General features: G+C 48.0%; 1 protein-coding gene across 10 annotated transcripts; it reads right to left on the bottom strand.

Annotated features, from left to right (window-relative positions):
* Positions 1-17,642: 17,642 nt before the first annotated feature.
* Positions 17,643-61,688, bottom strand: EMSY (EMSY transcriptional repressor, BRCA2 interacting). Of its 10 annotated transcripts, XM_053385427.1 has the most exons (25): positions 61,548-61,687; positions 55,297-55,496; positions 54,690-54,818; positions 53,458-53,566; positions 52,013-52,112; positions 50,666-50,740; positions 48,839-49,020; positions 47,166-47,318; positions 45,447-45,706; positions 43,882-44,176; positions 41,214-41,516; positions 40,162-40,311; positions 38,701-38,874; positions 37,507-37,542; positions 36,438-36,574; positions 34,944-35,117; positions 33,629-33,827; positions 31,623-31,787; positions 30,248-30,403; positions 28,199-28,258; positions 26,589-26,739; positions 25,749-25,899; positions 24,557-25,141; positions 20,561-21,067; positions 17,643-19,016 (listed from the first exon to the last, which is right to left on the bottom strand). In XM_053385427.1, the coding sequence occupies exons 4-25, from the start codon at positions 53,525-53,527 to the stop codon at positions 18,825-18,827; spliced, it is 4,275 nt and encodes a 1,424-aa protein (XP_053241402.1). In that variant the 5' UTR covers positions 53,528-53,566; positions 54,690-54,818; positions 55,297-55,496; positions 61,548-61,687; the 3' UTR covers positions 17,643-18,824. The 10 variants fall into 10 exon arrangements, 9 of the variants coding, with proteins under 9 accessions (XP_053241402.1, XP_053241401.1, XP_053241400.1 ...); XM_053385426.1 differs by lacking the exon at positions 55,297-55,496; XM_053385425.1 differs by lacking the exons at positions 54,690-54,818; positions 55,297-55,496.
* Between the last annotated feature and the right edge of the window lie 9,544 nt (positions 61,689-71,232).

The following is a 71,232-nucleotide window of genomic DNA, read 5'->3' as shown; positions in this document are numbered from 1 at the left end:
GTCTATCGCCCATTTTACCGTAACTTCCTTGACCTCCTCGTCCTTAGTGTCCCATTCTAATAACTGATTATACATTTTAGATAGGAGTTTGGTTTTACTTTCTATTATCTCTACCTGGAACCTAGATTTTGTCTCTCTCACACACACACACAAAATCTGAGAATGAGACACAGACATACCCTTAAGACAGGATTTGTGAAGGAAAAGACAATGGGGAGGCTTTTCCATTTTCCTTTGTTCTTTCAGAGAAAACATTTGGTCAGTTTGGGACAGTTTGGGAATCAAAATGGTTGCAGGTTGGTCTTCCTGTGCTGATCTGTGTATGTGCTTGGTTGGTACACTTATGAACATTGCGGGTGGCGCTGTGGGTAAAAGCCTCAGCGCCTAGGGCTTGCCGATCGAAAGGTCGGCGGTTCGAATCCCCGCGGCGGGGTGCGCTCCCGTTGCTCGGTCCCAGCGCCTGCCCACCTAGCAGTTCAAAAGCACCCCCGGGTGCAAGTAGATAAATAGGGACCGCTTACTAGCGGGAAGGTAAACGGCGTTTCCGTGTGCAGCTCTGGCTCGCCAGAGCAGCGATGTCACGCTGGCCATGTGACCCGGAAGTGTCTCCGGACAGTGCTGGCCCCCGGCCTCTTGAGTGAGATGGGCGCACAACCCTAGAGTCTGTCAAGACTGGCCCGTACGGGCAGGGGTACCTTTACCTTTACTTAAGACCATAAAATTCCTATCACACTACTCATGTAAAAACATACTGATTCCCGGACTATCCTCAGGCCAGATTGATAAGGCAATTGAGCGGGATCCGACCCCCGGGCCTTAGTTTGCCTACCCATGCTCTTAATCCCAGGGTTGTGGGTTCGAGTTCTGTTTTGGGCAAAAGATTCCAGCATTGCAGAGAGTTGGACTAGATGACCCTCGCAGTTCCTTCCAACTCTACAATTCTGGGACCGTGATGTGGCACAAGAGGTTAACTAGCAGGTAGAAGAGTACAACAAATCCTGTAATACTCAGTTTTATCTGTTAACGTGCTCCAAAAGATAAAAACCGGCCTTATCTTTCCCAAAAGCGATTAGCGGGGAGCCATGATTTTTTTCCAGTTGCTGCTTATGTTTTTTCTTGGAAGGAGAGACCCTGCTTTGCTTACAGGAATGCAAAAGCGAGTCTGAGGGATGATTTACAGGGTGCTTGAGAAGTGACCGGTGGTCTAACCCTTGAGCATTTTCCTTCTCGCCTTTAAGCCGGTCAGAATTCAAGGAATTCCAGCAGACACTCAGCTCCGAGGTGTTGCTTGGAAAAATGAACAAGAGATTTATTGTCAGTTGCATCAAATCCGAGACGCACCTCTCTGAGATACATTGGCATGTAATCGCAGGATTTTAAAAGCCGCAGTCCCAAGCATCCTTAACAGGAAAACCAGGAAAGATACCTCGGATGCCTGCCTGCCTTCCATAGAGTCTGACAATTTTCCCACTTAGACCAGTGCTTCCTACACTGATTGGCAGCTGCAGAAGTTCTCCCATGTTTCAGGAAGCAGACATTCCAGCTTTTCCTGGTCCAGGATTGAACCAAAGCCCTTCAGGAGGCAAAGCAGATGCTACTGAAAATGTCGACTCAGTGTGTGGCAGGTGAACTAAGTGTGTGACAATTGGAAAAAGGATTGAAAATAAAACAGACAATATGGTTTTCCCAGTAGTGATGTATGGAAGTGAGAGCTGGACCATAAAGAAGGCTGATCGCCGAAGAATGGATGCTTTTGAATTATGGTGCTGGAGGAGACTCTTGAGAGTCCCATGGACTGCAAGAAGATCAAACCTGTCCATTCTGAAGGAAATCAGCCCTGAGTGCTCACTGGAAGGACAGATCCTGAAGCTGAGGCTCCAATCCTTTGGCCACCTCATGAGAAGAGAAGACTCCCTGGAAAAGACCCTGATGCTGGGAAAGATGGAGGGCACAAGGAGAAGGGGACGACAGAGGACGAGATGGTTGGACAGTGTTCTTGAAGCTACCAGCATGAGTTTGACCAAACTGCGGGAGGCAGTTGAAGACAGCAGTGCCTGGCGTGCTCTGTTCCATGGGGTCACGAAGAGTCGGACATGACTAAACAACCAAACAACAACAACATAATATAAATATACTGTATTTTTCAGTGTATAAGATGAGGTTTTTTGACCCAAAAATGAGGTTCAATATTTAGGCTCATCTTATACATGGGGAGCGCTGAGGGGGGACAGTTTTTTGGTGCGAGCCCGAGATTGTAAGCAGCGACTGGTCGCTTGATTGTTGGGGGGAGAATGCCGAAAATTGCTAACCCACCAAAACAACCGCTTGCGTCACTTACGATTGCTGCTTCCAATCTCAGGCTCGCACTTCGTTCCGGCGGGTGAGCGATTTTCGGCATTCCCCCCAAATAACCTTCCCCCAAAGCTCAATCCCCCCGTTTTCTAAATTTTGAGGCCCCCCAAAATAAGGGTCGTCTTATACATGGGGGAAGGGACGCGGGTGGCACTGGGTTTAGTATCGAATGACATCCCTAAGGATGCTGTCTGAGATCTTATCTCTCGTTTCCTACAAGCTCGCTCGCCCCCCTTGGGAAAACATTGCAAGAATCTACTCTCTCTTTGGCAGGGTTTCGTAATATATCCATTTATCCTTTTTCCTGGGCCTACAAGAGAGGGGAAGCATGCACAGATCCTGGTTACTGACCTCCCCTGCAAGCTCACACAGCAGACTAAAACAGGCATAGGCCAACTGGGCCCTCCAGATGTTTTGGGACTACAATTCCCATCATCCCTGACCACTGGTCCTGTTAGCCAGGGATGATGGGAGTTGTAGTCCCAAAACATCTGGAGGGCCCAGTTTGCCTATGCCTGGACTAAACTGTTCTCAGCCATTGCATTGGGACTGAGGCCCAGCTCAAACCATTAGACTCGCAGGACTTAGATGATGGCACGGCCCCTTTAAGAGCCTGCAGGATCCGGCCAATGGCCCATCTAGTCCAGCATCCTGTTCTCGCAGTAGCCAACCCGATGCTTGTAGGAACCCTGGAAGCAGGACCTGAGCACCACACTACAGTGGTACCTCAGGTTACATATGCTTCAGGTTACATACGCTTCAGGAAACACACTCCGCTAACCCAGAAATAGTACCTCTGGTTAACAACTTTGCTTCAGGATAAGAACAGAAATCGTACTCCGGCAGCGCGGCGGCAGCAGGATGCCCCATTAGCTAAAGTGGTGCTTCAGGTTAAGAACAGTTTCAGGTTAAGAACGGACCTCCGGAACGAATTAAGTACTTAACCCGAGATACCACTGTATTCTCCCCTCCTGAAATTTCAACTTTGGCTGAGATCCCTGCCAAAGATCTACACCGGGAACGAGGGGGAAGGAAGACCAACATTGGGATCTGTTGCTCCAGGAAATCCTGCTGCCCCAGGAAGCTGACTCCCCTTGATCATTTGAGTGGACTGGCCCAGTCTACAATGTCTCTTTTGAGGTGCAGGGATCAGAACCCTACACTTTATTCCAAGTGTGGTCGCACCATAGATTTACCGTACTTTTCCGTCAATAGGACGCCCCCATGTATAAAAGGTAAAGGGACCCCTGACGATTAGGTCTAGTCATGGCCGACTCTGGGGTTGCGGCACTCATCTCGCTTTATTGGCCGAGGGAGCCGGCGTATAGCTTCCGGGTCATGTGGCCAGCATGACTAAGCCGCTTCTGGCGAACCAGAGCAGCGCACGGAAACACCGTTTACCTTCCCGCCGGAGTGGTACCTATTTATCTACTTGTACTTTGACGTGCTTCTGAACTGCTAGGTTGGCAGGAGCAGGGACTGAGCAACAGGAGCTCAACCCATCGTGGGGATTCGAACCGCCGACCTTCTGATCAGCAAGTCTTAGGCTCTGTGGTTTAACCCACAGCGCCACCCGCATCCTGTAAAGAATGTATATTATGTGAATAAAACAATAAAGGATTTGGAAAAGGGGGGGAAAGAATCTCAAACAGCATCCCCACCTCATCGGAAAGGGACACGTTGTTAAAGCAAACCGTCGTTCTGCACAAATCCTTTCATGTTCCAGAAAAGGCAGACCCCTTCAGGGCCGGGCAAGAGGCACTTCTCCACTGGCAAAACTCATCAGCGAGCAATAGAGAGCTCACATCCTGTGGGGGCACATCTGGTTCTAGTAATGGAAAAAGATGGTACTTGGGAGCAGGACGCGTGAGTCAGCAGACGACTCAGCGAGAAAGCAGGGACAGGGAAAGGCTGTGGAGGACTCAGAGAAAGCGCAGTCGCTCCAGCCAAAAAGCGACTAAGAGGCAACATGATACAAGCTCATAAAATTCCTCCTCCTCTCTCGACGCTAGAACTCGTTGACCTCTCACAAAGCAGAACGTTGCAAGATTCAGGTCCATAGCTGTCAACCGTCCCTTATTTGGTGGGAAACTCCCTTATCCCAGTGCTGTGTCCCGCTGCTGTCCCTTATTGATGATGTCCCTTAAATTTCCCGGGTTTCAAAGGAAGCAGCTCCTCTCCCTCCCTCCCTGCCGGCCAGGGAGGAGGGAGGCTCCAATGTGTTGCTTGGCTGCGTTGCTCACCCAGTAAGGAGTCTAAGAACGACTGGGGGGTGGAGCTTGCATGCCTTGTGCCGATCAAATCGCCCGCGTTGCGTGGGGACTCGCCTTTGCTCAGCGCTTCCCAGCGGAGAGGTGGCGGTTGTTTTCCTTGCTGCATCCCCTTTGCTGGGTTGCTGCGCTGTGGGAACCACCGCTTGAGGCTTTGTTTGGCTGCTAGCTGGGCTTTCTGCCTTTGGCTCGGAGGGGCTCAGAAGTTGAACATACCTGTGCTTGGAAAATCCCTTATTTTGGCTGCTGATCCCTTATTTTCAAGGCTGCAGATCCCTTATTTTCAAGGCTGCTGGTCCCTTATTTTCAAATCTGTAAGTTGACAGCTATGTTCAGGTCAGATAAAGGATAGCAATCCTTCACACAGAGTGGTGTTAATCTACGGAACTCACCGCCACAGGAGGCAGCGCCTGCCACCAACCTAGATGGTTTTGGAAGGATATGAGACAAATGCATGGAGGAGATGAGTGCTATGGAGGAGAGAGACTTTTATCTCTTCACTTTCTACATCCCAAACAGAATTTTATAAACTTGTATCATGCCACAAAAACGTCCTGAATGTTGTGACCTTTGGGAGTCGCTCCATCCTCTCCAACCAAAGACTGGTGGAGATGGGCCTTTAAACGTTACAGCAATGCTGTGGGGTGACCCCATTAAAGTACGTGTGTGTATACACATACACACACACACACACACACACACACCCCTATGGAGGCCATCACTGCCTTCGGTGGAAGCAAGTTCCACTTGTAATTTGCTGACAATGGGCTGCATTTGTTATGTGTCATTGCAGCCTTGGCCAACCTGCCGTTCTCCAGACGTTGTTGGACTACAACTCCCATCAGTGCTTGGGGGCTGATGGGAGTTGTAGTGCAGCTACCTCTGGAGGTTGGTAGTGAAGGCTGTTTTTACAGCATTTCTCTAGCTGCTCAAGTCCCACTGGCAGAAAGGCAGGATACATGTATGCATCTTGGAGAACATCATCTGAACAAAGCTTTAAACCCAGCACTGGAAATCCATTGACTGCACTGTAAATAGGAGTGTGAACACAGCAGCAGTTAGTTAAAATGGAGAGGGAAATGCAAGAACCAGGAGTTGTCTTTTTTTGGAGTCTTCCTTCATGCATGAAGCCCATGAAATGAATCATTAGAACCAAAAAATGAAATTAACATCCCAGGCATGGAAGCCCAATAGGCTTGCATGTGCGTTAAGGGAGAAAAGTAAACACACACATCCCTTTTGGAATTGCAAGATCTGAGAACAGCAAACGTCTCTCAAAATAAACACAGTCAGCCTGGGAAATTGGACATCAAAACAGGAATTCGGCTCCCCATCGCAATGCTCGTCGTCTGCTTTGAAGACAAGAAGCAAAGTTTATTTATTGGCTGTGGATAGACTGCTGATGCTATTTCTGCAACCTATTTTGGACATAATCCTTTAAGCGGGGGATGGGGGAGAAATGCGGTTCAGTCTGCATTGAACAGAGAACCTGCTTCATTTGCACTTCCCAGAACGAGACACAAATTGAAACACAGCCACCCCTTGAAAATTGCACTCCTCTGAATTTTGCACAGCTCAGTTCCCCGGCCTAGTAATGTGTTCTGATATGCACAGGCTAGGGAAAGGCACACCTATACCAGCAAAAATAATGATCAAAAATTAATTGTCTTAGGGAAACTTGTGTTGAATGGTCTCTTTAAATGTGAAGGTTCATTATTGTTCCACAAGATGTGTATGTCTTTAAGGGCCAGAGCAAATAACGAGACCCAGTTTTGCAGCTGTGAAACAGTATAGCAGGTGCTACTAAGTTGTGTTAATTAAGCTGTGTCAGCAATTGGGTATAGTATATAAAGAGCAGCACCTAGCTCTCTCAGTACCCCGGGGGATAGGTCATGCTTGTTGATATATTTAATGTAAAATGAGTTTTTGTTCTTCTTATTAAAACCTGGTTAAAGTTATTTTTGAGTTCCTTGTAATGCATGGTCTCCCCAGCAAGCTTTCTGCAGCGCAACTAAACTGCAAATAGCCAACAACTTGCACACAAAAATGTATGTAACAGAGACATTCTCAATCTGCAAAATGAACACAAAATTGGGAAAATGCAAAACAGAGTACAGTGGTGCCTCGCAAGACGAAATTAATTCGTTCCGCAAGTTTTTTCTTCTTGCGAGTTTTTCGTCTTGCGAAGCACGGTTTCCCATAGGAATGCATTGAAAATTAATCAATGCGTTCCTATGGAAACCGCCTTCAGACCAGGTCCGGGGACAGTCTGTCCCCCGACCTCTTCTGAAGGCTGGGGGGGGGGGGACAAGGGCTTTTCTTCCCACCGCCAGCCTTCAGAAGGCTGTTCTGAAGGCTGGCGGTGGGAAGAAAAGCCCTTCTCCCCACCTCCCACCCCGCAAGCTCCGGGGACAGGAGGGCTTTCCTCCCGACCGCCAGCATTTTAAAAGCCCCCAGGACAGCGGAGGTCTTCTAAAGGCAGGCGGTGGGTGAAAGTCTTTGCTCCCCCCCGCCTGCCTTCAAAAGCCGTCCGGGATAGCGGAGAAACGCGCTGCGCTTCTCCGCTATCCCGGGAAGGCAGGCGGGGGGGGGAGCAAAGACTTTTGCCCCCCGCCGGCCTTCAGAAGAGGTCCAGGACCTCTTCTGAAGGCCGGCGGTGGGCAAAAGTCTTTGCTCCCGACGGCCAGCATTTTAAAAGCGGTCCGGGATAGAGGGAAAGCACAGCGTGCTTCCCTGCTATCCCGGACCGCTTTTAAAATGCTGGCGGTGGGGAGCAAAGCCTTTCGGCCCCCGCCGGCCTTCCTGGACCTCTTCTGAAGGCCGGAGGGGGGCGAAAGGCTTTGCTCCCCACTGCCAGCATTTAAAAGAGGTCCCCGGAGATTTCCCTATGGGCTTTCTTCTTGCGAAGCAAGCCCATAGGGAAATTCGTCTTGCGAAACGACTCAAAAACGGAAAACTCTTTCGTCTTGCGAGTTTTTCGTTTTGCGAGGCGTTCGTCTTGCGAGGCACCACTGTAACCAAAATCAATAAATTCACCTGATCCTTAGCTTCAACCCATGGCAGAAAGTTCTAGAAAAACAAGGCTGTTTTCAGGTGTCACAAGAAACCATGGTTTGCTGTAAAAAGAACAATGTTTGATATTGAAAGCAACGTATTTACTGGAACCTAGGAAGGTGTCTAATGGGTCAGACAACTGGTCCATTAAGCTCAGTACTGTCTACACTGGTGGGCAGCAGCTTTCCATGGTTTCAGGGAGGGGGCATCGCCAGGCCTAACTGGAGATGCAGGAATTGAACCTGCAACCTTCTGCATGCAAAGCAGGGTCTCTGCCACTGAGCTATAGCCTGTGAAAATGGCTAGAAAGTACTATGTGTTGGTAAAAAGGTAAAGGGGCCCCTGACCATTAGGTCCAGTCGTGACCGACTCTGGGGTTGCGGCGCTCATCTCGCTTTATTGGCCGAGGGAGCCGGCGTACAGCTTCCGGGTCATGTGGCCAGCATGACTAAGCCGCTTCTGGCGAACCAGAGCAGCGCACGGAAACACCGTTTACCTTCCCGCCGGAGCGGTACCTATTTATCTACTTGCACTTTGACATGCTTTCGAACTGCTAGGTTGGCAGGAGCAGGGACCGAGCAACAGGAGCTCACCCCGTCGCGGGGATCCGAACCGCCGACCTTCTGATTGGCAAGTCCTAGGCTCTGTGGTTCAACCCACAGCGCCACCCGCGTCCCACTATGTGCTGGGACAGTGCCCCAAATGTAGTCAATTTACTGCAGCAAGAAAATGGATTGTTTGCAAACGGATTATTTCTGGAACCAATTGACACGAAAATGAGCTCAGACAAAAGATGGATATTAACCATCAGGGAAATGTCAAGGAAATGGAATAAACTGTCGTGGGAATGCAGCCACAGTGCATCCTGCAAGCCTGGGATCTGCCTGCCCCTGGTTTACAGTACACCGAATGACAGCAGCTGTCCGGGGCCTTTCCCAGTGCTAAGCAGAGAAGGCAAGACTGGAACTCAAGACCCTCTGCATGCAAAGCAGATGTCTGCCTCTGGGCTAAAGCGGGGGTGCAGACACATAAAAGTGTAGAATAATCTTGTTGATAACCACACTCCTTCCTTTAGTTTGTTGTTGTCATGAGGTTAATTGGGTTGTCTTCGCTTTTGAAATCCCATCCAAGCCTTCGAGCTGCAAAGCCCATAAAAATTACAAAGCCGAAGAGATTGTTTAGACTCCATATAAATGCAAACCATTTGTTCCAGGCATGTGATCCTCCTGTTTGTTAACCAGGGTGAAGCATTCCCCCTGCTCCGCTCCTAATCTCTGTGCGCTGCAAGACCCCCAGTCTTTGCAAAAAAAGATGCGATTTTTAGCTAAGCTTGGGCATATATCTGATAAGGTTTCTCCAAGAGCCCCCCATTAAGTAGATCAAAAAGCTTCTGTTTCCCCAGAGATGAAGGCTCTTTAAGAAAAGAAGAAGCATGACTTAAACATCACTTTTCCCAAACGGAACAGCCGATGCAAAAGTTCTCCCAGATGTGCAATTTTCACAAATAAGAAACAAAGTGCTGTTTTGACGACAGACTCTCCCCAAAGTGTTACAATCAACTTCAATATATATTCGAAAGGCATGGGGAGGGGAGGAAGTTTTCCAGGTATAAATGGATCAAAGCTGCCAACATGAGGGTGGGTTGTATGTTGTTGGCACCTGTCTTGAGAGACAATGGAGTGTGTTTCCAAGGGTGAGCTCAGACTGCAGCACTGAAGGTGCAAGTCTGGATGTCATGGGTCTAGCATGAGAATTGGGGTGGGTGAACCTCTCAACTTCGGTCTCCCAGTTTCTACATTTTTGCAACCGCAAAGTTCAGGTCTCCACATTTCCACGTCATTTTGTGTTTTCTTAAAAAATTATTTTAAAGGGCTCGCAGAAGTCCATCAGATTTTAAGTGTGAATTTCTCCAAACATACGTTTTTGCAAACCATTTTTCCTAATGTATTTTCACATTACTTTCACCAGCATATGAAAGTATGCCTTTTAAAAAGCACACCTCACCCTAGAGCAGCCTTTCTCAACCTGTGGCTCCCCAGATGTTCTTAAACTACAACTCCCGTCACCCCTAGCTAGCAAGGCCAGAGCTCAGGGATGATGGGAGTTGTAGTCCATTAACGTCTGGGGACCCACAGGTTGAGAACCGCTGCCCTAGAACATGGGTAGGCAAACTAAGGCTTGGGGGCCGGATCCGGCCCAATTGCCTTCTAAATCCTGCCTGCGGACAGTCCGGGAATCAGCGTGTTTTTACATGAGTAGAATGTGTGCTTTTATTTAAAATGCATCTCTGGGTTATTTGTGGGGCATAGGAATTTGTTTTGTTTTTTTCAAAATATAGTCTGGCCCCCCACAAGGTCTGAGGGACAGTGGACCGGTCCCCTGCTGAAAACGTTTGCTGACCTAGAATATGCTGACCTAGAATATGCCGGTTTGTACACATCACCGGTTGCAGAACTGTACTGCAAAATTTGAAGGATGTCTGTATTCTGTGTTCTACCCAAGTTTGCTTCAATTTTTGCAAGCCTCCTCGAGTCTGGATTCTGGGGAGAAGGGCAGGGTATAAATAAACCAGGGTTGCCATACATTTCCAGGATTTCAAGGGCGGAATTGATGTCTGGGGGGGGAATTCCAAAAGGTGGCGCTCTGTCCTGGATCTTAGGCAGGTCAATCAATTTTTCCCCCCTGGCGTTTTTGTAAAAAAAACAGCTCAACAGCTCTCATGTTTTCCTTTAAAAAAAACTCAATTATTTTGGGGGTTCCTTTAAAAAATTCAACAATTTCGGGGGCTTCCTAAAAAAAAAGTTCAACAATTTTCGGGGTGTCCTGGCTTTTACTTTTTGAAATGTGGAAAAATAGGAAGAGGAGGAGGGAGATTTAAAGTTCAGTATCATTTGGGGAAAGGGACGCGCTGTTGGTTAAACCACAGAGTCCAGGACTTTCCGATCAGAAGGTCAGTGGTTCGAATCCCCACGACGGGGTGAGCTCCCGTTGCTCGGTCCCTGCTCCTGCCAACCTAGCAGTTTGAAAGCACGTCAAAGTGCAAGTAGATAAATAGGTACTGCTCCGGCGGGAAGGTAAACGGTGTTTCCGTGTGCTGCTCTGGTTTGCCAGAAGCGGCTTAGTCATGCTGGCCACATGACCCGGAAGCTGTATGCCGGCTCCCTCGGCCAATAAAGCGAGATGAGCGCCGCAACCCCAGAGTCAGTCACGACTGGACCTAATGGTCAGGGGTCCCTTTACCTTTATCATTTGGGGAAATGTGACTGAGGCAGGCTCGCTTCTAAACATTAAGCAAACAGAATCCCCTACTCCGGGGGTGTCAAAAGATGTCAAACCTGTGACAGCCCCGCTGCACAATCAAAAGGGTGAGAGGAAGAGCAGAAATGAAAGCCAGGCGAGCATATGAGGCTACTTCAGCGGAGGCGAGGTGTTCAAGGAAGGCTTGGAGAAAGTGGAAGCACCCCATGCTGTCAGCCAGATATGGACCCCTAAAGTGTGACAACATCATAAGGCCCAGGGAGGAAATTGCAGCGGCTGCTATAATGAGATGCATAGCTGTCAACTTTTCCCTTTACTTGCGAGGAATCCTATTCAGAATAGGGGAATTTCCCTTTAAAAAAAGGAAACGTTGACAGCTATTATTAGATGCTGTGGAGGGGATGCAGTTTCTGTAATTAGGAACCACGCGACTGAAAGCTCTCCGTGGCGGGGGAAATAATGTTGGATTTCCCCGCAAAGTGACCGACGGTTCCATGTGGCAGAAATTCCCCGCAGTTAAGGGTTTGCCACCTTTCCTGCTGGCCCTGTAACAGCGGCCGGACAGCCAGAAATCGAACGCGAAGCATTTCCTTCCTTGCTTTTGACCCGACACAAGGGAAAAGCGCCGCCAGTCTGATTTCTTTGCAGGAATCTGGTGGGGTTGTTCTAGGGCAAAACAAACCAACAGAGATGGGGCTCTGCAAATATAAGTAACACAAGACAAAGGTTTCAGGAAACAAAGCAACAACGAAATGATACAGAATAGGATGGCTATTTAAGCACGAGCATCTAAGTGCATGTGCACGGAATTGCAAAACGCAAATGACAAAATACAGTGGTGCCTCGCAAGACTAAATTAATCCGTTCCGCGGGTCTCTTCGTCTTGCGGTTTTTTCGTCTTGCGAAGCACAGCTATTAGCGGCCATTAGCGGCTATTAACGGCTTAGCGGATATTAACGGCTTAGCGGCTTTAAGAAAAAGGAAACAAACTCGCAAGAACTCACAAGATGTTTCGTCTTGTGAAGCAAGCCCATAGGGAAATTCGTCTTGCGGAACGACTCAAAAAACGGAAAACCCTTTCGTCTAGCGAGTTTTTCGTCTTGCGAGGCATTCGTCTTGCGGGGCACCACTGTACATTTGCTCCAAACCACAGCCACAATGTGGAGGACTATAGATCAATTTGCATGCAGAAGGTTCAATCCTCTAGCACCCCTTGGGAATGCCTAAAATCCTGGACAGCCGTTGCCAATCGGTGTAGACAATACTAAGGTAGGTGGATCAATGGTCTGCCTCGACTTCCTATGTTTCTATGCCACGTTCACATCACACCTTTAAAGCCACTTTAAACAGCCATGGCTCTCCCTCCCCCCAAGAATAATCGGAGCTATAGTTCGTTAATGATGCTGAGAGTTATTAAGAGGGCTCCTATTCTCCTCAAAGAGCTACAATTCCCAGAGCGGTTCAGCCACGCTAGGTGCATGCAGCCAAAGCCAACGGCAGACAGAGAAAACTAAATCTAGCTTTGCCCACCTGCAGAGTTCTGCAAGGGCAATGCTGAGAGCTCACACAGATTTGCCCTTGCCCAGCTGCTTCCCCCCAGAGAAAACTGGTCTCTATTGCTGAATAGGAGCAAACGTCAATGGGTTTTCTCCTCCAGGTTGACATTTGCTCAGATTTATCACTGTTGTTGTTATTTAGTCGTTTAGTCGTGTCCGACTCTTCATGAGCCCATGGATCAGAGCACGCCAGGCACTCCTGTCTTTCACTGCCTCCCTCAGTTTGGTCAAACTCATGCTGGTAGCTTCGAAAACACTGTCCAACCATCTCGTCTTCTATCATCCCCTTCTCCGTGTGCCCTCCATCTTTCCCAACATCAGGGTCTTTTCCAGGGAGTCTTCTCTTCTCGTGAGGTGGCCAAAGTCTTGGAGCCTCAGGCCAAAGCCCTAACTAGCCTGCCATCTGATAGGGTCACCATTATTTTGGGAGCGAGTTCCATGGATCAACTATGCACTGTGTAAAGGAGTCCTTCCTTTTTGTCTGCCCTGAATTTTCCAGCAGGCAACTTCATTGTGTGTCCACAAGTTCCTAGTGTTTTGAGGGTGTGGAGAGACGCAAACCTGTATCTTAAGACCAGCGTCGGGTTAGCTTTTGATGCCACAAGCATGGTGTGGTCATGCCGATGGAACTCTAAAACAGCCATGCTAGCTGAGGCTGATGGGAGTTGTAGTCCAAATGATCTGGAAGGCACCAGGTTAGTCTGGGGAACCACAGAACCAGGGGTTTCAAATGATATTCCCAGCCCACGCCAGAGTTACTCTTCAGGGATTCCTCCGTGAGAACATCAGTGGTGGCCAAAAAGCTGATACAACTTTCCCACTGTGACGGATCTTTCCCCTTGCCACGTGGAGCCCCAAAAAGTGCTTGGTGTGTCTAACTTATAAGTCGTGCTCTCAGTTTTTAGACTTAAGGGGTGGGAGACACGGCAAATAGGTTTGTGGTGTTGTTGTTGTTTAGTCGTTTAGTTGTATCTGACTCTTCGTGACCCCATGGATCAGAGCACGCCTGGCACTCCTGTCTTCCACTGCCTCCCTCAGTTTGGTCAAACTCATGCTGGTAGCTTCCAGAACACTGTCCAACCATCTCGTCCTCTGTCGTCCCCTTCTCCTTGTGCCCTCCATCTTTCCCAACATCAGGGTCTTTTCCAGGGAGTCTTCTCTTGTCATGAGGTGGCCAAAGTATTGGAGCCTCAGCTTCAGGATCTGTCCTTCCAGTGAGCACTCAGGGCTGATTTCCTTCAGAATGGATAGGTTTGATCTTCTTGCAGTCCATGGGACTCTCAAGAGTCTCCTCCAGCACCACAATTCAAAAGCATCCATTCTTTGGCGATCAGCCTTCTTGATGGTCCAGCTCTCACTTCCATACATCACTACTGGGAAAACCTTAGCTTTAACTATATGGACCTTTGTTGGCAAGGTGATGTCTCTGCTTTTTATCACTAGAGAGTGGGTTTTCCTGGGCACAGAGAGTGAACTGCTCAGACCTGAGCCTAGAAGGCATGGTAAAAGCAAAAAACCACTCAGACCCATGTTTTCCAGGCTTGAGACAAACAAATGCATCCCCGTCAACTGCCCAGAAAAGTTGGGACATCCCATTTTTCCCTGCGAGAGAATGGCAACCATTCTCGGGCGCCTTGGTCTAGCACGATTTCGGAGCGACATCTTGACCTGAAAAATGAGTGATTATTTCCGGGTCCACGATCTCGAACAGGTCACGTGACTCGCATGGCATTTCAGACCCGGAAGATGGCTTCCCAGATTTGGGCCACGTCGTGTCGGAGGGTGTGGAAGTGTGGACAGTCAGCGCTACCCCCTAGATTGGTTGAAAGTAAGAAGGCAGGGCAAGTATGCACTAGCTAAGAGAGACTTAATTTGGCAAGGCTGTGCCACACTATGGGCCAGACTCCACTGCCTCTTTGTGGGGTGGGGAAAATTGTGATAGTCACCGGTTCCTCTTCTGCAAAATGGTTATTCTGTGGTGCCCACGACAGTTTTAAATTTCTAAATGTGCCACAGCTCCCAGGCCCGAGAAAGGTTGGAGACTCCTGCAAACCTACTGAACACTCAGCAGCAGAAAACAATTACAGTGGTACCTCGGGTTAAGTACTTAATTCGTTCCGGAGGTCTGTACTTAACCTGAAACTGTTCTTAACCTGAAGCACCACTTTAGCTAATGGGGCATCCTGCTGCCGCCGCACAGCCAGAACACGATTTCTGTTCTCATCCTGAAGCAAAGTTCTTAACCTGAAGCACTATTTCTGGGTTAGCGGAGTCTGTAACCTGAAGCATCTGTAACCCGAGGTACCACTGTACAGCTTATGGAACTGCGTCCACACAGGGCGCAAATGAACTTCTCATAACTCTGCATGCAAGGTGAAGTGCTAAGTGATTTCAGAGCCAGCCTTTTAAAAATAAAATAGACGCTGTTTTGCAGCCAGCAGATAAGGCGGCTGTTCTTCCTTACGAAGACGCCTCTCGTTTCCAAACCTGCCTACACAACTCGGGTTTAGCCGTTGCAAGAGTGGAGGGGTTTTTGTTTTGCTTTTGGCTATGCTGATTCCGGTTTCCTGAGAAAGGCTGCAACCGGAGGAGAGACAGAAGACAAAAGTCCACCCAACTCACTCATCGCGAGGGGCCCTGCGGTGAACAGCGTGGGTGATGTTGAGAGAAGACACTGATTTAAACGGAGGTAGGAAAACTGGAGTGTCTTTGGCACACTCTGTAGGACAATGAAGGAATTTCAGTCTCAGCAAAAAGTACCTAATACCAGCATGATCGTGTTATTTTAGGATAAGGTGGCCACAACAAACACAGTGCCAAAATGATGATGCTGGTGATGATGTATTAGCAGAATACAGAATACATAAAATCTGCTGTCAGGGGATTGGCTGGGCACTGAGAAATAATGGCCAGATACTGAGGAGTGGGGCACTGGGGAAAAGGGGGTGTTCGAGACTGACTTGGGAGAAGGGATCAGGAGGAGATGCATCAGCAGTGGGTTTTACCAAGACAGTGGGGCCCTGGCTTCTGCTTGAGGACACCAGGTCCTGCATTGTGGAATCAACTGATCTACACTTTAGACTGAACTAAAGGTAAAGGGACCCCTGACCGTTAGGTCCAGTCGCAGACAACTCTGGGGTTGCGGTGCTCATCTCGCTTTATTGGCCGAGGGAGCTGGCGTACAGCTTCTGGGTCATGTGGCCAGCATGACTAAGCCGCCTCTGGCAAACCAGAGCAGCGCACGGAAACGCCATTTACCTTCCCACCAGAGTGATACCTATTTATCTACTTGCACTTTGATGTGCTTTCGAACTGCTAGGTGGGCAGGAGCAGGGACCGGGCAACGGGAGCTCACCCCGTCGTAGGGATTTGAACCGCCGACCTTCTGATCGGCAAGCCCTAGGCTCTGTGGTTTAGACCACAGCGCCATCTGCGTCCCTAGACTGAACTAGCCTCCTATTTGAAAAGGTCCATCACATCTCTGTTTCCTTTCACCAATAACCTTTCCCTGCCTGTACATTTCGCAGCTTTCACTTTGCTCTTATCTCATCCCTCCCTCTCCAGCCCAATCTGTCCTCTAGTTCTTTACATTGGGTTGCCATCCTTTTTGGGCATAAGGGTCAATTTGGGGTTTCAGAGTCCGTCCCCCCCAACCGTGCTCTATCGGCCACCCTCCCCCAAGAGACCACACCGGGTAGATGCACGGGCTTCGCTTTTCCGAGGGATCTCCGCAGAGGTTGAATCTGGCAGAACCGATGTGAGCCTCAAAAAGTGAAAAGAGCTGAAAGGGGAAGTGGGAAGGAGGGTCACACTCTTCCGACTTCCTCTTTCATCTCTACGTACTTTCAGGGGGAGAACAAAGGTAGCTGCTCTCATGACCAAGGGGGCAGTGAGTGGTATGTGCAAGTGTGGGTGTTCAGAGCCTTCGTGGGTTCTAGGGGAAGCCTCAACAGCATCCGAAGGAGAAGCTGCGGTTTCTTAATGAAAGAAGCACAACCAGACTCATAAGGAGAGCTGGCCAATCTATCTTTCATCAGAACATGGGTAGGCAAACTAAGGCCCGGGGGCCAGATCCGGCCCAATCGCCTTCTCAATCCGGCCCGCGGATGGTCTGGCAATCAGCGTGTTTTTTCATTAGTAGAATGTGTGCTTTTATTTAAAATGCACCTCTGGGTTATTTGTGGGGCCACCCTGTTTTTACCTGAGTAGAATGTGTGCTTTTATTTAAAATGCACCTCTGGGTTATTTGTGGGGCCTGCCTGGTGTTTTTACATGAGTAGAATGTGTGCTTTTATTTAAAATGCACCTCTGGGTTATTTGTGGGGCCACCCTGTTTTTACCTGAGTAGAATGTGTGCTTTTATTTAAAATGCACCTCTGGGTTATTTGTGGGGCATAGGGATTTGTTCATTTCCCTCCCAAAATATAGTCTGGCCCCCCACAAGGTCTGAGGGACAGTGGACTGGCCCCCTGCTGAAAAAGTTTTCTGGTCCCTGCATAAGAACATGAGAAGACCCCTGCAGGATCAGGCAAATGGCCTTTCTGTTCCAGAATCCTGTTCTCACAGCGGCCTACCAGATGACTGGGGGGAAAGTCGCAATCACGATTCGAACCCAAGCCCTCTCCCCTCCTGTGGTTTCCAGCGGATGTGGATGCAGAACGTGGCCATCCTGCCTAGTAGACATCAGCAGCCCTCTGTGTTCCTCACCTGTCCTAGAGCAATAAGGAGGATTATCGCAATAGGGGAGAGCGTTGTTGACTTTTTATAGAGATGTTAACAAGGAATGGTCAACAGTGCCACCTAGTGGGGAGAGCCAAGCAATACACACAGATACAAGATGCTTAAATGGACAACAGAGCGTTTTCGGTTATCATACTTCACTTTCCGGAGTGTTCTCTCAAGCGGCCATTTAATTACAAAACACTAAAATCACCATTTAGAAAATATTTGACACAAGTTGTATTAGAGCCTTCAGAGAATATCTACTTGAAGTAGTATTTCAGCACCAAAAAAAACAGGGCAGTTCAACTGATATGTATATACAGGAGACATCAAAAATGCTTATTTATAATGAAATCTATACAAAAAAGAAAAAAGTCACGTTAAAAAACCAGTTCCTATATACAGTTCTTTCTTTCCCCCCCTTTTTAAAAAAAAAGCAACGTCTTCATTACTTAGTTGTACAGACCGTTTCTTACTTTATACTACAGTTGATTCAGTCAACGCAACACACACACCTTTAAAAAAATTGTATTATTTGTTGTGCAAACAAAAATGGTAAGGCTTGGAAAAGGATCATCTCAGAAACAACAGAAGGTCAGTAATTTTAAGGTGTGTTTTCTTTGTAAAGTCTCTTGACAGTCATAATTAAATTTCCTCTTTTTTAAAAAAGAAAAAAAGCACATAAGAACAAAAGAAATGTCTGGATGTCACAACCCACAACACAGTTCCTCTCTCGGATTATCAATGCCCTTTGTTCTGTTTTTGAGACGTATTTCTCCCACCCTGCAGCTTAAAGATCAAACCGTTTCTCTTTACAAAAAAGAAAAGAAAGTATTGAGGTTGCTGGGCCTGTTTAACAGGACCAAGGATCGTGAAGCTGGAATTCTCTCTTCAGGTTTTCCTATTTTGAATAAATAAAAATAACTTTAAATGTGGAACGATTTCATCTATGCCCGGAAGAAATGTGATTTCTTGGTGTCTGATCCAGTAAGAGGATCTCCTCGCAGCGTGTTTTCCCTGTGATCCTGAGTGTTCCTGGACAATACTGCTTTGTGTTTAGAAGCGGCCGATCTTCATAAGCTTATTTGAAAATAAAATGGCACATCAGTGCAGGGAAGCCACAACACATACTAGACAAAATTTCTTAAGTGCTTTCCCAGCACCAAAGGACCTAGGCATGCTACGTTTAAAAAAAATAAAATAAAATTACAAACATCTTGTGATGGGAGTTTCATTCAACTACAAACGGAGAGCGCTGCTGCCTGTTTTCAACCAAGAACGTTTTTATCAGCCGGTCCAGAATGTCGTAGCAAACAAAAACTTCGGTGACGCCGTTAAGAAATAAAAACCGCCGCGTGTTTTTCTTCTTTGCTTGAAAAAAAAATACATTCCCACTGTCGTACGGCTAAACCGGCGCAGCAACACCATCTACCTCCAAAATCGTTTCGCGACCACTGCTGTTCTCCGCCAGCACCCCGTTGCTTGGCGAGCCCCCCCCAAAAGTGCTTCTGGAGAATACTACAAGGGAGTCTTCGACACCAGCAGCCGAGTCTTTGCTTCGCCTTCCAGGGACCAGCATCCTTTTAAAGTGCACACCAGCATCCCAGGCACGCTACGAGTGTTCGGAGCTCTGCATTGGGCTGGGCTCGGTCCCGTCCTCATTGCCGCTGTCGAGGTCCTGTTCCATCGCAGTCTCCTCCTCGTCGAGGCGCTGGCTGGTGAAGTTGTTGAGCTCCAGGAGGCCGCTGGGCTCCACAACCACGTTGGAGGTGGAATGGCAGGCCACGGAAAACTGAGGGATCGTCTGGAAGAGGAGGAGGGAAACTGTGCATTAACAGCCATATGAGAAATATGTAAAATAACTAAGCAAGTATTAGACATCACCCCAGAATTGGCCCTGCTAAACATCTTCTAAGACAACAATGGCCATTTACACCACAAAGAACTCATAACCCATCTACTTTCAGCAGCCAGAAACACCATAACCAGACACTGGAGAGACCTGTCAGGAGTAAGCATAGACCAATGGTACCAAATAGTATGGGAAACAGCCCTACTAGAAAAATTAACCGATAAACTGAAACTGACACGGGGACAAACAGAAGAAGACGTCTTTATGGCTCCCCTTTATCACATACACAGCCCAACAAGACAATGACAATCCTCCACCAACAGCATACAAATCAATATGGCTAACCTGATCCAAAACACCCACCTACCCACCCCACTCACACATGAAAACAAAGACCACCACAGCCAACCACAAATGAACAGCCACACCCTAGGCCAACCCCAACCTCTCTCCCCACCAAAGGAACACAAGTGAACAGCAGAGAACCTGCGAGAACAACGCTGACACCAAACCCTACATACATTAAGCAAAATAGAAACATCACCACCCGACCCCCCCCACCCGACCCCCCCACCCCTTTTCTTCCTAATGTCTCAACAAATGAAACTGATTTGTAAAAATGTTACATGGAAAAAATACGAGAGACATTACACATACTTCTGTAAAACAATAAAAACTTTAATAAAAACATAGCAAAGCTAAAGGGGAGGAAGGCGAAGAGAGCTTAAAGGCACTTTTTGTGACAGCTTTCTTATTTTTAAAAAAATTTATACTTCTCAGATACAGTGGGACCTCTAGTTATGAACTTAATTCGTTCCGGAGGTCTGTTCTTAACCTGAAACTGTTCTTAACTAGAGGCGTGATTTCGCTAATGGGGCCTTTTACTGCCGCTGGCACACGATTTCCGTTCTCTTCCTGGGGCAAAGTTCTCAACTTGAGATAACTCTTCCAGGTTAGCAGAGTTTGTAACCTGAAGCATTTGTAACCTGAGGTACCACTGTTCAACTCCTGAAACCGTTCAAAAACCAAGGCTCGGCATCCGATTGGCTGCAGGAGCTTTTGTAATTCAGAAATCAGGACACTTACTGCTGGGCTTTTGGCGTTCGGGAGCCGATTTGTTTGTCAACTAAGCCGTTCAAGAACCAAGCTTCCACTGTATTTACAGTGGTACCTCGGGTTAAGTACTTAATTCGTTCCGGAGGTCCGTTCTTAACCTGAAACTGTTCTTAACCTGAAGCACTTTAGCTAATGGGGCCTCTTGCTGCCGCCGCACGATTTCTGTTCTCATCCTGAAGCTAAGTTCTTAACCCAAGGTACTATTTCTGGGTTAGCAGAGTCTATAGCCTGAAGCGTATGTAACCTGAAGCGTATGTAACCCGAGGTACCACTGTATACATTTCACTGATTTTACAATCATTCTGACATTTTAAAATGTGACTTCCTTCCTCCCCTTTCTGCGGTTCCTTAAACTTCTCTTTTATCTCCCCCCCGTTTACCTGGATCAAGATCTCCGCAGGAATCTCCTCCACTTTCTTTGGGGCGATATTCTGGATGCGAATGAAGTGGTTGCCGGCAGCCGGGGTGCCCTGCTTCCTCTCTGGCAAGGGCAGCCTGACGGCAGGGGGGCTCGAGGCAGAGTCCAGGCGCTTGGGCTGCTGGAGGACCGACGCTGCCATCCCGACCGTGGCCACTCTCAGCACCGAGGCGGGCACCGATTCCGCTTCGCCGGGTGGCCCGCCGGCGGCGGGGGAGGCCTTGCTGTTTGGTGGGTCCGCCGCCACGCGGTCCGCGCTGGTGTCGATCTGGGCTTCCATCATGGACATTTTCAAAATGTCCGCCACCGCCGTCTTTGCGGACACCTGGGCGGGAAAGAGGTTCGGAAGAGGCGGCGCCAGCTTGGGTACCGCACTGATGCTGGTCACCTTGGAGACGGTGGGCGGCTGGTGGCCTTCAAAGGTTATCTTTGTAACAGAGGATCCTTGGGTTATGATGGGCTGGTGCACCTGGGAATTAAAAGGGGGTTTATGCGCGTTACAGGCAGGTTGGCGGGACGGATGGCGCTACTTAAACCTAAATGACAGTAATAAACACCAGCAATGGGGGCGTGATTTTGAAAGTGAAAGTGCTGTGAGACAGAATAATCCATAGCAACATAAGGGGGATAATAAGTTAAGAGGCAGGAGAGGCTTTCAGACTGCGAGATGCCTTGCTTAGGCATCTGCAACCAGCAGTCCCGTATTCCTTTGGGATTTACACCCCCCAAAGCATTTCCCTGCTCAATTCCACCCCTGCCCCCACCTCAAAAGGCTCAGAGAGCCAGTTTTAAAAAGAGAGGAGTGACTTTTTGCCCCTAAGCGTCTATGGCAATCGATACATGTTTTTGTCTGCTGATTCATTTTTCCTTGGTTTCCCCTTCGTGGTTTTGCGCCCTTCCCCAAGGAAAAGGAGGTTTGCTCTTCTCAGAGGAAGCAGTTTTTACTAAGCTGAGGGTGATGTAAAACGACAAAGGAAGACGTACAATGGAGGTCCTTAGAGTGCCGCCGGGCCTTCGTCTTTACGTTCCACAGAAATTAACAAAAAAAGGTATTACGGGGACAGAAATCAATAACTTTATACCTAAAAAGAAGAACAAAACAAAAGTGAAAATGAAATAAAATCAGGAAATCGGTCCATGCAATGGCAGTTGCAAAAGATCTGTATTTAGAAAGCGTCTGAAACTAACAGAAATCACTAGCCTGGCGGGGCTTCTCTTCCTAGCACAGAGAGGGGTTGCTCCTTCCTTGCACCCAGCTCTGACTTTCAAAAAATACACTCATGGCACAGCATAGCTTAAACGTGAGCTTAATCACCGTGCAGCTATGAAGTTAAATGGGTGACCTTGGAGCCAGACACTCCCTCAGCCTAAGGGTCACAGCTCAGATCAGCTGCCTTGCATGCCAAAGCTCCCAATTTAAATCCCTAGCAGCATTCCCAGGTAGGGCTGAGAGAGACCTCTGAAACCACGTAGCGCCTCTGTCAAGTCATGTCTGTCAATGCTGAGCTAGGGAGACCCGCGGTCCGACTGCATACAAGACAGCTTTCTATGTTCTTCCTATCCTATGTCACAGAGCTGTAGCGAGGATAAAATGGGGACAAGGAGAACCAAGAAATCTACCTTGTGCTCCTTGCAGGAGAAGTCATCATACATACAGAACAATTGCAAGTTATGTGCATTTAACTTGCACAAGGAGGGCTGGTTGAAACCGTGCAACTTAAATCCAAGCAAGGTGGAGCATTTAAGAGTTCTTTTGGGCTTCCCTGGCACAGAAAGAGATGGGAAGCTCTGCGCCTTGCTTTTGGGGTGGAGGGAGGGCAAAACCCTCTTGGAGCATGGATTTTGGGAGGCTCTCAATGTCCCGTAAAGCTATCTGAGATCCGGCAAGATCTCAAATGAGCATCGCTGTGCTACTTTTATTGTTGTTAGCCGCTCTGAGCCCGGCTTCGGTTGGGGAGGGCAGGATATACCGTAAATAAAGTATTATTATTATTATCGCCAGCATTCCAGAGTGGGCACACCGAATAGGCCTTGCCCTCCAAACATAGAATCGAAGAGTTGGACTAGGGTCATCTAGTCCAACCCCCTGCAATGCAGGAATCTCAGCTAAAGCATCCATGGCAGCTGGCCATCTAACCTTTGCTTAAAAACCTCCAAGGAAGGAGAGTTCACAACCTCCCGAGAGAGACCATGCCACTGTCTAACAGCTCTGTTAGAGCAGTTCTTTCTGATGTTTAGTCAGAATCTACTTTCTTGTAACATGAAGCCATTGGTTCGAGTCCTACAGTCCAGGGCAGGAGAAAACAAGCTTGTTCTCTCTTCCATGTGACAACCCTTTAGCTATTTGAAGATGGCAGATATCTGAAGCAAGTTGGAGAGCTTAAAAGCTCCTAAATGGCCTCGGCCCAGTAGACCTGATGGAGCGTCTCCACCCCCATCGTTCTGCCCGGACTCTGAGGTCCAGCGCAGAGGGCCTTCTGGCGGTTCCCTCGTTGCGAGAAGCAAAGCAACAGGGAACCAGGCAGAGAGCCTTCTCGGTAGTGGCACCCGCCCTGTGGAACGCCCTCCCATCAGATGTCAAAGAAAAAAATAACTACCAAACTTTTAGAAGACATTTAAAGGCTGCCCTGTTTAGGGAAGCTTTTAATGTTTAATACGTTATTGTATTTTAGTGTTTTGTTGGAAGCCGCCCAGAGTGGCTGGGGGGACCCAGCCAGATGGGCGGGGTATAAATAAAATTATTATTATTATTATTATTATTATTATTATTATTATTATTATTATTATTACTACTACTACTACTACCCTGGGTTTGCATGGAACGAAAAGAGCGTTTAGCCTCTCTGCTTTGCTTGGAGGGCAAAACCTGATTGAAAGGCGTGGGCTCTGGGAGTGCTGGGCACACTCTCTCTCTCCCACCCGCCCCAGCCTGCCAGACATGAGACGGCTCTAAGGCTCTGCGTTCAGGCGGTTTTCGGGTTTAATTGGAAGCCCTGGACCCAACCCCCTGCGAAAGATGCGACTGTATTGTAATAAAAATTGTAAGAGCAGAGGGAAGGGCGCTTGGGAACAGGAGCACAAGCACGGAAAGCCTCAAAGGCCCTATATATTTGCCACTGGTTCTCTGCCCCCTCAGCTCTGTCCTGGCCAAAGCCTCAACCTCCTCACAGGCAAATCATACGAGTGCTACCAAGTGGCGTCCATCGGCAGGAGGAGACGGTGGCTGCTCTGTTCAACATGGCATTACACAAAACAAAAGAAATTATCATGAAAATCCCTGAAACGCGAAGTAATCGACTATAGAATAACAAAAATCAAAAAAATAAACTAGAATTAAACAAAGACTTTATGAGATGCCGGCTACAAAACTCGTTTCAATGAACTAATCAGTTCCCTCAGAAGGAAATAAAGAAACAAACTCAATTTCTTATTACTACTGCTTGGTTCTCTTAATTAAGGTTCATGTTTAAAACTTTTTTGAGTTTCTCCCCTGTTTTTTGAATTTGTTTGAAACTTTAAAACCTCAATTTCTTATCACTACTGCTGGATTCTCTTAAGTAGGGCAATGTTTAAAACTTGTCACTGAGGTTTTCATACCTTTTTTGAAAACTCAAGGAAGCATTTTCAGCCCTGCTCTTGAGCTTGTTTGATCCCACTTAAAATCTTATAATTTCTTTATTTCCTTCTAAGGAAACGGATTAGTTCAGTGAAACGAGTTTTGTAGCCGGCATCTCGTAAAGCCTTTGTTTAATTCTAGTTTATTTTTTTATTTTTGTTATTGTATAGTCGATTACTTCTCGTTTCAGGGATTTTCGCGGTAATTTCTTTTGTTTTGTGTAATTTCTTGGTCTTTTTTTTCACTGTTCAACATGGCGGCTTCCATGGGGCCCTCAAGGCAAGTGGAATTCCCTCCCCCCCTCAACCCCTCGCAGCACCCCCAGCACCCCGAATCCTTTACCTGGCTCGCCGGCTGCTTCTCAGGAGGGGTTGAGAGCTGCATCTGTCCCTGGGGCGGCTGGGGCTGGACGTAGATCTTTTGGGCGGTGGGTGCCTGCTGAAGTTTAGGCAGCTGCTGGGTGGTCTTGACGGCCAGGACCTGGACCACCGTCTGCTGGGGCTGGGCCACCAAGGTGGGCAGCTGCCTCTCGCGGGCTATGGGGTGGTGGGGAGGAGGAGGAGGAGGCGCCGCCGCCGCCTGCGGGGCATCCAGCTTGGGCTGAGCCAGCTCCTGTGGCAGCGGGGCGAGCTTCTGGTGCCGGATGGAGAGCTGGGGCATCTGGGGCAGTTTGTGGGGCAGCTGTTCTGCCTGGAGGTGGATGGTCTGCTTCTGTTTGGCCTGGAAGCACTGGAGGGTCTTGACCTGAAGCTGCGCCTGCTCCAGCTGGGGCGGCTGGCTCAGCTTCTGCTGCTTCTGCGCCTGCACCAGCGCCGAGCGGTAGAAGAGGCCCGTCTGGGGGTCCAAGGTGTCCATCTCCTCTACCTCCCCTTCCTCTGTCCCCAGCTGCTCGCTGTGCTTGGTGAAGGCTGTGTGGCTGCTCAGGGCCTTGATGCACACAAAGGAGAGGGAGCAAAAAGACGTCAGCCTTCAATGCATTCATACGGGATACCACTCCCCTTATGAACCAGCCTGGACCCTGCAATCATAATCTGTGTGTTAGAATTCCTGCTCCATGATTGCAGTCATGGGATTGTTGTCTTTCACATGACGGTGGATGTAGAGTAGGAAGTGACGGAGACAGGATGTTTGTGTTACTGTGTTCCGTGAAGTGGGACTATTGTCCTTTGTCTCTTTGCTGCCTGATGCTAGAGAGAGAGGGAGCCATGCTACAGTGCGCTGTGTGTGTTTATGTGTAAATAAAGTAGATTAGCCAGTAGAGTTGCTGAGGTCTGTTATGCAAAGCAGTGAAGACTCTGCGGAACCCTAAGTGTGCCGGTGTCTGTTGGCATCGGTCGCTGTGATGTTTGGGCTGAAGAAAGCTTTTGAAGCTCCCAAACGATCGACCAGGAGGGAGGGAACATGCCAGTCGGGCATGTGTCTCTGCCAGGGTCCTACTCGAGTGTAGGCTGAACTCCTGACACTGAGGTCCTTCTTTTTTTTTTCACCTCCCTGGAGTGCAAAAAGGCTGTGCGTTGGAGAGACGGTTACCAACCTGTTGCATGATGTGTGTGATGGCGCCCGTGGAGGAAGCTGGGATGGATTTCACCACGACCGACGTTTGCGTTGCTGTCTGGGACTGGGCCACGTGCTGCAGCAGAGTCCGCTGGGGCTGGGAGGACTGCTGGTGAGGCTGGGACCGGTGACTAACTGGAAGTGAGAAAGGGAAGGAAAGACAGGAAGGAAGGAAGAAAAAGATCAACGGTAGCCTCTCAGGGTGCGTCACAAAGCTGCCTCCTCCACTGGAATTCTCATGAAGTCATGGAAAAATTGGTGAGATTTAAAGTAAGTGTGTTCAGCGGCAGTGCTAGTCTTACATGCTGGGGTCAAAGGGACGTGGATCAGCCTTTGCCTCTAAGTGCTTTGAGCTACAACTCCCCACAGCCCTAGGGCTGGTGAAGGCTGATGTACAGCTACAGGCAGGTGGGGAATGTCACCTAAAGTGACAGTGTAGATCTGGGAGGGGTGGGTGGGGCGGGAAGGAACAGAGAGCACTGCTTCTAAGCGGCCACCATGTTCCAAAACTTGCTCAAGAAGGCCAAAGGGTACAGCACGGAGTGGGGTTGTACACTGCAAGGATCCCAGCCTGCACCTTTCTCCTATGTGCATAGACACACGGGATCTCCATCAGCAAGTTTCCGGGGGAAAGAGCAGAGATTGTCCTTGATGCATTGTTGACCCCACATGCGGAGCTTTAACTTCACCCACTATAAATGGAAAAGAGGGTTGTCGACAGCTACTAGCCATGATGGTTATTGCTCTGCCTCCACGGCCGGGAGGCAGGGATGCTTCTGAATGCCAGTTGCTGGAAACCACAGAAGGGGAAAGGGGGCACTTGCGTTTGAATCCTGCTTGCGCGTTTCCCATAACGAGCATCTGGTTGGCCACTGTAAGAGCAGAGGGCGGCACTACTTGGGTCATTGGCCTGATCCAGCAGGCTCTTCTTATGTTCTTATGGCCAATTGTTCTTGGCCATTTGTTCATTCCTACGGAGAAAAGCAAAGGGTGGGTGGAATGGGGCCAAATCTGCTCCTGCCCTGGGATTCCAAGTCTCCTCCTGCTGAGACTTTTGAGTCACAGAAAGGTTGCAAGCTGGTTTGCCACAGCTACCCCCAAAATAGGTGGAGGTTTTTGAAGGCTCAGGAAAACCGAGTCCCCGTCAGAATGTCTTGTTTCCCCATCCTTTGTGGTTCAAGTGAACGTGCAAGGTGTCTTCCAAAAGCCTACGCACTAGTAAGGATTAGGAACAAAACCACATTCTTAACACCCTGTGCAAATTCACACAAGTGGATAACACAATGTTAAGAAAAGCCTGGCAGCTGGGTCAGGCCAAAGGTCCAACTAGCTGAGCATCCTGTTCTCACAGTGGCCAACCAGACTCCTACCAGGAACCCTGTGGACTCGTCCTGGTTAAAGGTGCCATGTTTTGGGTCTTTTCTATCATCTTCTGTATCACAGCAATGGCACAAGTGAAACTCCCTCTTGAGTAATTGCTTTAAATAACTCTGCCCTCGCAGAAAATTCTGTACACCGAGAAACTCACAAGGAATCCTGGTTAATCATTGTGAGTAGGCAAAGGCCCAGCAATGTTATGCTTTAAAAAAACACACACACACAAAAACCCAATGAGTAATTTGTTGGCACACTCCAGTGAGAGAGGGAAGTCCTAAATCTTCAAAGGAAGTGTGGGAAATCAAGAGGCTCATTAAAATCCAGGAACAGTTACCTAGGAATTTGCCCAGGCTAAGATCCAAACCATCTCCACGCCTCTTCCCCAGTTACATAGTTTACATAGATGCCTTGTGAACAAGCCTCTATGTGGTCAGAAGCCTCCAGATGACTATTGAAGCTGTCAATTCTGACAACTGCTACAGTCCCCCACAGAAAGCCTCCTTCCAGACCCTAGAGCAGCGGTTCTCAACCTGTGGGTCCCCAGATGTTGTTGGACTACAACTCCCATCATCCCTGAGCTGTGGCCTTGCTAGCTAGGGGTGATGGGAGTTGTAGTTCAACAACATCTGGGGACCCACAGGTTGAGAACCGCTGCCCTAGAGCCATCAGTCACATGCTTGCCCACTCCTTGCCAGGCCTTTCTTCGCTTTTTGCAATGGTGCAAAGGAACAAGTAGTCACGGCAACGTTCTAGTTCTCTCTGCTACCACAGAAAGGCTAAAATGAAGTGTCCATGGTTGACAGTAGCAGCTGTCATAACCAACAGCCAATACAATCAACTGGAGACTTCAAACTGCTAATCTATAAGCACTTGGGCAAAGCTTTCCAGTGTAAAAAATAAAATAAATTGGAAACGTAATGTACTGATCCAGATAAAATAACGGATCCCAATGCTGACGCACACCAGCACTTCCATGTTGTATAAGGTCACTCCAAGGGCCTCCAGAACAGTCTATAAATTTTTTTAATGTCTTTTAGAAATAAAACATCTAACCTATGTGGCTTTGGAGGTATTCTTCCGAATGTGAAGGAATACAGTGCTGTCTTCCTGAGTCTGCAGATAGACAAAGATGTTAGAGATACGAGAAGAGGCGATTTGCTCTGCTCATCTCCAGCCAGCGCTTGCTCTAAAGCAAAACCAACTATTTATTGTGATCTGTCCAGGACAGGAGTCTTCCCCAGCCCTACCTGTAGAATCTGGGACCTTCTGCATGCAGAACAAGTGCTCCAACCAGTGTGTTGCAAAATGTTCCTCAAATGCAACCAGAGCACCGGCTAGATCAGAACGAAGACTAACCTACATCTAATCTAACATCCAATGCCAGCTTCAGCGCACGTTCTGCAGGAGTCAAGCCATGAAGTGGAGAGGAAGGGGTAGGCTATACAGCCACCAAGGAAATTTTTGAGCGTTAAGGAGGCAGACATCAACTGCTCTGCACTGCAGGGGGTTGGGCTCAACAACGCTTTGGCTCCCACCCAACTCTACAATTCTATGGTTATGTTTGACAAGAATCTGTGGCAAGCTATTCCACAGGCTCCATTATTTGGGCAGGGGTGTGTGTGAGAGGGAGAGTGGGCGAGAGGGGAGACATACAGCAGCTGAGAAAAGCAGCCGCCTACAATCTTCCCAGATACACACCCTGGAGACTGCCTCCTTCCCAAATACAATCCATAAAGCCAGGCAAAAACAGGACCTGCTAGGCATGAAGAAGGGATGGGAAATGGAGAGGCCTTCACAGTACTTCCAAATCCTGGAGTTGGGAGTTTGTTGTCACCGTTTTTCTGAGAGGGGACCAAGTGTGGGTAGTGAGAGAGGCACTCGGCATTTATTCAGAAGCACCACTAATTCCTGAACATGGTTCAGCTGCAGGCTGCAAGATGGAGCCGTAGTACAAATTACGCCCCAACTATTCTCTCTAGCCACTCCCCAGAGTTGGCACTTTCTTCTTCCCAAGATCTGTCAAGCACTCAAAAGTAAGAATTTAACAGCAGCCCTGCTGCTCAGACCACAAGGGCTAGGAAGACCTTCATTCTCTGCCCCAGCCCACAAGCAGGGCATTAAAGCAACAGTCCTCTTTGCACTGTTTGTCCCCAGGTAAAAAGGTAAAGGTAAAGGGACCTCTGACCACTAGGTCCAGTCGTGACCAACTCTGGGGTTGGGGCGCTCCTCTCGCTTTATTGGCCGAGGGAGCCAGCATACAGCTTCCGGGTCATGTGGCCAGCAGGACTAAGCCGCTTCTGGCGAACCAGAGCAGCGCACGGAAACGCCGTTTACCTTCCCGCCGGAGCGGTACCTATTTATCTACTTGCACTTTGACGTGCTTTCGAACTGCTAGGTTGGCAGGAGCAGGGACCGAGCAACGGGAGCTCACCCTGTTGCGGGGATTCGAACCGCCGACCTTCTGATCGGCAAGTCCTAGGCTCTGTGGTTTAACCCCCAGCGCCACCCGCGTCCTCAGGCAGGTTGCCTCTAAACCTGGAAGTTCCATTTAACTATCATGGCTACTAGCAATTGATGCGACTTCTCTTCTGCCAAGGATTTCTTTAATCCCCCCTCCAAACCAAGCGCCACAACCACAACCTGTGGCAGCAAGTTCCATGCTAATCATGTACTCTTCAGTGACAATCTACTCCAAACACCCCCAAACTCGGCCCTCCTGATGTGTTAGGACTACAACTCCCATGATCCCTAGCTAACAGGACCAGTGGTCAGGGATGATGGGAATTGTGGTCCCAAAACATCTGGAGGGCTGAGTTTGGGGGTGCCAGATCTACTCTCTCTGCCCTGTTCATTCATTCAGAGCTCTACTGCATCAAACCCGCTTCCCCCAAGAGATTGGTTTTTTTCCGGTAAGGAAAGTGATGGGAATGCAAAGGAAAGCAAGGAATAGCACACCTTCTAAATCAGGATGGATGCTCAATAAACTGGTCGTTGGGAGGTCCCAAAAGTCTGTGAAGTTTTCCGCATCCTGCTTGCAATATATATATATTTTGAAGTCCCACCAGGTCCTTCTCCCCGTCGCATGTTTCCTACGTGACTCACCAGTGGTGATGTATTCTGCAACCAGTTCTGACTCCACCACGGCGATAGAGGGGCTTTCTGGAGAATGTCGCTTCTCTTGCGTCATCTGGATGGGGACTGCCATTTGGCTCAGATCAATCGTTGGCTGCCTTGGCTTGGATTCCAATTTCTCCTTCACTGCTCCGGCATAAAGGAAAGAAAAAAGAGAACAGAGAACACTGTTGTTGCTTTTTGTTTTGGACTCTTAAGCACATAAGCCCCCAATGACACATGCCAAAATTTTTATTCATTTATTTATTGCATCTTTTTGCCACTTTGTGATTCAAGGAGATGTACAGGCAACTCCCCATTTTCATGCGCAACTGCACACATGTGCATCGCTGCAAAGGGGCATGAAAGTGGCAAAGTGGGTCTAAAAGAGCGCAAAAAGGGCAAAAATTATGCAAAAATGGCATCTAGCAATCCAATAAGCCTTTGCAAAGGCAATCCCAGGAGCCTTTGCACTGACGCTTCAGGCCTGTGGAGAGTTGGAGCCTGAGCAAGGTTTGGAGGGAGCTAAACAAAGGTCTATATAGTAAAAGCTATGGTTTTCCTATATGGAAGTGAAAGCTGGATCATAAAGAAGGCTGATCGCCGAAGAATTGATGCTTTTGAATTATGGTGCTGGAGGAAACTCTTGAGTCCCATGGACTGCAAGAAGATCAAACCTCTCCATTCTGAAGGAAAGCAGCCCTGAGTGCTCACTGGAAGGACAGATCCTGAAGCTGAGGCTCCAAGACTTTGGCCACCTCATGAGAAAAGAAGACTCCCTGGAAAAGACCCTGATGCTGGGAAAGATGGAGGGCACAAGTGGACAACAGAGGACGAGATGGTTGGACAGTATTCTCGAAGCTACCAGCATGAGTTTGACCAAACTGCGGGAGGCAGTGGAAGACAGAAGTGCCTGGCATGCTCTGGTCCAGGGGGTCACAAAGAGTCGGACACGACTAAACGACTAAACAACAACAATGTGTTGCTTTCTGGCTTTTTCAACGGTGTTCCAAATATACGCAATTTCACTTAAACATGCGGTGCCTCAGAGCATAACCCCCGGATAAATGGGGAGTTGCCTTGTACATGGTTCTTGCTCTCCTCATTTAATCCCCACAACCCTGTGGGGTAGGTTAGGCTGAGAGGTAGCGACTGGACCAAGGTCACTCAGTGAGCTGCATGGCCGAGTGGGGATTTGAACCCTGGTCCCTCAGAATCTAGTCAGACAATCTAACCACCGGCTCTCTAGGGAAAGGGGGTGAGCAGCACACATAGACAGGACCAAGACCTTTTCTGCCACTGCAATAAAAACACAAGTTAGTTGACACAAGGGAGCCACAGACGCTCCGGGATCAAGAGCGCCCACCTGTTGTTTGCTGGAGCTCCAACAGCGCTTTAATTGTCGAAGTGGCCGACTGGGATTCGCTGGAGACATCCTGGTAGATTATGGTAGGGCTGGAGTCCACAGCAATCTCGTGTTCTGACCAATCCTGGCTGCGGGAGGCAATGACGTGAACCACAGGCTGGGAATCTGAGACACAAAGGAACACAAGATCATAAGGAGAGCCTGAGGGATCAGGCCAACGGTCCAGCATCCGGTTCTCACAACGGCCGAACAGATGCCTGTGGGAAACCTGCAAGCAGGATTCGAGCATAATTGCCACCTCCACTCCTGCAGTTTCCAGCAACTGGTATTCGGATGCACTGCTGGCTCCAGCAGTGGAGGCAGAGCATGCTCACTGCAGCTCATAGCCATCGACAGCCCTCTCCTCCATGAATATGTCTAATGCCATCCTAGGTGGTGGCCATCACTGTGTGTTCTATTGTTTTATCTGCCCTCAATCTTCCAACGTTCAGCTTCATTGGATAAAAAAATTATCTCTATCGATATGATACGATAATCTTTATTGTCATTGTCCCATACAGAACAACGAAATTGAAAAAATCTGCATTAGACATTCAAAAACCAACAAGCCTGCTATCCCAGCCTGGTTGACCCCCCCCCCTAAAAACTCTGATACCCCATTTTAAAATACAATATACTCCCATAGAGACTCCTTACTCTGCGTTTAAAACCAAAATCGCATTTGGGTAGGAACTGTTTCTCAGGCGGCTAGTCCTAGTCTTTATAACCCTGGACCTTCTTCCAGAAGGCAGAAGCTGAAAGAGATCATTTCCATGGTGTGCACTATCCTGCGCTATCTCTGCAGCTTTCTTATGGCACCTGGAAGCATAGATTTGATCCAAGGTGGGAAGAGTGCACCCAGTTATTTCCTCTGCAGTCTTTACAACACTGGACAGCACTTAGAGAAGGGGAGCATCTCTAATGAATTGCTTTTGATCTTTCTCCTAGCTAAGCCACAGGCCCATCACACAGCTTGGGAGCTTGATGGATGCCAACTCTTCAAAACGAATTTCATGTAACTTCAGAGATGTCAAAGCTGATGTTCTTCCAACCTCCTCCAATTTGCACTTTGCTGCTCCCTGTTGGCCATCAATCTAGGAGGCAGTGTTTTCTTACAAAAATGATCACAGACAAAGGCGGAAATAGGAGGAAACCAAGTAGTAGAAGAAGAAGAGTTTGGAATTGATATCCCACTTTATCACTACCCTAAGGAGTCTCAAAGCGGCTAACATTCTCCTTTCCCTTCCTCCCCCACAACAAACACTCTGTGAGGTGAGTGGGGCTGAGAGACTTCAGAGAAGTATGACTAGCCCAAGGTCACCCAGCAGCTGCATGTGGAGGAGTGGGGAATCAAACCTGGTTCACCAGATTACGAGTCTACCACTCTTAACCACTACACCACACTGGCTCTCTAAGTCCTATTGCATTAGCAGGTGCGCGGGCTCTGTTGTGGGTGTACATGGAGCTGCATGTCCTTTTAAGGCCACTGTACTTGCATGCTATGATTAAGGAAACGTGGTAACCGGGACTAAGGGGCTGGCCATCAACGGGAACTGTCCAAGCCGTAGAATTTTATGATTCTAACTCCATGGACAGATGCACACTAACAACCTGATCAAAGGCCATCTTATGAGCATGCAGAACAGTTGGGGATGCAGAGCTCAGAAGCCGAGCTCATGAGGCCAGCCAAGGCCATTCTGCTCCCAAAGTCCAAACCACAGAATCGTTGAGTTGCAAAGGAACCACTAGGATCATCTAGTCCAACCCCTCGACATGCAGGAATCTTTTGCCCAGCGTGGGGCTTGAACCCACGACCCTGAGATTAAGAGTCTCGTGCTCTGCCGACTGAGCTGTCTCCAGTTTCGTCTCAGCTCAGAAGTCCCCAAATCTATCATACAACCTCAGGGAAAATATAAAAACCAACCAACCGAAGCCGCATTAAACTAGGAGATCTATGCAGGTTTAACCTTGGGAACCCTGCGAGGATTCTGTTGAAGAGGAGCTGCTGTCTGTGTACGCCTGGGGCTCCTCTTTCACCTCTGGCAGCAAAGCGTTCCCCGCCTCCACCACCCGGGAAGCCTGCTGAAGTGTTTCGGTGACCAGTTGCCTTGTCTGCTCACTCACAACCGTTGCCTGGAAGGTCACTGGCTTTGGCTTGATAAGGACCTGAAAAGAAGGGGGGGACAGTTTACAGCAGGGGTGGACATTTGTTCACACCAAGGGCAACGTTATCCCCATGCAAAGGCTTTTAAAAAGGCTTTTTTTGTGCTCCCCATTACCCTTTATCTCTCCCGATTGTGCACTCAGCAATCAAAGTGGAAGAATATAAATACAGTCCATACACAGCAGCACCCTAGAGGTCCCTAAGGAAGTCAGATTAGCCTCAAACCAGAGCCAGGGCCTTTTCAACACTGGCTCCGGCCTGGTGGAACACTCTGTCTCATGAGACCAGGGTCCTGCAGGATCTGATTTCTTTCCGCAGGGCCTGTAAGACAGAGTTGTTCCGCCTGGCCTTTGGCTTGGAATCAACTTGATCCCCTTCTCCTCTTTCCTTTCTTCTTCTGTAATGGAACTCCTATTTGGGGACTTCCCTGGCTTTTTTCTGGCCCACGTACGACTAGTCTGGATAGTTGACCTTGGTGAAGATTTGACATTTTCATCCCCAAAAAGTTTTTGATTTGAGTTTCTACTGAAATGAAGCTGCATTTTAATGTTGTACTTTAATCTTGTTTTTAAGTTGTATTTTATTCAACTGTTTATATACCTGGTGTTAGCCGCGCTAAGCCCGGTCTTGGCTAGGGAGGGCAGAGTATAAATAAAAATTACTACTACTACTACTACTACACAGCTGAACTACACAGCTGAACTGGCCCCACAGCTAAGTCAAAGCCTCAAACTTCAAAATGCAATTGTGTCCTGGAAAACTGGAGGTTGCAAAATTTATGGACTACTTGTTGCACACAACAGGATTTCAAACATACGCAGTTGAAAGATGCTGGTTGATATCCTGCAAGCAAGGTAGAGCGCTTGAAAGTTCTTTTTGCAGCAGGAAAACTGGGCAAAAAAGAGCTGTTTAGCTCTCCATCTTACAAGGGAAGCAAGACTTTCTCCATACACTGGCTCCAGAAGCCCAGGGACGCTCTCATGAAATCTAGTGGCCACACTCCAGACCCAGTGTGCAGAGAAGGCCTTGCTCGCCAAAGCAAAGCAGAGTTTAAAAGCTATTTTTATGCTGGTGGTGAAACACGTTTGCCCCCCGTCCCCCAAAGTTCTTAAGCATACCTGCGTTTTACCCTGCTGCCCATAAACAATTTTGGTCGGGATGATTTTGGTAGCTGGCTGGACGGCAGACCCAATCCCTTTTGGCTGCGTGACGATCATTTTGGTAATGGGCCTGGTGGCAGTGATGATGGCTGGCTTCGCTCCAGCTGGCACCGCTTGGATCGTTTTCTCGCCCTGAGGACAAAACAGGTTTACCTTGGTGAGGCCAAGAAAATTAAAAAATCACATGCATCATGTGACTTAACTCACTTGCTCTCCTCTCATACTCCACCTGCATGGGACCAAGCAATTTCCCCCTATGCAATGCAAAGGGTTAAAAGCCCTGTAACTGCATGCTTAAATGTAAAGGGACCCCTGACCATTAGGTCCAGTCGTGGCCGACTCTGGGGTTGTGGCGCTCATTTCACTCTACTGGCCGAGGGAGCCAGCGTACAGCTTCCGGGTCATGTGGCCAGTATGACTAAGCCGCTTCTGGCAAACCACAGCAGCGCACGGAAACGCCGTTTACCTTCCCGCCAGAGCGGTACCTATTGATCTACTTGCACTTTGACGTGCTTTTGAACTGCTAGGTTGGCAGGAGCAGGGACCGAGCAACGGGAGCTCACCCCGTCACGGGGATTCAAACCGCCGACCTTCTGATCGGCATGTCCTAGGCTCTGTGGTTTAACTCACAGTGCCACCCGTGTCCCAACTGCATGCTTAGTGGAGAGCAAACTATACACAAAACGTAAGCTGGACCACCTGAGTAATGCATTTGGCACCAGCTTGGCTGCAGGAGTTGCCGGAAGGAGGGTCTACAGTGGTACCTCAGGTTAAGTATTTAATTCGTTCTGGAGGTCCGTTCTTAACCTGAAACTGTTCTTAACCTGAAGCACCACTTTAGCTAATGGGGCCTCCTGCTGCCGCCGCGCTGCCGGAGCATGGTTTCTGTTCTCATCCTGAAGCAAAGTTCTTAACCCGAGGTAATATTTCTGGGTTAGCGGAGTCTGTAACCTGAAGCGTATGTAACCTGAAGCGTATGTAACCTGAGGTACTGTGGAGAGAATCAGAACGTACAGGGTTAAGAAGTTCTGAGTGACGTCTCACATTCTGAGGCGTGGTTTAGTATACTGAGGGGAGTGTTTTCCTGTGTCTCTCAGTGTGTGTTGTTCCGTTACTGGAGGAGAGACGGGCAAGATGTGTGCTCTGTCACCAGGAGAGTTATGAGCTGTTTTTCTTACACGAATAAAGCTTTTGGAAGATAAGGAAGGCACCGTGCGTTAAGCCTGATTTATTACGCACACACACAGCAACTGTTTCTACGCTGCGTACACTCTGCTACGAGTAGCTGTGGAGCAGAGCGCTGAGCGGAAGCGTGTGGGCTCTGGAAAGAGAAGCTACAAATCAATCATTCCATAGGTACCACTGTACCCTTCTCCCCAAGCCGTCTCCCGCAAGGCAGTGGGTACTGATGACGATGATGAAATAGCGATAATCACACTTCCTCTCTCTTACCCCCGCATTTAGCAACGTCGTGACCACGTTTTTGCCCGGAAGGCCTTGAATGGTGGCTCCTTTTCCCGTCGTCTTCTGCACCACTATCACGTTGGGCTTGGACGTCACGGGGATGGTTGTGATTTTGGTCGTAGTTCCTTGGTTGCCCGAGTGGGAGGGGAAATAGAAAGGAGGTTCGGTTAGAAGCAGCAGTGCTTGCCCCGTTACTGCTGCGGTTCCCCCATGGCATTACAATTTAAAATGACCTCGTCCAAGCACCATTTAGGGGGCACCAAGTACAAGAAAGGGACGCGGGTGGCGCTGTGGGTAAAAGCCTCAGCGCCTAGGGCTTGCCGATCGAAAGGTCGGCGGTTCGAATCCCCGCGGCGGGGTGCGCTCCCGCTGCTCGGTCCCAGCGCCTGCCAACCTAGCAGTTCAAAAGCACGTCAAAGTGCAAGTAGATAAATAGGGACCGCTTACTGGCGGGAAGGTAAACAGCGTTTCCGTGTGCGGCTCTGGCTTGCCAGAGCAACGATGTCACGCTGGCCACGTGACCCGGAAGTGTGTGCGGACAGCGCTGGCCCCCGGCCTCTTAAGTGAGATGGGCGCACAACCTTAGAGTCTGTCAAGACTGGCCCGTACGGGCAGGGGTACCTTTACCTTTAAGTACAAGAAAACACTGATGATGCCCCCCCTCTCTATTCCAGGCACGGGGACCCATAACCACTTCCCCATTCAATGCAATGGAGGGAGCCAAGCTGGCCAGCAGTCACTGGGAAGCTGTAGCTACAGGGGGTTCCAGACCATGCACCAGAGGGTACAGGGACCCTGGGAACGGGACAGTTTGCTAGGCCAGGGGCACAACGTCATATCAGGTCAGGTCGAACTGGAAAAACTGACCGGCAAAGCAGTTTTTTACCTGCCAGAGCAGATCTCAGTTAAAAACAGGAGACTGTGTCGTCTCATGTGGCTTGGCAGCTTGTCATTGGGAAAACACCAGCAAGTCACAGGGTGAGGGGTGCTGTGACGCATCACGGAGGGGGCTGGGGAATCATGCAAAGGTTTCTAGAGCATTGCAAGTTTTGGGTACCTTTTTGTTGGAAATAGGTCTTCATCAAGGAGTTACCTTTCAAAAAAAAGTAAAAATACAACAGCTTGGTCTACACGCAGTGGTATTTGCTCGGAATATTGCCAGCTTACAGAGGGAGGGGGTGTTTGAATTAAAATACAAACAGACTAAAAATATGCCACTGTTACAGATCAGCATTCATTTGTCTTTTCGACTACGAAGAAAAACGGAGTTTCCATTAGTGCACCAGCGACTGCCGTTACTGCAAAGACTTATTGCTGCATTGCACGGGAAGCAGGGAAAGGCTTCCTTTATTTTTATTTTCAAAATTTTTTTTTCGTTTTGCGACAAAAACAAGACAGCGTATATCATCATAAATGTATGAGTAACATATAGTCAAGAGCATTAGTTAAGTCTCTGTCATACTGTGATACATTTGCTCTTCTCTACTTATGACCGGAATTCTCTTTCTTTTAAACAAAGATGACACTGTAAACTATCGTATTTCAGAGCAGGTCACTTGCTGGCAGCGGTCGGCAGTTACATTCCTTTTGTGCTATGTATTTAATAAACGTGGCTTGCAGCTTTTCTTTGTCATTCTTAAACTGTTCCTTGTACTTCACCTATTGCGTCAGGTTTTCCCTCAATGCAATTGCTGGTACTATTCAGACAGCAAGTTGTCTCCTAAATCTTCCCACCTTCTAGCTATTGTCAAGCATGCTGACGGTAAAAACTGAAAAAAGTCCTTATTTGTAACATTGTGACCTCCCTCATCAAATTTGAGTAATAATAACCCCATTCTAGGATTTAAGTCTAGTTTCTGACCAGTGACAAGTCCCATTTTTTAACAGATACTTTCCCTGGAATTCCTCTATCTTTCCACCCTGGGACTATCTATCTATATATATCTATATCTCTTTATCCACATTACGTGTTGCAGTGTGTGTGGTTTATTCAGCTGTTTCTGTTTCTATTTTGATTACGTAGTTTTTGTTTTTATATTGTAATTTTACCTTGTGAACTGCCCTGAGACATGCGGGCATAGGGCAGCATGTAAATATAATTCATCAATAATTATAATTCCTTCTTGCAGCCTACTGCTGGAGCCCACTGTTCAAACATAAAGCAGCAACACACAGACAACCCAGCCAAAGCTCCACTGATTCCAACTGACCCATCTGGTCCCTGCGTTTTTCGAGACACAGGCCTACCTACCGGAAACGATATTGCTGCTGATTATCTTGCCTCCCAGCGTAGCAAGCGATTTGGGGACGACCGTGATGATGCTGCCGCTGGTGGTTTTGACGTAAGTGGCAGCGCCCGGCGTGCCAGTCATGCGTGTCCCAATGGACGGGCTGACCGTCGGACGAGTGTAGGTCGCCTGAGTCCCTGGTTCAAAGGGGGGGAAGGGAAAGGAAGACAGCAGAGGCATCAGCGGGAGGAACCGACACTGCGAGCTGAGAGTCAGAGCTCAGCCATTGTATGAGCCACTGTTCAGAAAGTGGTGTCCGAGTTTCGATTCTTCTCCTCCCACCCTGTCCCTTTCCCCTTGTGTGTTGTGCTTTTTAGACTGCAAGCCTGTGGGGAGCGACGGCCTTGTTTTGATTGTATCCAAGCCCTCCGGGAGCCTTTTTGGTTGAAGAGCAAGGGTACAAATGTTCTAAATGAGTAGGCACCAATGGGAGGTGAACACTGCCAAAACTGTGCACATGCACATAAAAAGGTAAAGGTAAAGGTACCCCTGCCCGTTCGGGCCAGTCTTGCCAGACTCTAGGGTTGTGCGCTCATCTCACTCTATAGGCCGGGAGTCAGCGCTGTCCGCAGACACTTCCGGGTCACGTGGCCAGCGTGACAAGCTGCATCTGGCGAGCCAGCGCAGCACACGGAACGCTGTTTACCTTCCCGCTGGTAAGCGGTCCCTATTTATCTACTTGCACCCGGGGGTGCTTTCGAACTGCTAGGTTGGCAGGCGCTGGGACTGAACGACAGGAGCGCACCCCGCCGCGGGGATTCGAACCGCCGACCATGCGATCGGCAAGTCCTAGGAGCTGAGGTTTTACCCACAGCGCCACCCGCGTCCCTTGCGCATGCACATAAGCACACACAAACCCTGGACAGGTGGCAAGCCTAGTGTCTCGGCGAGGCAGACAGGGGATCGCAGCACTTCAATGTCCCTTTGTCAGGGAGAAGGCTAAAACTGTGCAAATTATATTCTCACATTTATTCTGTGAGCCACGCTGTGAGCTGCGGGTATAGGGTGGTATATAAATTCAATTAATCATCATCATCATCACCCCTTGCAAGTGGAGAGGTGTCTTGGCTGTTCCACTTTAACAGGACTGAATGCTCCTCAACACAAACACACAAGTCTTTGAAAATTGAAAATCAGCAGGTCAGGGAGAAGACTAGGTAGGAATCCTTGTCTCTGACATGTTAATTTGGCAAAGTGTGGACCCCACGTCATAACAAAGAGGAGAATGGAGGAATCGGGATTTTTTTAAGTACACAAACTTTCTTCTATTCTCATGTAAGTAGGCTAAAAATGATTCAAATATGTCAAACAATCTGTACTGTGTGATTGTCTTCACTGTGCCCTAGGTACATCACCATTTAAGCTTATTTCCCAAGTTTAAAATGCTTTCCACCCTCTACGGAGCATAGGAAAGAATTACTCACCAGCAGGGGCTGTGACCAGTTTGGTTGTCATGATGGTCCCATTACTGCTCACCACCATAATAGGGGAATTGCTACTGCTGGGCAAAGTTGCTGTGACTGGCTTTGGGAGGATTTTGCTGGGCTGCACTTGCTGGGTGATGATTTTGACCCCTAGGAAAGAAAAGAGTTACCACGAGTGGGAGGTGGACGTAAGAAGCAAACATTAAAAAGGAAGGCCAAATAGCTACAGAAAGACAGAACAAATCACTCCCTGCAACACAATGGAGCCGCATCACAAGAGCATTTAACTCATGAAAATTCAACGGTATATGCTTAGCTGAAGCTCCATTCCAGATTAATTCTAGTTGTTTTCTTCTGCCTGCACCTCTACCTGCCCCCTCTTTCTGTGTTCGTCTCTCCTCCTTTGTTTGATCAAATGAATAAAGAAAGAACTTAGCATACGAAGTTGAATGTATGTAAATACACCAAAATCTTGAGGGAGAATTTCCTGAAGAAATTAAATATTGTAGCTTAATCTAAGAAGAAATGTAACATATGGACTTGAATGTTTATAAATATATCAAAACCGTGAGAGAGAATTTACGGATGAAACCCCAGACTCTTCATGGGCGGAACAGGTGACAAACGCCGGCAATCTGTCTAACTCTTGTGTGCAACATCGCCAAAACTTTATTTGATCAAACTTATCCTCGCTGATATCTAACCCTCGAGCGCAACATCGCTGACACTTCATTTGATCAAACTTACCTTTGTTGATATGTACAGGAGCCTGGCTAAAGGAACTTTAAAGACTGAATCTTCCTTTTGGACACAATTTGAATGAGTTTTCTGCTTGTGGCTTCTGTAGTAGATTTTGTACATAGCTCTCTCAATTTCTGGATTATTAATATGAGATTTAGAACGTAGAATGGTTTGGTAGCGTTTTTGTGTGCCGCTTATGTGCTGCTTACTTTATACCGGTCTACTACAAGAATTGGCAGCATAGGTTTATTCCCTCAATCCCTGACATAGTGGCAGTGAGTTAACGCCCGGAGCAACCCATTGATCGGTACCTGATTCCTGCTTGATCTGGATGGTGGGCTTGATGCCTGGCGGAAGGGGAGACTGCTGGGGGTGCAGGCCTGGCTGCTGCTGCTGCTGGGAAGGCTGTTGCTGCTGTTGCGCAGCTACGGGGGAAGCTTGGGTTAGCTGCTGCTGCGGCTGGGCTTGCTGAAGCTGCTGCTTGGGAGACGGCTGTTGCTGCTGCTGCTGCTGCTGTTTAGGAAACGGTGTCAGGATCTGGGTCGGCGCCCCCACCAAGGTCTTGGGCGAAGGCAACCGGGCCGCTGCGACTTTAATGGCCGATGTGCAGACTCCTTGAAGAGAGGAGGAAGGCAGGCATTTGGTGCTTTGTCCTTTGTTTTGTACCATTACCAGCCTCTGAGTCACAGCCAAGGCCCACACTGAGTTCACGTGATCCGAGGAATAATAATACTACAGTCATACCTTGGGTTAGTAGCTTTGGGTTAAATCTTTTCAGGTTGTGTTCCGCGGCGACCCGGAAGTAATGGAACGGATTACTTCCGGGTTTCGCCACTCGCGCAGGCGCAGACGCTCAGAATGATGTCACGCGCATGCGCGGCAAATCGCGGGTTGCGTTCTGCTCATGCTGTGAACAGGGCTCCGGAACGGATCCCGTTCACATCCAGAGGTACCACTGTAGTAGTAGTAGTAATAATAATAATAATAATAATTTATTTATACCCCGCCCATCTGGCTGGGTTTCCCCAGCCACTCTGGGCAGCTCCCAACAGAATATCAAAAACACGATAAAATAGCAAACGTTAAAAGCGTCCCTAAACGGGGCTGCCTTCAGATGCCTTCTAAAAGTCAGACAGTTGTTTATTTCCTTGACATCTGAAGGGAGGGCGTTCCACAGGGCGGGCCCCACCACCGAGAAGGCCCTCTGCCTGGTTCCCTATAACCTCACTTCTCGCAATGAGGGAACCGCCAGAAGGCCCTCGGAGCTGGACCTCAGTGTCGGGGCAGAACGATGGGGGTGGAGACACTCCTTCAGGTCTACTGGACCAAGGCTTCCCAAACGGCAGCCATTGAGTTTCACTCACATGGCCCACGGCATGCCTGTGTGTTTGTGGCTGAAGACGTCCCATTCATTGCATCCAGCACCCATTTATACAGGCAACCTCCAATTTGCATGGGGATTGCATTCTAGGTGACAGCATGCAATGGTAGAGCATGCATAAGCCAATTTCCCCTCCATTCCCAGCCACTTCCAGGTTGTAGCGATGCACATGGAGGCGGTCGCATGTCGACTAGACATATGTAACTCTGTCTTCGCCTTCAGTTGTGTTTTCACCACTTCCTCTATTTCTTATGTTGTTGGTGTTTTTAACGTATTGCAGATTAGAATATGGAAGAGACAAAATAAGTAATAAAGACGCGACTGGAAAGAATACAGCACCTAGCATGGCACTTGACCGTTGCTGCAACAGCCAGAAGTTATGGGACATGCACAGAGTGGAAATGAAGGAGTGTGCTGCCCCAGGATTTTTGCAGCACTGAAAGTGGGGTTGCCTCTAACTGCCCCATTACCAACATTAGTAAGTACAGTGGTACCTTGGGTTGCATATGCTTCAGGTTACATACGCTTCAGGTTACAGACTCCGCTAACCCAGAAACAGTACCTCGGGTTAAGAACTTTGCTTCAGGATGAGAACTGAAATCATGCTCCGGCGGCACGGCGGCAGCAGGAGGCCCCTTTAGCTAAAGTGGTGCTTCAGATTAAGAACAGTTTCAGGTGAAGAACAGATCTCCGGAATGAATTAAGTACGTAACCAGGGGTACCACTGTACAACTCATCATACCCTGTTTCCCCGAAAATAAGACAGTGTCATATATTAATTTTTGCTCCCAAAGATGCGCTAGGTCTTATTTTCAGGGGATGTCTTATTTTTTCCATGAAGAATACGGTACACATTTATTGTCTAATTGTGAGTCAGCCAGACTCCGTCAGCGCAGAGCGAGCAGCAGGCGGCAGCTTGTCCTGGCGGCGGTGCGGGCTCTCTTATTTAAAGAGACCTCGCACTGCCTGAACAGCTCCGGCTGTGCTGTGGCCAATCAGTGAGCTGCGCGGCGCTGCCTGCCGCTACAGTCCAGAGGAATCAGACGCATTACGGTAGCTTCGGGGGCCTTATATTCTGGGGAGGCCTTATGTTGGGGGGGGCCTTATTATCGGGGAGGTCTTATTTTGGGGGGATGCCTTATATTACAGCGAGAGGCAAACCCGGAAGTACCGTATTTTTTGCTCTATAAGACTCACTTTTCCCCTCCAAAAAAAGTAGGGGGAAATGTGTGTGCGTCTTATGGAGCGAATGCAGGCTATGCGGCTATCCCAGAAGCCAGAACAGCAAGAGAGATTGCTGATTTCACTGCGCAGCGATCCCTCTTGCTGTTCTGGCTTCTGAGATTCAGAATATTTTTTCTCTTCTTTTCCTCCTCCAAAAACTAGGTGCGTCTTGTGGTCTGGTGCATCTTATAGAGCGAAAAATACGGTAGGTCTTATTTTTGGGGGATGTCTTACTTTCGGGGAAAGACAGTACATGCAGCACACAAAGGAAGCCCAGAAGACCCTAATGAGATGTAGCACGCAGTTTTCAGCTGCACCCGAGGCAGTGGGTGTCGCAATCTCAGAACCTTCCCCATGCAAAGCCAACGTCTCACCCTGTGCAACTGTGGACATAACCACGGAGGGCGTCGAGGAGACCACGGTGGTCACAGCGACCGTGCTGGGAGCGGAAGAAAGGGTGGAGCAGCCCCCGGTGGAGGCGCTGGTAGAGGTGCTGGTGGAGCTGCTAACCAAAGAGGACTGGGAAGCGGTAATGACCACCGGCTGCTTCTGGGTGGTCGAGGCAATGACCGACGTCGGGACGAGCTTGGTGACGGCCGCGTAGTTGTGAGACTTGGAGAGGATGTTGGGGACAAAGGTGGAGCTGGGAGACGTGGTGACGATGATCACCTGGAAAAGAGAGCACACAAAAAGGTTTCGATCATCGCCCCTTGTGCCGATAGCCCCTCGGTGCTGCCAAAAGGAGCATTTGTCCATTCAGAGTAAGGGTAACGCTGCCATCGCTCTCAACTGGCTTTGTGACAATAAATCGTGTTGCCCAAACTGACTGGTTATTATTGCATTCGCTATCAATATGCGATTGAATGACAACCTCCAAACTGATGCCACAGCAGCCAAACGTGGATGGGGCTTGAGGTTCACTAAAACTTATTTAAAGCCTGCCATTTTTCTTGGAAACAGCTCTTGAGGTTGCACCCGCAGACAAGGCTATCTCATTTCCCTACACAGCCACCCTATGAGACAGGCTGTTAGGGGAGCTGGCAGCCTGTGACTCTGCCCTATTTATGGAACCAAACGTGTGCTGGTCTACAGGCAGCACTATCTTTTGAAATGTGGTGGATGGGGTTTTACTGAAGGGAGAAGACATCAGCACATAACAGAGGAACTCAGGGAGAAAAAACGACAGACAATTAAACAGAACTGGTGTTGCGGGGTGGCGTCAATAGTGGTTTCCAGTCTGTAGACTGGGACTGGGCTGAGCCTCTACCCCGGTTTCTGGGTGAAACAGCCTCCCCACATTTGTGAGCGTACTGCAATGCGAGTGGCAAACTTACTGGAGCTCCTCACACTTCTGATTGGCTGGCCCCCGCTATTCTTTCCCAGACTGGGAAAGCCAAAATGGCGACAGCAGGTGGCTCTGAAGGGTCACCTGCCAGAAATATATGCTCCTCAATTTCACAGTGGCTGAGATTGCACAGGGACTGTAGACCAGGCATCCCCAAATTCAGCCCTCCAGATGTTTCGGGACTACAGTTCCCATCATCCCTGACCACTGGTCCTGTTAGCTAGGGATGATGGGAGTTGTAGACCCAAAACATCTGGAGGGCCGAGTTGTTGTTGTTGTTTTATTGGAAATTTCAACGCAATGGTTTTATCAAAAATACATCATCCACATTATTATTTTCCCCCTCCATTTCCCCCCTCCCCCCTCAACAAAAAAAACCAACCTCCCACCCCACCCCCGGACTTCCTTCAGCTCCTTTCTCAACACATATTCCTAGCTGCATGTTATAAAATTGTAAAGATCCTCAAGTTGTCTGTCTATGTATTACAATAAACAGTTTATGAATGCTTATTGGAGGGCCGGGTTTGGGGGTGCCTGCTGTAGACGAAGGAAACCTCTCGTTCTCAGCCGCACATACCGAACAGCCCTACCCACCTTCTGGGTTGTGGTGTTGGTCGTCTGTGTTGACGGCTTCGTGAAGGTGATCTTCACAGGGGACATGTGGGGCGGCAAGGAGTTGGCTATGCTTTGCATGATGCTGCTCATCTTGGGGCTGCCGCTGACAGGCACCGTGATGGTCTTGGTGACCGGCGTGGCGGCCTTGGGGACCTCCTTCAGGAGGACTGGGGAGGAGCTGGAGGAGTTGGTGCGGCGCCGTTTGCGGGGCTTCTCGTCGTCATCTGAGCAGCTCACGCCTGCCAACGAGAGAGACGCCTTAGTCCGGTAGCCTCCCCTGCTCTGATGCACCCAAAGCGCTGCTCAAACCTTCCCAGCCCAAGCTGGCCCACATGCCAAGACACAGCCTGTTGACCACTGACCTCATCAACTGCTACTCTGCAGGGGGGAGGTGAGCTCTTAATATGTCACTATATTTGTATTTCAAGTTCGATTTGCTAAATCTCCCCCGGAAAGGCCAATGTTTGGGGCAACCGGTCTGGGGAAATTAATGAGTAGGCGCCTAGAATTGTTCCATCGGAACTGAGAGAAAATGGCAGCTGCCATCAGTGAAAAGACTTTTGGATGGATTCGGCAGAAATACCAGCGTGTGAGGAGATGTTGCATGGACAAAGGGGTATCATACAATTAAATCCACACAGAAACATATCATTTTACTTCAGCTCGCTTGTGGAAACAACTCAGAGGCAGCGAAAGAAGGAAAACAACAGGAAGAATTTAAGGAAGCTATCCGCAAGCCTTCGGAGCGCGGCGTGAGTTCCCGCCAGGCTCCTAAGGCTTGCGGATAGCAGCCTGCAACCCGAAGCCCGGGGAGTGCAGCGCTACGCACCCCGGGCTTTGGGCAGCTATCCGCAAGCCTTCGGAGTCCGGCGGGAGTTCCCGCCGGGCTCGGAAGGCTTGCAGATAGCAGCAAGCTCCGGGAACGAAAGCGAGGTTGCGTGCAACCTCGTCGCCGCTCCTGGACCCATTCTGGGGGCTGGGGTCGGGGGAAGCTTGGGCTTCCCTCGCCCCAGCCCCGCGGCTAAAAAGGAAGCCAAGACAGCGAGCGGGATCCATCCTGCTCGCTGTCTTGGCTTCTGCCAAAGCCGCGCGCAGCCTCTCCCGGCTGGAGAGGTTGTGCGTGGCTAAAGAGGAAGCCAAGACAGCCAGCGGGATGGATCCCGCTCGCTGTCTTGGCTTCTTTGCCTTTTGGGGCTGGGGGGGGGGAATAATTTTTCCCCCTTTATTTCACCCCCTAAAAACTAGGTGCGCCCTATGGTCCGGTGCGCCCTATGGAGCGAAAAATACGGTATATGTATAATTTGGAATATTTAATGTGATTTGATTGTTAAAATGGAAAACTCAATAAAAAATTTACTCTCTAGGTGGTCATTTGGAGACACACACACACCCGAGCTGCGGGGCCCTGGACTTTGGCTGCACCACTGACCAGGAGACTGACCATTGCTTACCAATCAGCGTCTCTGAATTTACCCATTGACACAGCTCAAACTGCTGGCTGTTTCAAACACATTCTTACATCCATCCATTCATTTTTGCCAAGCCCAAAGGGCGGCTACCAAGGTTTGCAGGACGTTGTGAGCAGTGGTGGGGAAGGCCTGGCGTATGGCGTTCAAAATCAAAGACCCGTCAGGCCATGCTTGAGGCCTTGGCTGCCTCTGGAGGAGCCTGGCCCTCCTTTTCCTTGGTGTCACTTACTCTTGACGTAAACGGCGCTCCCACTTGGCAAGACGACGACGTTGGAAGCCGGGCTGGCGGGCCTGGGGGATTTCACGGTCGCGACGCTGCCGCTCGGGACTGGGGTGGACGTCGGGGTCGAGGTGGTGCTTGTGTAGGAATAGCAAACCACCACTGAAGAGAGCGAGAGAGAAGAGGAGGATGATGATGCGTAAATCGAAGCGTTTTCATCTGTCTACTTCATTCATCTCCAGCCTATACTCCAAGGGATAGAGGTGGCATACACACTCTGCCTCCAAAATAACCCTGTGAGGTATGTTTAGGCTGAGAGGCAGTGACTGGCTCAAGGATACTGCCACCCATCAGACGTCTTGTGGAGGAAGCAAACGATAAAGGGCCTGAGAAGATGATCACAGGGCCACGGTTGGATCATATGGGGAGAGGCAGTCCTGAGCCGTTTAAGGCAATACAGGTCAAAACTACCACTTTGAATTGGGCCCGGAAACTAATTGGCAGCCAGTGCAGTTGGGTTGAGGTTGGGGCCTTCTATACAAGTGGTAAGAGGGGCCCTGATATAGGTGGCAAAGGTTTAAGGATTGAGAGTCCAGCTCCCATCAGCCCCACAGGAGGCAGTAATGGTTACGAACTTGGATGGCTTTAAAAGAGGATTAGGCAACTAATACTAATACTAATACTAATACTAATACTAATACTGCTACTACTACTACTACTACTACTACTAATAATAATAATAATAATAATAATTTATTATTTATACCCCACCTATCTGGCTGGGTTTCCCCAGCCACTCTGGGTGGCCTCCAACTGAATATTAAAAACAATACAGCATCAAACATTAAAAACTTCCCTAAACAGGGCCGCCTTGAGTTGTCTTTTAAAAGTAAAATAGTTGTTTATTGCCTTGACACCTGCTGGGAGGGCGTTCCACAGGGCAGGCACCACTACCCAAAAGGCCCTCCGCTTGGTTCCCTGTAACCTCACTTCTCACAGCGAGGGAACTGCCAGAAGGCCCTTGGCTCTGGACCTCAGTGTCCGGGCTGGATGATGGGGGTGGAGACACTTCTTCAGGTATACAGGACCGAGGCCATTTAGGGCTTTCAAGGTCAGCCCCAACACTTTGAATTGTGCTCGGAAACGTACTGGGAGCCAAGGTAGGTCTTTCAGGACCGGTGTTATGTGGTTTCGGGGCCCACTCCCAGTTAGCAGTCTAGCTGCCGCATTCTGGATTAATTGCAGTTTCCGAGTCACCTTCAAAGGTAGCCCCACGTAGAGCGTGTTGCAGTAGTCCAAGCGGGAGATAACTAGAGCATGCACCACTCTGGCGAGAGAAATTTCTGGAGGAGAGGGCTACTGATGGCTGATGGCCATGAGGACCCTGCCCTGCTGGAGGTAGCAATGCTTTTGAATGCCCAGTTGCTGGAAACTTGTGGATTTCCCACAGGCATTTGTGAGAACAGGAAGCCGAATGAGATGGGCCATTAGTTTGATCCAGAAGGCTTCTCTTATGTTCTCAGATGCCATCATCAGGGTTGCTGGGACCTGTATCCCAGCAACAGCTTGAGGAAGAGAGGTTCCCCATCCCCGGTTGAAGGCCTAAGCACGGTGTCCCTTTCGAAGCATTAAGAGCGTCCTTCTTCCATTCCCAATATCCGAAAGAGAGGAAAGCCACCTACCCTCACCTTCTTTGCTTCCTGTCTCTGCTGGGGAAGGGAGAGCTGCGTTGTGCTGGAGCGCCGCGTTGGCAACAGCGTTTGCCGTGACGGTGAAAGCCGTTTGGGGAACCAGCCGGGGCATCAGAGGGACAAGGCGGCGGCCTTCAATAGACCACTCAGAGGAGCTGTTGGGCCCAGACATACTAAGGAGAAACACGCAGGTCTGTAAGCTGTCCATTCCAAGTGGTTCTGCCATTCCTAAATAGGTCTTTCAAACCAGAAAATCTCTCTCCAGACAGGTATTGTGAAGCTCCCCGAATCCACCGCCAGGAGGGGTGGACTGTAAAGTCACCCAGAAATGGAAAACATTTAGCTACTGGGTAGAGCACACAACTTTGTTGACAGTCCCAGATCCTAGAACCTTCTGCTCAAAATGGATCTCCATCATAGCTGTCAACGTTTCCCCTTTTTTAAGGGAAATTCCCTTATTCCAAATAAGATTCCTCACAAGAAAAGCTATGATCTCCATTAGCAAGGCGTCTGACCGAAACCTTGGTGAGAGGTCAAAGTATAATTTACTGGGTGAAAGAGACCAATGGGCTTATTCAGAATATGGTCATTTCATGGGATGGGAAGGGTCCATAGCTCAGCTGCAGGGCACCTGTTTTGCATGTGGAAGGTCCCTCGCTTTTCCGGTTAAAAGGATCAGGTCACAGGTGCTGAGCACATTTTTTTATTTTTGAGGTATTCCGAGAGGGAATTGATCAAGTCCAAATGTCTTGGGTCCTAGTCCAAGTACTTCAGAGAATACACCATAGTTTAAAAGTGTACTGTTTAGCGGATTGCAAGTGTCAATTACCACGGGGCAAAATACACTGAAAAGAGACATCTAGAGATGTCCCTTTTTATTACGAGAGTAGGTTTGAAAGAACCAGAAGCAGTGTTCTTGCAGAAAAACTGGCCGATTGGAGTTAACCAGAGTTGGAGCCAAGCAAGGGTAATGCTAATGACAGTTCTCAATCATTTCTCCTCTAAAAAAGTCACCTCAAACCTCATTCTGGAAGGACATACCTATATGAATTTAGCTTATGTTCTCACCCCTCCTAAAACCTGCTCCCGAGGTTCAGTTGGCTTTTACCAGGGGCCGAGCCTTTAGTGTAGCAAGCCCTGGGTCTGCAAAACTCCTTGCCACTAGAGGTTCAGCAGGAATCATCCTTGCTGATTTTCAGACACCTTCTAAAAACTGTGTTATTCAGATGGGCCTTTCAAACCTAAGATTCCTAAGATTCCTCGACAACCAGCTCACAGGTGTGCCTGCCTTTTTTTTTAATTGTAATACCGTTACACCCTGTGATATTTTATATGAAAACGTGGCTTATAAAAACAAATAAAGAAATGATGTACCAACTCATTCTTTCCAAATCCTAAATATGCAGTGTTATTTTTGTGATATTACCCATTCATGAAGGGCTGCAGGTTTAACTTTTGAAAACCAAAGGTGGTACAGTGGTACCTTGGGTTAAATACTTAATTCATTCCGGAGGTCCGTTCTTAACCTGAAACTGTTCTTAACCTGAAGCACCACTTTAGCTAATGAGACCTCCTGCTGCTGCCGTGCCGCCGAAGCACAATTTCTGTTCTCATCCTGAAGCAAAGTTCTTAACCCGAGGTACTATTTCTGGGTTAGCGGAGTCTGTAACCTGAAGCGTATGTAACCTGAAGCGTATGTAACCCGAGGTACCACTGTATTCTATTTGTTCATTTCAGGCATTTGTATATCACTTAATTGTTTGCGTTTCTTAATTTTAAAAAAACTTAAAAGGGATTATAATACGTCCCCCTCCTTACTTGTGAGCAATCGTCGTCAATCGCTCATCATTGACCGCCCTTCGAACTTCAGCTCGATGCCTTTCCGTTGAAATGCTGTTGAAAGACACCGAAGTGTTAGACACAGAGGTACAGGCCAGAAGCAAGACAAGGCTTTGAAGGCCTTAAAAATCAAGATGAAATGGATAGCTGTCAAAAGCAATGCTATAATGGGACTTAATTAGCCTTGCTAGCAGAGACTGTTTCAGCTTCCCAGATTTCAGTGCGATATATATCGTCCCCCAATGCCCTTCTGTTTCGTCAGACAAACAAGCTTGTCTCTGCACAAAAATAACGAGCGGAACAAACCTAACATTCAATAGCCCAGGGCACTCTGTGGTCCAACTTGGAAGTCATCATTTTTCAGCAAAAAAATTATATCTACTCTTCTTGAGTACCATGTGGTCCCTTTCTCCTCCTTCTGCAAGTTTCCATTGCCATCAACAACCAGCCATTGTCTTTGGGTCGCATCAACAGCCAGACAGTGGATTGTATCCAACGTAGTGCAAAATAACGCATTCCGTCAATGTAAAGATTTCTGCTTGCACCCCCAAATCTGTTCTGGGGTTTCTGCCAACCCCCTGGAGCAGATCTGGAAAGGGCACAGGGTGCACATGGGGAAAGGAGGGCGAGAAATTATCGCTGCAGAAGCATAAATCGTTGCATTGACAGAACCACTGGATACTGCTGGCTGCGTTTGGGAAATAAATAGACACCATGGTTTGCCAAGGATTCACCATCCTTAACGTACACTGTCTTCCTTTATATTGTAACTGATGGTCATGTTTAATTTTCTCAAGGTCAGCAACAAAGACAGTACCTGCTGGAAGCAGACAGCTGCACTTAACATCTTCTAAAAAGCGTTTTGCCCTGAATTGGTTTTGTGCTGCTGTTTTGGTTTTTTCCTGTGGTGTGTTATTTTATGAGGTTATTTTAATTGACTATATTAAAATAACTATATATTACTTAAAGAGGAGGTTCTAAATTTTATAAAGAGAAGCTTTCATACAGCATCTGGCAAAGTGAGGCACTGTATCAATAAATAGGAAAGAAAAGAAAAGCAGGGCCTTTTTGGTGATGGCGCTTGTTCTGCGGAACTCTCTGCTACCTTCTATTGAAAAGAACAGCAATCCAGTGCAAACTAAGCTATTCTGCCAGTCTGTTGGCTGTTAGATATATATGCTTATTTTTGGTGCTGTTCATTGCAGCTTTTAAACTTGCATGAATGAATGGGTTTCAAGCATTTAAGGTTTGTAGTACTTTGCTGTATTGCAAGCCACTCCTTGTGGGGTTGAACGGGCAGGGAACAAATGAACATGTTCCATCTACCTAAGCACTTTGGAGAGTTCTCCAAGGATGTCTTTCTTTTCCTTTGTGAGATCCCCCTGAGCGCGCAAGGCACTGATGACACCGGCATATGCCTCCAATTCTATAAAAGAAAGGAGAAAGATTAAAAGTGAACAATACATGGGGGGGGGCGTGGGGAAGAGAGCTCAATAAAAAGATCACAGAACCACAGAGTTGTAAGGGACCTCAAAAGCCCTCTAGTCTAACCACGTGCGGAAAAATCTGCCTCTGCAACATCAGGGGGGAGCCTATGGCCCTCAAGGTGTTACCAAGCCTATGATTCCCATTGCCTCTAACCACTGGTCATGCTGGCCGGGGATGAAGGAGTCCCCCAACATCTGCAGGGCCATAGGTTCACTACCCGTGATCTCCAGCATCCATGATAAGTGGCTGTCCAGCTTATGACTAGAAACCTTTAATGAAGGGAAAATACAGTAGTGGGAAAATTTTCACCACATGCTTACATACTGTCACTAACACAACATTATAACCAAAAAGGGGACAACAACGACAACAACAACAACAACAACAATAATTTATTATTTATACTCCGCCCATCTGGCTGTGTTTCCCCAGCCACTCTGGGTGGCTTCTAACAAAACACTAAAATATGATAACCTATTAAAAATTAAAAGCTTCCCTAAACAGGGCTGCCTTCAGATGTCTTCTAAAAGTTTGGTAGTTATTTTTCTCTTTGACATCTGGTGGGAGGGCGTTCCACAGGGCGGGTGCCACTACCAAGAAGGCCCTCTGCCTGGTTCCCTGTAACTTGGCTTATCGCAGGGAGGGAACCGCTAGAAGGCCCTCAGTGCTGGACCTCAGTATCCGGGCAGAACGATGGGGGTGGAGATGCTCTTTCAGGTATACTGGACCGAGGCCATTTAGGGCTTTAAAGATCAGCACCAACACTTTGAATTGTGCTCGGAAACGTACAACAACCCTCAAAGCTTTGCTGATTAACATAGTGTCAGCTAGCACAGGGAAAAGTCCCTGATGAGACGGAGACTTACTACAGTGGTACCTCGGGTTAAGAATTTAATTCATTCTGGAGGTCCATTCTTAATCTGAAACTGTTCTTAACCTGAAGCACCACGTTAGCTAATGAGGCCTCCCACTGCTGCTGCGCCACTGCCACACGATTTCTGTTCTCATCCTGAAGCAAAGTTCTTAACCTGAGGTACTATTTCTGGGTTAGCGGAGTCTGTAACCTGAAGCATCTGTAACCCGAGGTACCACTGTACCGACATAGATTAAGATGAAACACATTTTTGGGGGTCCTCTAACATTACCCTAGAAGGTCCCTTCATTCCTACACTCCATCTTGTGGACCCAGATCTCATTCAGACATGTGTAGCCAGTGTCAGGAGACTGTAAAGAAGCGTAAAAAAGACGACCCGCCCCCCCTGCAAAGAACCCCGTAGGCATACCGAGTTTGCGAAGGATCCTTTTGCATTCATCCCTGCTGAGATCCAGCAGGGTCGGCCACACCACAGGCATTGTTCCCCGGTCAGTTTGCTCCCACGGAGCTCAGCCTCCCTGCAAATGGACACAAATCAAGGGAAGAGAAAAGCAGGCTGACGTTGCAGACTTCCAAACGCTAACCCACCAAAGCAATATCAGGCACCTGTGCCACTTGGAGGGGGGACCAAAGTTTGAAGAATTTAACAGCGGTTAACAAAGTCCCTGGTGCACAAAGGTAAAGAGTCTCTCTGCCTCGCTTTCTCCAAGGGCATGTTGGGAGCAGAAGGAAGTGGGCTGCAGAAATCTGGTCTGTGTAGACTCTCTGGGACTGTGGAACCACCTGAAAAGGGGTATGTTCCATAAAAACCTGAGTTAGAGAACACAGGAAGTTGGCCTTATACTGGGACAGACCATTGGTCCGCCTAGCTCAGTTACCAATATATAGACAACTGTGGCCAGATTCTCTCTCTATCCAGGAATGGGCACAGACGTAAAGTAAGCCACTTTCATTATCCTCCAAACTGCAGATAGGAAGACAGAGGCAGAGATGCAGAGAGAAAGAGACAGAGCAAAACTGGCTTGACTAAGGCCACCATGTGAATTCATGATAGAGGCAAGATCTGAACTGGGACTTCATCATTCATGGCTCAGTCTATGAGCCTCTATGCTACACCAGGTCACAAGCCAGGAAGGGGACTGAGGCACATGAGAGGAGGAAAACAAGTCAAAAACTCAGAGCACAAATGGTTGCTACACCCACAAACCGAAATTGTGATCCGTCCTTTGTACTGAAGATTTATCCATTTGTGCAGTTTAAATCCTGTGCCTTCAACCTATGTTTATTTTCCCAAGGCAACTAGCAGAGCAGTAAAAAGAAGCGTACTGTTTAAAATAAATGAATATGAAGAATTAAAAATTAATGCAGCAAATTAAAACAAACTAAACAAAAAATAATGGAGGAGGGTGGGATCGTTTGTCTCTTTACTTTAGAGCTTTCCATTGGGTTGGTTATATTATATATTAGATTAGATTGTAAAGCCGGAATGGCAAATCAGTGGGCCTCAAGCTTCCATCAGCCCCAGATCAGGAGGTGGTGATGATGGCAGTTGCAGTCCTGCTTTGTTGTGCAGGGTCACGCGTCCCTAATTTTCTTCCCTTTAATTCCCACACAGACACTTCAGGTAGAAAATATATATACCATTGCTTCTTGTTCATGTACCATCATCATGCTTATTTCTGCTCAATCGGAAGCGGGAGCTCAGAGGGGTCAGAGTGGAGCAGGAACAGCCGGTGCATTCGTTTATCAGAAGTGAAAAACTGGGCTGCTCTGAAACACTAATTCTAGTGTTTCTAGACTCAATTCTAGACTCAATTCTAAACCAATTAAGAAATCAAATCCCCAAACAATCAATTATTTACAGCCAACAATGTTAAGCAAATAAAACACTGGTGCAAATGAGATGCAGGAGATTTAACAGCCGTTGCCTGCCTTTTATCTCAAAACTCAGGGGGTGGAGGGGGGAGAGAGCTAGGGAGTTATAATATTTCTTAAGAGGAAATTAAAGGCATATATAACACGGAGAGAGAAAATGGAGGTGATGAGACTATTGCTGTTTTTGAAATGGTGCTCCGGAGTGGCTGGAAAAAGGAGACTGGGCTGGAAATAATCTTGCTGGGTCAACCTAAAAGCCCTGTTTTACATGGCACCAGACTCCCAAAGCGTTGGGGAAGCAAAGAGACCCATCTCATGTCCGCTCATCTTTCATGGACCCCAGAGACGGCAAAAGAAAAAGAAAACCCCTCACAAAACTAGCCAGTGGAGTGCAGGAAGGAAATGCCAGCAACAGGACTGATGCTGAATGGTAAGAGCTGGAAAGGTCATCTAAGGCCATCTAGCCCAAAGCCCTGGCTCACAGCAGAAGTCTGCAACTGCTGCATCCCTGGCAGATTGTCATCAACCTTCTGTCTGGTTCAAAACCACAAGTGAAAAAGAGCCCATCGCCTCCTGAAGTTGACCGTTCCACAGCTGAATAGGTCATACCATTAGCAGGTTCCCCCTAATGCTTAGCCAAAATCAGATTCCACCCATTTGGTCTGGTCTGGAGCAACAAGTTTGCTCCACCGTCTGCATGATGGTCCTCCAGGTAAGGACCTCTTGACCAGATCTCCCCTTAAACTTTTGTTCTCCAGATGAAAACCATGCCCAGCTCTTTCAACCGCTCCCCCTAGGACTTTGGCTTCCAGATACTGCAGCATCCTAGTCTCCCCCTCTGGACACGCTCCGTCCTAACACGACTCTTGTCTGCAGGACACACGACCACATCAGGACTGTTGCCCTACAACACTCTGAGGAAAGCCAGTACCAAGTGTCTCATGGCAGGGAAGGATTTGTTCATTAATTTTATTAGGACAGCAGACTCGAGGCAGCACACGAGATATAAAAATAGAATGCATCAATAGAGGCGAAATAAAAGACAAAAGAAACACAGCTGAAAATCGGGCAGCGGGGCGCAAGCCTGGGCAGTGTGTATGGAGGTCCTGGACTGCCCAGATGACAGGGCACCCCTCTCGGCCTCGCTGATGTGGTCCAAAGGAAAGGCAAGCGATTCGTTAGGCACCAGCTTGGCAGCAGCGGTTGCCAGAAGGAGGAGTACAAGTACCATCCAACCATCCTAGGGACTCCACTCCCAATTCGTGTAGGGTTTTTACTCCTTAGCCTTTTCTTCTCCCGAAGATATCCCACAAGACAGAAGAGGTTTAGGATCAGAGTTTTCCTTCCTTCTCTAAGATGGGCTCCCTTCCCAAGAAGACAAGCCCCCAACTGCCCCTCACTTCCCTCTACAGCAGGGGTTGTCAACCTGGTCCCTACCGCCCACTAGTGAGCGTTTCAGGATTCTAGGTGGGCGGTAGGGGGTTCTACGATACAAGCTGAATCCTCCTTCCATCGAGCACTGGTAGGTGGAAAGGGAATTGAATTTTATTATTTCGGTCACAGACCAGTTCCAGCCCACATATAATATCAAGGAAGTCATAAAACACGATAGGGGTACATTTGAATTTGCAATTAGGTATAACAGGGACACTACAGATATCGCAACAGTTAAAAAATATATAAATTAAAACTTAGTCACTAACATATAACCTAAGATTATCATTTAAGGCCTTAATCATTATGATAGCGCAGCTTGTTCCCTAAGTTTTATGGCAATCGCACAGAATTTGGCTACCCTTAACGTGACCTCAGGATCCTTGTCCTCTACCAGGGATTTTAGACATTGAAGTTCGGATTCATTTGGAGATTTTTGCATAGCAGGGGCAATAAATACTGAGCGTATATCCCCATAGAAACGGCAGCATAACAAGGCATAAGAGACAGTTTCTACCTCCATTAAGCTGTAGGAGCAGATTCGTTCTGCATATAGTTTGCCCTCAAATCTGCCCTGCAGTAAGGCAGATGGCAGCACGTTGAATCTAGCGAGGGTAAATGACCGTCTGTATTTAGGTATTTGTAATTTTGACAAATAATTTGCTGGGGTAAGCAAAGAAGACAAGCCCCATCTGCCCCTCACTTCCCTCTACAAAAGGGGTTGTCAACTAGTGGGCATTTCAGGATCCTAGGTGGGCGGTAAGGGGTTCTACAGCACAAGCTGAATTCTCCTTGCATTGAGCACTGGTGATCGGAAAGGAAATTTTACGATCAAGAAAGATGCATTAGTGGGCGGTAGGTATAGAGGGACGCGGGTGGCGCTGTGGGTAAAAGCCTCAGCGCCTAGGGCTTGCCGATCGAAAGGTCGGCAGTTCGAATCCCCGCGGCGGGGTGCGCTCCCGCTGCTCGGTCCCAGCGCCTGCCAACCTAGCAGTTCGAAAGCACCCCCGGGTGCAAGTAGATAAATAGGGACCGCTTACCAGCGGGAAGGTAAACGGCGTTCCGTGTGCTGCGCTGGCTCGCCAGATGCAGCTTTGTCACGCTAGCCACGTGACCCGGAAGTGTCTCCGGACAGCGCTGGCCCCCGGCCTCTTGAGTGAGATGGGCGCACAACCCCAGAGTCTGTCAAGACTGGCCCGTACGGGCAGGGGTACCTTTACCTTTACCTAGGTATAACTACCTCTACAGCACATGCAGAAACTGCCTTCTTGACAACTGGACCCAGTATTGGTCTTGTCTGCTCGATCCGCCAGAGCCTGTCTCCACATGCAGGGAAGTCCCCAACATACCAAGGGTTTGACACCCATCAGCTACCCTGATTTAGCTGGTCAGTCAAATCTATTTACCATGGTGTGGCCGATGTCACATGCTAACAGCTTCTAAACGGCCTTGGTCCTGTATACCTGAAGGAGCGTCTCTACCCCCATCATCCAGCCCGGACACTGAGGTCCAGCGCCGAGGGCCTTCTGGCGGTTCCCTCACTGCGAGAAGTGAGGTTACAGGGAACCAGGCAGAGGGCCTTCTTGGTAGTGACGCCTGCCCTGCCCTCCCAGCAGATGTCAAGGCAATAAATAACTATTTTACTTTTAAAAGACAACTGAAGGAGGCCCTGTTTAGGGAAGTTTTTAATGTCTGATGCTGTATTGTTTTTAATATTCAGTTGGAAGCTGCCCAGAGTGGCTGGGGAAACCCAGCCAGATGGGCGGGGTATAAACAATAAATTACTATTATTATTATTATTATTATTATTATTCTAAGAGCCACAGGTGGAGGCTGAGTGCAGGGTAGGGACCAAAGGTGGACAAGGTACCCCTGATAAGCACAACATGTCCCCCACCAGAGATACTCCCCCTCCCCTAAAACCCCATAGACCCTACCTTTTGATACTAGCATAGTACAATCACAGTCCTCATTAAGACACTGCTGGGGCCCTCCTTCACAAAGCAATGATTTAATGGTTAGTTCGGCCTTAATAGCCCCCCTGGAGCTATCTAAACAGCATATCCACACCCACACACTGGCAGCAAGGCCCTCAGGTCACGGATAAACGTTCTGGATTTGGCAGCGCAAAAACAGTTACCACCAGGAAAGCAGGTGACACCAAACTGGTTTGTCAACCGAGCTAAGGATTTTGATTTTAAAACAGATCAGCTACATCTTAACTAGTTGAGCAATTAAACTTGAATACATTTGCCTGTTTTCAAAACCTTCTTTATGACACGTGGAAGGAAGAGATGACTTAATGAACAAGACGCTACTTGTGCAGAGAAGGAAAGGTCAGCTTTCGTATTTGCCGTTTCTTCTTCCCATATTTTTTAAAGTAATAAACCAGAGCCAAAGCGAGTGTCAAAAATTACCGTATTTTTCCATGTATAAGACACCCCCATGTATAAGACTGCAATTTAGGGACTCCAATTTAAGAAAATAGGGGGGAGATTCCCCCGTGTATAAGACGACCCACAGTTTTTCACATAATTTTTAAGTAAAAAAACCTGGTCTTATACATGGAAAAGGACGGTAATTGTGTGTCCTTAATTCCAAGGCTCACAGATTCAAGTTTGCCCTCTCTGTATACCAATTAGTTAACTAACAGTGCAATTCTGTGCATATCAAACATTAAGCCCATCTGAGTTCAGTGGGACTTACTCTCTGGTAAGTGAGGTCAGGATTGCAGCCTAATTAATGCTTTTAACTGAAGGATCTCAGAAGAGTTTGCCACTCTTCCCCACCCCAAATTTATACATGTTCTGTTCTGGACAGAACCAGAAAACAAAGCAAAAAAACTTTGATGAGAAGAGGAAGAGGAACACACAAACTATACATGCAGGACAGGAAATGTGCCATCTGATTGATGTTGCTGAACTACAACTTCCATCAGGCCCTGCCTGGAAGGTCAAGGGTCAGGAAAGATGGAAGCTGTAGACCAATAACATCTGGAGGACCACAAGTTTTCCATCCCTAGCCTGGTGGGTCCATCATGCTATGTAGGAACTGGCCGCTGGAGCATTAAAACTTGATGGCCATAAAAACTGACGCCCAAGACGGAAAATGAATCACTGATTTTGTGTGTGCACGCTGATGATTCGTGCAGAACCAGATCCTATTTTACTTAAGAGTCAAATCAACCAAGAGCAACACAACTTCCTCACAAGTAGGCAAACTCAAGGCTGCAGGCTTGGTGAGGAAAATGGTTCAAAATGGGCTGCCACATTGAGAATGAAGCTGTCAAAGCGGGGAAAACAAGGCTGAAGGGGCATATTTCATTCTCGCCTGCCCAGGTGACAACAGACTAACTATCCACTACTCTTTGAAATGGTGGAAAATGAGGATTAAGGGGAGGAGGAAAGGGGCCAACAAAAGCAGACCCCAGCGAAGGCAGGCCGGAAAAGAGGGCAAGGAGGAGGGGGTGCCACAGAGGAATCTCCGGTGGGAAAGAAAGAAATGGGTCCATTTGGCAAGAACCCCTTGGACTAGGAAAGGGAAGAGAATCAGAGGCAGAAACAGAAAAAGCAGCTAAGCAAATCAATCAAACAGCGGGCAAGGAGGAGGGAGATGGGACACAGAAACGCTCTTTCTTTCCTGCCCTTAAGAAGAACAAGATAAAAACCACAGAGATGAATTGGGGAAGAGGGAGGCAGGCATGCAAAGTAGCACCAACCAAGGAGTGCTAAACAGGGGGGGCAGTTATTTCCTTATTGCACCCCACACAAAGGTGTGTGTGAATATAGATATATATATGGGAAGGGAAAGGGCTGGGGGAAAGAAATGCATGTAAAGATCATCAGATGGGGAGGCTGAAGAGGAGAAAGGCAGGGAGAAATGTAACAGTCACAGCTCCAAATTACTCCCCCCCCCCCCGCCCCGCTTTTGTTTTTATGGGGAAGGGAGACACATGGGGAAGGAGGAGAAATAATCCAAAATCAAGGAAGAGGAAAAGGAAGCTGGGAGGAAGAGAGAGCAAAGGTAGCAAGAGCCCAAATGCACATAAATGAGAACCAGGCACCAACCAATCAATGAGAGGCTACGCAAAACAACAATATACACAAATATTACATGATATGGAAAGGAAGGCGATTTGGGGAGGGAGGGACTTGAGAGGTAGAGAATATCAGTCAAATCAAACAGCTGGAAGACGGAGAAAGGGGGGGAAGATAGGGGAAATTACAGTTCTCCGGCTTTTTTTGACTCTCCTCCAAAAGCAGAGGGTGGGAGGCAGGAATGAGGAAATTACAGATAACCCACATATATTCTCTTCTGTGCCCCATTAGCACACCCACAACCCCAAAAAAAAAAAAATCAAGGGGGAGGGGAAAGGAAATAAAATAATAAAGCAGCCAATGAGGGGGGGTAGTAGATAGAAGAGATGGAAAGGAGAGGGGTGGTGGTGATTTTATCCCTATTTTCTCTTCTTCCCAAAAATTGGGGGGGGGGCGTTGAGGAGAGGCAGGCGAAAAAGGAGCGATCCTATATAATTGAGGGTAATGAACTCCTTCGATGTGGGAAGCGGGGGCCCCATCCACCTAGAAACAGCGGGAGATGTAGATGCAAAGAGGTGGAAGGAAGGAAGGAAGGAAGGAAGGAAGGAAGGAAGGAGGCCATTATTTCTCACACACACAAAAAAAAGAGAGACGAGGGAAGGAGGGGGACGAAGAGAGGCTTGCAGAAGAGTCGCCACAACCAGTCCTGGAACTGAGGCAAATCAGCTCCCATTCAAACTGGGGATGGAATAGAAGGAGGGAGGCAATCCTTTATTTCACACACAAGAAGGGAAATCAAATCTCCCTGAGATAACAGGGAGCTGCCTATTATCCCACTGGGATTGGAGGGAAGGGAAAAGCGAATTATTATTATTATTATTATTCTTATTCTCCCACCACCCCGCCAGGAAAAAAAAGAAGAGATGCTGTAAGCGAAAAATAGCTTATCTCCCGAGTTTACACCAATAAAACTCAGAAACGTGAGGAGAGGCAAGCAGGGAAGGAGAGACCTGAGGAACTCCCTGCGACAGGCCTGTCCTTCCCCCCTTTCAAAGGAGGAGGAAGAGGAGGGTCTTGCTCTTCCTCCTCTTCTTCCTCGCTCTCTTCCCTCCCCCCCCCTCAATTCCCTCCTCCTCCTCCCCGGGAGACCCACCTGCCGCTCCTCCCCCGGGGAAACCATGGGTCCTCCCGCGCCGCCCGAGCTCGGCGGGCACCTTCGGCGTCTGAGGCGGCGGGTTTGTTTGGCGTCGGCGCCAGCTGAAGGGAGCCAAGATGGCGGGCAGAAAAGGGCGCCGCGCGCAGGCGCGGGAGGCACGCGCAGAAGGGAGGGGTGGGGAAAGGCGGCCGGCGCCCGAGGCATTCTGGGGGGTGTAGTTTTCTTGAGCCTTTGCGTCCAACGGCGGCGGGTTGGAATCAATGAAGCGCTTCCGGCTCCCGAGCGCAGCGCTTTGGCTGAGGGCGGCCGAAGAGGGCGGGGGGGTTGGGAAATCATAGAGTCGTGGAGCTGGAAGGGGACGTCGAGGGGCATCTAGTCCAGCCCCCCCTCCTGCCAATGCAGGGGTCTCGGCTAAGATCATCCGTGGCACTACCACCTCCAGTGGCGGGCTGTTTCACAGTCTGTTATGTACTGAGTTGAATAGGATCCAAACTGCAGCAGTCTGATTGGTCCTAGAAAAATAGGATCCAAAAGGCAGCAGTCTGATTGGTCCTAGAACAATAGGATTCAGAATGCAGCAGTCTGATTGGTCCTAGAACAATGCAGCAGTATGATTGGTTGGCAGGAACTACCCAATCATGCTCCAGATAGAAGTGAATCCACAACCTGATTGGCTTACAGTAGAATTCCGGAATTAGCCAATCATGTGCAGCCCATTGTGTAAATAATGTATATAAAGCAGATACTTTGAGGGGACTTTCATTCATTCCTCCTCACCACTATGAGCTGAATAAAGAGCATGAAATCACTTTGCGACTCTGAGTATATTTCACAGTCGAACGGTGTAATGTTAATATCAGGCGCACTGCAATGTTTTGTGCTACGTTTATGCTGTTATATAGGAATTGATGGGGTGGTGGTGGAGGAAGAGCTCGTATGAATCAGGCGGGGATGAGCAGCTCTTTCGAGGCCATCCGAATTGGTGGTCCTCATCGTTCCCTCTTGTGGCGGTGAGTTCCACAGATCCGCGATGTGCTGCGTGGGGAAGTCCTTTCTTTTTCTTGCCCTCCAGCTGTCAGGACTCTTGCAATGCTCGGATTCGTTGGATGTCCCCGGGCTCCAGCATTTACGAGAGAGAAAAACTCCCTACCCTTCCAGAAATCTTCATTTGTTTGCTTGATGGAATGTGTACACTGCTTTATCGTTGTTGTTGTTGCTGCTGCTTTAAAAAGACAACAACCCTCAAAGCGGTTTACAGGAAGATAAAACAATAAGATGCACTGAAACACGCACACTAGAATGGGTTAAATTTTACACCAGCATTTCTAAGCATCTGGGTGGGTTTTTCTAAACAAGAATGTGTTTTTGGGCAGACACTTGTGCCTGCTTGCTATCAATAGGCAGGGAGTTCCGAAGTGTAAGTGCTGCCACACAAAACACTCAAGCTCTTACCAATATGTGGTGTTGTTGTTTAGTCATTTAGTCGTGTCCTCCTCTTTGTGACCCCATGGACCAGAGCACGCCAGGCTCTCCTGTCTTCCACTGCCTCCCGCAGTTTGGTCAAACTCATGCTGGGAGCTTCGAGAACACTGTCCCACCATCTTGTCCTCTGTCGTCCCCTTTTCCTTGTGCCCTCCATCTTTCCCAGCATCAGGGTCTTTTCCAGGGAGTCTTCTCTTCTCATGAGGTGGCCAAAGTCTTGGAGCCTCAGCTTCAGGATCCGTCCTTCCAGTGAGCACTCAGGGCTGATTTCCTTCAGAATAGATAGGTTTGATCTTCTTGCAGTCCATGGGACTCTCCAGGGTCTCCTCCAGCACCATATATATATATGTGTGTATATATATATATATATATATATATATATATATATATAGTTGTTGTTGTTGTTGTTGTTGTTTAGTCGTTTAGTCGTGTCCGACTCTTCGTGACCCCATGGACCAGAGAACGCCAGGCACCTCTGTCCTCCACTGCCTCCCGCAGTTTGGTCAAACTCATGCTGGTAACTATGACCTTAAATTTTTTATTTCATCAGATTTGCTCTGTCCACCCTGTGCACACTGGGTGCAGCCGGGGATTATTATGTTCCAGATGTGTTCCTCTCTCCCCCTCCCAGTCCAAAGTGCTGACATCAGGCACAACGGACCAGACATTAGCCATAGAATCATAGAATCATAGAATCATAGAATCATAGAGTTGGAAGAGACCACAAGGGCCATCGAGTCCAACCCCCTGCCAAGCAGGAAACACCATCAGAGCACTCCTGACATATGGTTGTCAAGCCTCTGCTTAAAGACCTCCAAAGAAGGAGACTCCACCACACTCCTTGGCAGCAAATTCCACTGTCAAACAGCTCTTACTGTCAGGAAGTTCTTCCTAATGTTTAGGTGGAATCTTCTTTCTTGTAGTTTGGATCCATTGCTCCGTGTCCGCTTCTCTGGAGCAGCAGAAAACAACCTTTCTCCCTCCTCTATGTGACATCCTTTTATATATTTGAACATGGCTATCATATCACCCCTTAACCTCCTCTTCTCCAGGCTAAACATGCCCAGCTCCCTTAGCCGTTCCTCATAAGGCATCGTTTCCAGGCCTTTGACCATTTTGGTTGCCCTCCTCTGGACACGTTCCAGTTTGTCAGTGTCCCTCTTGAACTGTGGTGCCCAGAACTGGACACAGTACTCCAGGTGAGGTCTGACCAGAGCAGAATACAGTGGCACTATTACTTCCCTTGATCTAGATGCTATACTCCTATTGATGCAGCCCAGAATTGCATTGGCTTTTTTAGCTGCCGCATCACACTGTTGGCTCATGTCAAGTTTGTGGTCAACCAAGACTCCTAGATCCTTTTCACATGTAGTGCTCTCAAGCCAGGTGTCACCCATCTTGTATTTGTGCCTCTCATTTTTTTTGCCCAAGTGCAATACTTTACATTTCTCCCTGTTAAAATTCATCTTGTTTGTTTTGGCCCAGTTCTCTAATCTGTCAAGGTCGTTTTGAAGTGTGTTCCTGTCCTCTGGGGTGTTAGCCACCCCTCCCATGGAAGCCACAGATCACAAAGCAATGCACAATGCTCATTTAAAGCAGAGGGGGGAAGCCCATCTTCCTGACAGCTTCTCGGTGTCGGTTTTGGCTCAGGCCAATTTTTTTCCATGGAAATTACCAGATTGGGGTTCCCTGCAAATGCTGCAGGGACCTCGGCACTAATGGAGCCTGGAGGAAAAAGCAATAAAATAAGGAAGCGCCTGTCAGAGTCCTGGAGCTCAGCAACTTCTCGTTCCTGCCACGGGGTGAGTCTTTGGTTCACGACTGTCATCAAGCCGTCAGGCAAACCTGTTTTCCATTCTTAGAAAAACAGTGAAGGATCCGTCCCGTCCCCCCCATCACCCTGGTTTTTCTCTGTATGCATCGCTCCCAACAGCATGTTGAAATTATCTGCAATTTTCCAATTGGACCGCGTGAACAGGGAAGAAAAGAAAACGTATAACTTAGCTACAGCACAGGGAAAGAATGCTGTTCCTCTTCTCTGGTTTAAATTCAGTCCTCGTTTAAGTATGGGTTTAGCCTCTTAATGGTAAGACCATCAGTGTTGCAATACCAGCTTTTTGTATTTGTGTCCCGGGTGATTGTTGGGATGTTGTGTTTGTGCAGGTGTCCCTACTCTCCAGGGACAGTCCTGGATTTACAGAAGCTGTCCCAGTTTCTGAGTTGATCCTGAAATGTCCCACTTTTTCTTAAAAAGGTAAAGGGGCCCCTGACCATTAGGTCTAGTCGTGACCGACTCTGGGGTTGTGCGCTCATCTCACTCTATAGGCCGAGGGAGCCAGCGTTTGTCCGCAGACAGCTTCCGGGTCATGTGGCCAGCATGACTAAGCCGCTTCTGGCGAACCAGAGCAGCACACAAAAACGCTGTTTACCTTCCCGCCGGAGTGGTACCTATTTATCTACTTGGACTTTGTGCTTTCGAACTGCTAGGTTGGCAAGAGCAGGGACCGAGCAATGGGAGCTCACCCCGTCGCGGGGATTCGAACTGCCAACCTTCTGATCGGCAAGTCCTAGGCTCTGTGGTTTAACCCACAGTGCCACCTGCGTCCTGGGTGGGGGTTTCCTTAAGTTTTCCTTAGGGCATCCCTATTTTCATTGGAAAAGTGTTGGAGGGTATGGAGTTTTGTGGCCCCCCAAGCCAAGGAGATACAACCTTTAGAAGACATCTGTTTGCAAAAGACAGAGAGGAAGGACAGATTTACCAATTTATTCTTTCCTCTCGCCAAAAAATAATAGGGTGACCTTGACAAAAAAAACCACCACTCAGCCTTGAGCTGAAAACAGGATGCAGCTGTTAAAAAATGAATTTGAAGCACCTTATTTCCCCCAAAGATTCCTGAGAACTGTGGCTTCTTAAGCGTGCTGAGTATTGTAGCTCAGTTAGGGGATAAACTACAGTTCCCAGGATCCTTTGTTGGAAAACAAGGTGCTTTAAATGTATGGCATATGCTCTCTGGCATAAGTTTAGCCCATGGGTCAGTAGACTAAGGCCTGCGGGCTGAATCAGGCCCAATTGCCTTCTAGATCCAATATAAGACATGAAGGAAAACCCACCCCCCCAAAAAAATTCACATCTGGGCAACGTTGAGGCTCCAAGAAGGGTTTTTGCCAAAAATGTGGGTCATATAATCATGGCAACATATAGTCCGGCCCCCCACAAGGTCGGGGGGACAGTGGACCAGCCCCCTGCTGAAAAAGTTTGCTGACCCCTGGTTTAGCTTTCTGTGGTTACTGGTTCCGGTGCTGAATAGTCATATACAGTGGTACCTCGTGTTAAGTACTTAATTCGTTCCGGAGGTCTGTTCTTAACCTGAAACTGTTCTTAACCAGAAGCACCACTTTAGCTAATGGGGCCTCCTGCTGCCGACACGCTGCTGGAGCACAATTTCTGTTCTTATCCTTAAGCAAAGTTCTTAACCTAAAGCACTATTTCTGGGTTAGCGGAGTCTGTAACCTGAACCGTCTGTAACCTGAAGCGTATGTAACCCGAGGTACCACTGTATTGTTGGAGAGAGACTGAGTTGAGAAATAAGACCAAGGGTACGTGTTGATATAGGAATGTATTAGATAAAATGTAAAGAAATATACAATAATAAGAGTACATTCACTTGTAAAAAAAGGAATATACAAGGGGACAGACAGGAAGTCCAAAGTGTTGTTACATATATGTTTTTGGAATAGTTTTTTGTCCTTGTTTTTTTCCCCTTTAGGTATATAAACTTCGTATTGTGGTAAGAGAGTCAGGGACGGTATACATGCTGAAAATTGTATTATAATAAGCCTTGTAATGTAATATGATAACGTTTACCGATGTGACATAAGAACGTTAATAAATAAATAAAACTCAAAAAAAAGGAATACTCATATATTGCTTGTGAATTGATGCGTGTGTCAAAGAGATAAAATGAACAGAGAGAAATTAAGTTACATTTGTAACTTAATTTGTAAGTTACAAATGTAATTTGTAATTTGTAAGTTACACATACAAATTTATGCAGTTCTTATTTCTTTAGGTCCACAGGAGAAATTCAGGAATGGAAATTATCTACTTGTAGCCACTGATCTATCACTATATCACCTGTATGTGGCTCCGTCAGCATTCTAGGCATTGCATGGCCATTTTAAAATTAATCCGCACAACAAGGAACTCTAGCAAAATTCCTGCTCGCCTGCCCCAGAGGAAAGATAGAAACCGATAATGTTCCTTGGACTGTGCCACGATGCAGCTCTGAGCCTCCCAACACACCAAAAACATAAAAATAAATGTAAATGTACATCTGGAAAGCTCTTTAGAAAAACATACAGCAAATGCATATTTGAATGCTGATGGTTTCAAAGACAGAGACGTACTAATATTAACAGTATGCACGTAGAGGGATTTTTTGAAATGTAAAGGGGGATTCTCTCAGTTAATCTAAAGCACGCATATACTTAAAAACTCATTACCAAACAGGAAAAAGTCTTTTTAATGGATCAGCTCTGGACACTTGGGGTGAGTGTGAATGTCTGGAAGCTTCATCACAAAGGAGTTTTGTTTGTTTTTTAAGTTGGGTTTTGCCCTGGTCTCTTTGCTAAAACAATGGGATGGAGGCTGTAATGGAACAAATCCTTAAAAAAAATAAAAATCAGGGCTGGCTGGGAGCAATGGGAATAAATAAATATGGGGCAATAAACTCCAGAGCAGATTTCTGAAGGAGTTCAGCTCGCCACACTGTCAGTAATCAAACTTAAATTTCAAACTGCCTTCCTCAGAGGAATCACATCACCTGTGGGATTTTTCAAAGGAAGGAACCTTCCTTCCTTGCAACCCAGGGCAGTGAATGAAGCCTCCATCCAAGCCTTCTTCAGCACACACAAACGGCTGCAAGTTTACTTCAGCATAAGCTTCCTTGAAGACAGTGGGGCTTGCTTTCGAGTGAACACGGTTAGGAGGATGTCAAAAAAATAATACTGCCTTCTATCAGGAAAAGCAGGGCTGCTCTGACTTCCCTCAAATTAGCCGAAGAATTATTGTTCAGTGGATTATTATTATAATACATTTATTTATATGCCTTTTCCCCTGCCCAGGGACAAGGTGACTTACAGATAAGATCATAAGCAATCCCCTTTCTTACCATCATCTAAAAATAATAATAAAATCAATAATTATTTATTAAATTTGTATACCACCCTATTATACCCGCAGGTCTCGGGGCGGTTACAACATAAAATCAGAATATAAAAAACAAATTATCAAAATGAAAACACAAAATCAATATCCCTTCCTCTCTCACTTCCCAATGTAGATGTTGGTGTGCTCAGCCCCCTAAGTGTCCAGGATGAGCTTGGTGCATCCCAAACCTATTCTTCTTATTATTAATTAAATTTCTATACTGCCTTTCATCCAAGGACCACAAGGCAGTTTTCAAACTAAAAATATTGGTGAGAGCCTGTTGGGCTTTTGCACATTCTACTGCTCCTCTGAAATGTGGTAGTAGGACACTGCAAAAGTCCATCACCTTTCTGCTGTCCTCGACCTCGTCTTACTATTGTATTATCCCCCCTGCTCCGACCATCCATTTGTCTTGTTTGCCTTTAAAAATCACGTTATTTTCTAGCTCTCCCAACCCTCTCCTTGCGCATGCGCACAACCTTCCCGCTTCAGGCTCCTCCAAGGCGCAGGCGCGTTTGAACGTCCTGCGACAGAAGAGAGGGGTGGGACTCCTTCTTATTTGCATAGAAGAAAGCGCGCAGGCGCAGGAAATCTGCATCCGGGTATCCCGCGGGAGACCTGAGTCCGCACAGTTAAAGAGAGACAGGCGGAAAGCTCCAAAGGCAAAGGGCACCAGGGGTTATGGGAATCGTGAGATAATTCCGGTTGCCAGTAAACAACGCAAGCGGCTGTACCACTTGCTTTCCTCTTCCCTCCCCGTTCATTTTTCCTTTTATGCGGTGTCTCTTAGGTTCCTTCACATCCTTTCTCCCTTTCCTTTAAAAATAAAATAAAAGCATCGAGTTATGCTGAGCTAAAGAAATATAATTGTCTGGTGGGAGGGACAGGGAAGGCTGAAATGCAGGAACTAAAGCACCAGGCATCGCCATCACCATCATTATATTGAAGGGACAGGATACCCAAATCCTGTCTGTGAAATCACCCCAGGCCTCAAAACTGTCCAGAATTCCTTTTGTCTTCTAAAAATCCAAAACTCTGCTCTCCTCTGCTCTATCACAAGATGCTGTGCATAGGCAAAATGTTACTTTTAAAGGCTAATGAATAGGCTCTGTCATTGCCAAGAATACTCAGGCCTGAGAAACGAATCTTATCTCATTCCAGTTGCAACACATCTGAACATGCTGAACGCAAGGCTTCTCTACCCCCCCACTTTCGTGGGAAGGGTGCCAAGAGTCCACAATAGTCCCAACATAGGAGCTTTCTCTGGACCATAAAGAAGGCTGATCGCCGAAGAATTGATGCTTTTGAATTATGGTGCTGGAGGAGACTCTTGAGAGTCCCATGGACTGCAAGAAGATCAAACCTATCTATTCTTAAGAAAATCAGCCCTGAGTGCTCACTGGAAGGACAGATCCTGAAGCTGAGGCTCCAATACATTGGCCACCTCAGGAGAAGAGAAGACTCCCTGGAAAAGACCCTGATGTTGGGAAAGATGGAGGGCACAAGGAGAAGGGGACGACAGAGAACAAGATGGTTGGACAGTGTTCTCGAAGCTACCAGCATGAGTTTGACCAAACTGCGGGAGGCAGTGGAAGACACGAGGGCCTGGCGTGCTCTGGTCCATAGGGTCACAAAGTGTCGGACACGACTAAACGACTAAACAACAACAACAGGAGCTTTCTGTTCGTGCTCAGAGGAACTCATGGGCAGGACTCCTGGAAAAGGAGGAGAAAAGGGGAGGGAACTGGAAAGGGGTATATATGCTCTGTGCACATGACTGTGAACTGGTGCATGCTTTTTGTGAACTATCACACTTGCTCCTTCTACCAGTTCATGGATGGTAGAAATAAAAGCCTTTTCTCCGAAACTATTCCTTGAGTGTCTGTTGACTCCCACTTCCCTTTCCCGGGCGCAATATTTTTCCCACCCGAGGGCAAAGCCTCATAAGGCTACAATATCTAATAAATACGATAATAAATAATAGCAGTGCCAACTCCATCAGCCCCTCCTGTCTCCTTCCACCCTGTGCCTTGACAGGGACTTGAGGCAGCTTGATGATAAAAGATAAGGCACAGTTGGAGGGGAGGAAGGTAACAAAATCCATTTTAAATAAACATTTTTATTTACTTTCATTTATTTGTTTCATTTACATAAAACCGTTATCGTCCGAGGGCCTCAAGGTTGGTGAACAGGATTCTCCCCCTAACCATTTCATCCACACAACAAGCCTATGAGGCAGGCTAGGCTGGACCAAGCTCATTCAGTGAGCACAGAAAATCCATTTTAAAAAAAAGAAAACTGAAATATACTCAGCGTCGAGTGTGGATTTCATGCCCTTTATTCAGCTCATAGTAGTGAGGAATCCCAGTTCCCTCGAAATGTCTGCTTTATATACATTATTTATACAATGGGCCCCACGTGATTGGCTAATTCCGGGATTCTCCTGTAGGCCAATCAGGTTGCGCGTTCACTTCCACCTGGAGCTGGATTGGGTGGCTCCTGCGGACCAATCAGACTGCTGCATTCTGAATCCTATTGATCTGGGCCCAATCAGACTGCTGCATTCTGGATCCTATTGTTCTGGGACCAATCCGACTGCTGCATTCTGGATCCTATTGTTCTGGGACCAATCAGACAGCTGCATTTTGGATCCTATTGCTCTAGGACCAATCAGACTGCTGCATTTTGGATCCTATTCAACTCAGTACATAACAAAAACCAACCAATCAAACAGCGGCAGAATTAAAACCAGACGCGTTACTGTCTATATTTATTCGTAATTATTATTCAGCGCCCCGCACATGGCGCCGCTCGGAAAGGAATCCGGAAGTCTGGTTCGCCTTAACCTCTCATAAAGGGCGACGTCGTGCGGGGCAGCGGAGGCGTGGCTTGCGTGGGGGAAAGGGTGAGTTCTTTCGAGTATGGTCTTCGCTGTGCGCAGGCGCGCGCGCCTCTCCGCGCCTGCGCGGCCGCCTCGATGGTGGTTGGTTC

Source organism: Podarcis raffonei, chromosome 4 (assembly GCF_027172205.1).
Source record: "Podarcis raffonei isolate rPodRaf1 chromosome 4, rPodRaf1.pri, whole genome shotgun sequence".
NCBI lineage: Eukaryota > Metazoa > Chordata > Lepidosauria > Squamata > Lacertidae > Podarcis > Podarcis raffonei.
The sequence above is the reverse complement of the archived record's forward strand: the minus strand, read 5'-3'. Positions and strand labels throughout refer to the sequence as shown.

Coding starts and splice junctions, on each gene's coding strand:
- EMSY (XM_053385427.1), bottom strand. CDS start 53,527: ATGCCTGTGGTGTGGCCGACCCTGCTGGATCTCAGCAGGGATGAATGC. Junction 50,741..52,012: donor GAACTCTCCAAAGTGCTTAG/GTAGATGGAACA, acceptor GTCTTTCAACAG/CATTTCAACGGAAAGGCATC. Junction 38,875..40,161: donor ACTGGTCACAGCCCCTGCTG/GTGAGTAATTCT, acceptor CCTTTGAACCAG/GGACTCAGGCGACCTACACT.